This window comes from Arachis hypogaea, chromosome 14, assembly GCF_003086295.3.
Source record: "Arachis hypogaea cultivar Tifrunner chromosome 14, arahy.Tifrunner.gnm2.J5K5, whole genome shotgun sequence".
NCBI lineage: Eukaryota > Viridiplantae > Streptophyta > Magnoliopsida > Fabales > Fabaceae > Arachis > Arachis hypogaea.
This window is the reverse complement of record NC_092049.1, coordinates 7118400-7176264: the sequence shown is the minus strand read 5'-3', so window position 1 is coordinate 7176264 and position 57865 is coordinate 7118400. Positions and strand designations below refer to the sequence as shown.

Here is a 57865-nt window from a genome sequence, read left to right as displayed (position 1 = left end):
TAGCGCAGACGTACTGTTCTACTCAACATTCCAGAAAATGAAGATAAGTGACAAATCCCTACAACCATCATCTGGAGAACTGGTAGGTTTCTCAGGTGAGCGAGTTTCTATCTGAGGTTATATATGGTTACAGACCACACTTGGAAACTATCCCGAATGCAAAACCATTGATATACAATATCTAGTAGTTGATTGCAAAAGTCCTTACAATATAATTCTAGGCAGACCTTCCTTGAACGCATTCAATGATATTATTTCCACTGTGCATTTGTGTGTCAAGTTTCTTTCACAGGATAATAAAGTCGTGACAATCCATGGAGATCAGAGAGAAGCCAGGCAGTGCTATAACGCCAGCCTAAAAAATGAATATTCAGGACGACCCGAGCAACAACATGTCCAAGCAGTATACAACTCAGAGTAATTACCCCCACTGGCCGACTTAGATCCTCGGACCAATCATCAAGAACGACCAATGCCAATAGACGATCTCACAAAAGTCCAACTAACAGCCGACGAAAGCAAATGCACATACCTCGGCAATGCATTGAAAAACGAAGAACGAGCAAGCCTGGCCGAGCTATTGAGGCAAAACGTCGATCTATTCGCATGGACTCCGGCAGACATGCCAGGAATAGTCCCGAACATCACCTGCCACATGTTGGCAATCAATCCATCAATCTGACCTATATCTCAAAAGAAAAGACATCTCAGCACAGATAAAAGGGCAGCTTCCTTAGAAGAAACCCAAAAGCTCCTCGATGCTGGATTCATAAGAGAGCTCAGATACTCCACTTGGTTAGCCAATGTGGTAATGGTAAGAAAAAACAACGGTAAGTGGAGGATGTGTGTGGACTACACAGACCTTAATAAGGCTTGTCCAAAGGACGCATATCCCCTCCCATGCATTGATAAACTAGTTGACAGCTCTTCCGATTTCCAATGTTTAAGATTTATGGATGCTTATTCTGGTTATAACCAAACACTAATGCATTTGACTGACCAGGATAAGACTGCTTTTGTTACTGACAATGGAAGTTTTTGTTATAAGGTCATGCCCTTTGGACTCAAAAATGCAGGTGCAACATATCAAAAACTGATGGACACAATCTTTTCAAATCAAATTGGCCGAAACATAGAGGTCTATGTTGACGACATGGTCGCGAAGACACTACATGCCACAAACCACATAGATGATTTAAAAGAGATCTTCCAACAACTCCGTATATACAACATGAAACTCAACCCTGAAAAATGTGCTTTTGGAGTGTAAGGAGGAATTTTCTCGGCTTCATACTAACATGCCGAGGTATTGAAGCCAACCCTAAAAAATGCCAAGCAATTCTAAACATGAGAAGCCCCAAGACGGTCAAGGAGGTTCAACAACTAACTAGTCGGCTAGCAGCCCTGGCCAGATTTTTACCTCGTATAGCACATCGATCACATCACTTCTTCAAGACCCTGAGAAAACAAGAAAGATTTGAGTGGACCGAGGAGTGTGAAGAAGCATTCGCTGAGCTTAAGACAATACTATTAGAACCTCCCATACTCCAAAAACCAGAGCCTGGTAAACCGTTATATCTATACTTATCTGTTACTAACCATGCTATCAGTTATGTCTTGGAAACAGAAATAGAAAAGCAACAACACCCAGTATACTTTGTTAGCAAATCCCTCCAACACGCCGAGGTCAGATATCCAAAACTAGAAAAGCTTGCCTTGGCCTTAGTAATAACGGCCAGACATTTGTGACACTACTTACAGAGTCATACCATCATTGTTAGAACAGAACAACCCCTTCGGCAAATCCCGACGAAGCTCGAGCTGGCTGGAAGACTGATTAAATGGTCAATTGAGCTATCTGAGTATGATATCCAATACCAAAGTCGAGGAGCAATAAAGTCTCAAGTGCTGGCCGATTTCATCGCAGAACTCACCTTAGAAGAATCTAATCCCATAGAGAACACATAGACACTATACGTTGATGGAGGCTCAAACAGATAGACACTATACGTTGATTAAATGGAATCTTGCTTGAGAATGAACACGACACAGATTTAGAACAGTCTCTACAATTCACCTTCCATGCAAGCAACAATCAAGCAAAATATGAAGCACTCATAGCAGGACTGAAGCTAGCCCACACAATAGGCATAATACAACTGCGTGTCAAATGTGACTCCTTACTTGTGGTACAGCAGGTAACAGGTAACTTCCAAGTAAAAGACCCACTGTTGGAAAAGTATAACGCTATTGTTAATAACCTTGTCCAGGGTTTCCAAAAATTTGAAATTTCCCATATACCTCAGGAACAAAATGATAGAGTAGATATCCTTTCAAAATTAGCAACAATCAGAAGTAAAACTAAAACATTTATATTATTTCAACTAACGCTTAATGAACCTAGTGTTTTGCTAACAGCAATTTCGAGTATCTCACAGGAAGAAGACTAGCGACGACTTTCATACACTACCTACAAATAGGTCGCATACCTGATAGCGTCCAAAACAAAAGAAAATTCAAAAGAAGAGCCAGTTTTTACACACTACTCGGCCGAACTATACAAGCGAGGCTTTACAAGACCTCTTCTAAAATGCCTGAACACGGCAGAAGCTAAATTGGCAATGAATGAAGTTCACGAAGGCGTTTGTGGAACGCACATAGGAGGACGAAGCTTAGCTTCCAAGATCCTCCAAGAAGGTTACTACTAGCCAACATTGCAACAAGACTGCATGTATAAGGTTAAACATTGTGACCACTGCCAACGTCATGCACCAGTCATTCACAATCCAGCTGAGCAATTACATTCGTCCGAGATAAGCTGGCTATTCAATAAGTAGAGGCTGGACATCCTCGGACCTTTTCCACCTGCACCAGGCCAGGTTAAATTTTTAATTGTTCCTATTGACTATTTTACAAAATGGATAGAAGCAGTACCATTGGCAAAAATAACTTCCGAAAAAATGATTTCTTTTGTATGGAAAAACATGCTCTGCCAATTTGGTATTCCTCAATCCATTATAACTGATAACGGTAGACAATTCATAGATAAAAAATTCACAACATTCTTACAAAACTTCAATATAGTTCAACAGTTCTCATCTGTAGAACATCCACAAACTAACGGTTTAGCTGAGGCAGTGAATAAGATCATTTTACAGAGTCTCAGAAAGAAACTCGAAGACTCCAAAGGAGAGTGAGTCGAGCTCATCCCAGAAGTACTGTGGAGCTTTAACACAACAGAATAATCATCAACAAATGAAACTCCTTTTAGGCTGGTATACAGATGTGATGCCATGATACCTGTTGAAATCTCTCTACAAAGTACCAGAACTGCAAGCATCAATGAAAACAACAACATTGAAAACAGAAGAACAGAGCTTCACCTCATCGAAGAAAACTGAAACAAGTCAACATTACAACAACTCGCTGCAAAGCGAGCTATAACTCGGAAATACAACAAGAAACTCAAACCGAGGACATTCTCAGAAGGCGACCTTGTCCTCAGGAGAATAGAGAACGTATGAAAGCCACCAGGACACAGTAAGCTAAGCGCCAATTGGGAAGGCCCATTCCGGATTTATAAAGTCATCGGCAAAGGAGCCTACAAAATACAAACACTTGATGGAACTATCCTACCAAACAATTGGAACATATCTTCTTTAAGAATGTATTTCAGTTAGTCTATAAGTCGGGCATGGTGATGCACTCTTTTTCCTACTACTAGATTTTATCCCTAAGGAGGGTTTTGCTGGAGAGGTTTTAATGAGGCACACCACCTCGCACTTTCTCAATTATCATCCTACAATACAACAAACATAACCTACTTTCCATAATAAATTATCTATCCTACTCGGCCGAGTACTACCAACAAATAATACTAACTCAAAGCATGAGTATTCAAAAAGATTCTTCACATGAGAAAATCACACAACCAAACATGTAATTTAAACATGCGATCAAATTCTAACAATACCAAATCCTTTTGGCTAAGTACTACAAGCCAACAGTTCTAAACAAAAACAACTACATCAACACAATTTTTGGCTATAAGCAAGAAGCTACAAAACACATACGCAAGGACAAAAGTCTACTACAGAAAATAACTAAACATTTGGGTTCTCACCCTCCCCCTCAATACCATCTTCATCATCATCAACTAACTCCTCGCCAACAATAACCTTACACGGATCCATTGCAGATAAATCAGCAGCAGGCGCCAGAAGCTTCGCTTGCTCAATAGCCCTCTCAAAACCAACAGCGAACATCTCAAGGCCGTGGTCTTCTTTACCAGTCTCGAGCTCTTTCTTCTCGGCCAACAGTACAGCCAGCCTAGCCTCCAATACGGATTTTTCTTCATCAAATTTCTTTCTGACATTTTCGGCAGCAGTTAGCTTCTCTTGCAAAGAGTCCACCAAGTCCAAAGCAGTGCGAAGTTTGTTCCCTTTATCCAAATTATCCTGCATCAGCTGGTCTATAGTAGCTTTGTCAAACGAGTCCCTGGTATGTTTTAACTCCTGAGTTTGGCCGAGAGACATCAACCGAGCTCCCATCACTTGAAACAACAAACAATAAAATCAAACCAACACAAACTAACATTGCAAAGGAAATACGAGCAAAGATATTATACCTGAAGATACTGACAAATGCCAATATCACCAACCTCCTGAACCAGTTTGACATCGGCGGGACTTTGACAATATTTATCAGCAACCATCGACAGAGAAAAGTGCTCACTCCACAGAGAGGTGAGATCCTCATCTCCCTTATAACCATGCAATACCTTTTGATTTTCCGTAAACCTCTTCACCTGATCCAAGTCGACATCCTTCCCGCCAATTTTGTCATTAGCCAAACCGACCATCTTTTCTTTCTTACCATCTCCCCTTTTTCGCTTATAACTTACCTTCTTAGTAGGAGAGGGTTGATTAACCTCAGCTCCTTTCTCAGCCTTCGCATGACTACTAGACCCCTCTTTATCCACGTCCTTCGATCGAAAGAACGCCCTCAAACTACTCGATGTCACTTTCAGAGCCTTCTCAACTGCAAAATACAAATATAAGAGACATATCAAAAACCATAAAATAAAGCAGGAAAGTCCAAACAAAATCTTTACCTATATACTCTGCAACATCATCTTTATCAGATTCCCACTCAAGAAGCTCCACAATGGACAACAAACTAGAAGAGGAAATACTGTTAACCAAAAATTTCACCACCATTTCATTTCTATATTCCATCTCATCCATCCCCAATATCTACCTAGGTCTAGGACACCAAAATAAAGGAAACTTCTCCAGCAAAAAGTCATCCACATACTAGGGAAACTCATCCTCAGTAACACTAACTTTCAGAAACATTGATTTAAACCCCTTATAAGACGACTTATACAAGCTAAATATAGCTCGACTAGGAGCACTGGCCAAGTTCAACCACCCACCCCTTTTCACACCCTTACACTGAAAAAAGAGCAAAAAACACCTCCAGTGACGGTTCGAACTTGAGATATTCCATCAACACCTCAAATGCCCTAACAAAAGCCCACGAGTTCGGGTGCAATTGAGAGGACGCGCATTTAAGTTGTATCAACACTCCACATTCAAACTCAGTAACGGGAAACCTAACACCTAGGTCTACAAAAATGCAACTATACATAAAGAAAAACTCAAACCCTTCACCACAATAACATACGCGATCATCAGCATTGCAAGACAAAAATTTCAGACTTATACCACAACCTTCCCTAACCCACGAAGATGCTAAACCTAACTGAGATAAACTTTGATCATCATCAAAAACAGAAGCATACTCTTTCACCGACTCAGCCACCCACGCGAAAGGATCATTAGGATCCCAGACCCAAACTTCCTCCACAATCTTGTCCTTCTCGTCAACTTCCTTTCTACCCCAACCCCTAGCAGCCCTCCCTACCACAACCTTTTTCCCTTTTTCCATCTCAAAAATGAAATGAAAGCAATAAAGCAAACAGAAACCAAGTAAGAGTAACTAACATTTCTTACTCATCTTCAGCAAAAATACAAGAGATGTAAAAACACAAAAAATATTCAAAGAGTCCAACCAAAACAACCCACTAGCCCACTACCCACACCTTCAGCAAGTTAGAACATCACAACAAACCCTATCCGTCGATGAACAAAGGTACACTACAAATCAACAGTCAAATATTTATCACCGTTTCAATACCCAACGAGCATTAAATAAACCTGTCTTTTCCAAAACCTTCTCTCTCTCTTCAAAATAACTCCATGTAAATTGTTGCGAAAAATCCAAGCGTTTCCCTATTTTTCAAAATTTGCATAAATCAAGTTGAACTTGGGGGCTTTAACTATCTCCGATTGTGAGCTATACCTCTAAAACTCAACCTGTTATAGCTCAGTTCCTCAAAACAGGTCTAGCTTGGGGGCTATGATCCGTTACCACCAAAACCGGTCTAACCCAGCAAAGTTCGGAATCGAAAACTGTTAAAACAGATAACCCTCCGAAAATCTCTCCAACCAAACCATCAGAATCTCAAATATCGGAGCATTAACAAAAGACTCCGTAAAACTAGCAACAAGGATACGAATAACCACTTCAGAATAACTCAATATATACTAGCGACCTACTAGGCCACAGGTACGCAATTCATTCTACTCTCTACTCTGAATATTTCATACCCTTACTTACTTGAATGTTGGAGTCTCTTTGCAAGTGTCCAACCCATTCGTTTCGTGGGCAATTCTTAGGAAGAAAAGTAAGAAAAAAAAAATATTATTATTATTATTATTATTATTATTATTGGAAGAAATAGTTCTTGTTCAGTGTTTAAGACTTTTTCAAGTTAAAACTAACAACTATTAATATTAATAGATATATATTAACAAATTTTTACAATGAAACAATATTTGACACGCACATAAGGCGAGTCTTACACTAGTAATCAGATGCAATTGAGTTTGAAAGTCAAGAGCCGGGAGTAATTGTTCAAGTTGCTTTTGGGAGACATGCTTTATGTATTTGGAGAACGACCACTTATATTGGCAAACACATCGTTTTCAATTTGATCTTTCTTTTTGGAACTTTCCTTTTATTATATTATATATTATTGTGTTGGGCAACGCATTTGGTGCTTCGTTTTGTGTCCCAAATTAGAAACATACTAGGTCCCCTTACACCGTTTACTCGGAAACTTTTATAATGGAAATAAAATTAAACAAAAGCGCTTGTAACAATGCTATTTCTATTAGATTGGACTTATATATATATGGTATCATCAATCTATGATTCAAGAGGTCAATTTAGTTTCAGCCAACTAAGGTTGGTTGGATCTTAAATTATTTGTATCATATCATAATGGATAAAAAGGAGCACTGAAAAAAAAGAATGAAGCAACTCATTCATACTTTATAATATGAGTAATATTAAAGAACTAATACTATATCAGTTAATTTCAACCAATACTATTGTCAAACAAGTTCAATATGAATTCTATATTAAAAATGAAATTTTGTTAAGATTGGATTTCGGATATTTCTTTTAATTAAATTTCGAAAGTTCTTATTTTTAAGAGTTTCGAATGTTTTTTTATATTGAATATTAGCTGCAATGTTAGTTATTATGTAATGTTGTTTACCAAGACTTCCTCTTTGTTCACCTTAGTTCTCAAAAACATTTATAAAATAAATCATAAATAGCTGAATAATAAATAAAAAAATGAAGTATATATGGAAAAGTTATAACAGCAAAAGTTGAAGATATTATAGATATCCCGTTTTTGGAATGCAGAATTAATAAGCTGCCACTCCATGAATTGTTCTACTTATAACTTGTCTCAATTTTGCTTCAGCACGCGCTGCAACAATTTTCACACTCATCACCCGTGCTCAATCACTATAATTAACACTGAAATGTTTATTGGTTAAGAAAGATCGAATTCTTCTTTTTTTGTTACTTTTTTTTTTTTATCAAAATCTGAGGTAGATTAATCGTAATTCTTCTTGATATTTACTTTATTTTAGTGAACAGTAGTACGTAATTTCAGTAACGATAGTTTTTTATATTTATGCACGGACAAAGGTGCGTTCAAACCGCAATCTGAGGCATTGTCAAAAGCATTGATGTTAATGAAATAAAAGAAACTGTAAAGAAAAAGATGAAATATGAACGATGATGATGATGGATGATTAGATTTGTGCAAACTTTGCACGAAAAATGTTTCTTTAGCACGAAAAATCTTGGAACAACTTTGATATATCGTGATAAACAAAACAATCGAAGTGGGGTTTAAGTCCCTTCAAAAGAAATTTAGACGAAGATTGAACTGTGGAATTGCCCATAGCATCTTAATTGTATGAAAAATGAAAACTAGCACATATGTAAGGCTGCGTTTGTTTTGTTTATATGTATGGAATGTTGAGATATAAAATTATTTTTGACAGATAAAACATAAATAAAAATATTATATTTAAAGACATTGAATTTATGTATTTTGTATTTATTCTTATTAAAAAGAAATACAAAAACACTAATAAAAAATATAATTTATTTTTAATTTATTTTTATTATTTTTATTAATTTTTTATAATTATATTTTTTATTATTATATATTTTTATATTTTTTAAATAAAAAAATAAAAAAAATTAAACTTTAATAATTTATTTTAATTTATCACCAAATAAAATATAAAAATATTAATTTTTATATTTTTATTATTTATATCTTATTCTCGATATTAATTACACTACATGAAGTGGACTTGTTTCACAATCCATGAAAAATAGAAAACTAAGTGCACTTCACTTTTTTTTTTCGGGTGTAGACTCGAAACATTTTTTTTCTATTGGGCCAACTCTAATTCTTATTTGACCTACGGATGTATAAATGACCCAGAGCAAAACATAGTGAAAAGTCATCAAAATGCATTGATATTGATGAAAAATAATAAAAATTATAAAATAAAAGTCACCTTTTATTATTATTTTAAAACCAAAGTTAAAGTGTCTTCCTGAGGAGAGTGCTTGAAATAATATAAATATGAAGCAATGATATTGATGAATCAATTCATAGGAGATACCAAGCTTCCAAGTTTGGGACCAACAGCTTTTTTTTTTCCCTTTATTTCATGCCATCAAATGTTCTTTAACTTTGCTTTTTGTGATGAATTGAACATAACATTCTTAGATTTTGCCAATCTTGCATGGCTCCATTACTTTCATTCACTGGCCCCATGAAATGCAGAGAAATAATCTCCTTTTCACATACCTATAATTCATCATGTCATGTTTCAATAGCTAGGAACTTGTCAAGAAATGTTCTTGTGAATAGAAGAAATTCTGTTTCTCTAGTTTCATACAATTCATTGATGCATAGAAACTTGTGTTGTGATGAGAGGCAGAGAGGTAGCATGTCCCTCATTGCATATGATGCTAATAATAAGAACTACTCAGAATCAGAATCACAAGGTAACAACAATGAAGCCATGGATGCAGTTATGAAATTGTATTCAGCCTTCAAGAATAAAGACACACAAGACTTAGCTGATATACTTGCTGATGAATGCCGCTGTGTCTGCAATTTTCTCTCATTCTTCCAAGCCTTCCATGGAAAAACGGTACAAATTAGGGTGCATTTGGTTTATATTTTCTGTTTTTAAGATTCTGTGAAGAAAAATTAATAAACACAATAAAATTCTGTATTTTGCTTTTATGTTCTGTTTTAATTTTTTATTTTTCCTTCACAAAATTCTATAGTTAGAGACAAAGTAAAATTAGTGTGATGTTGCATTGCAGCAAGTGATGGAATTCTTCGGTTATCTGATAAAAATACTTGGAAACCACATCCAAATTGTGGTGAAACCAACTCTGCATGATGGCATGAACGTTGGTGTCCATTGGAAATTTGGTTATTACTCTCTCCTTCTCTCTCTGCTCTTCATAATTATATTATTTACTTGCATACCAAGCTATTCTTATGTGCTTTGTTGGGTGCAGAATGGAAAAAGATTCATGTCCCTCTAGGCAATGGTTTCAGCTTCCACATTTGCCAAACTTACCACGGAAAAGCTGTAATTAAGTATGTTTAGCTTAAGGCGATTATGGTGAAAACTCATGTGCAGTCGACTTCACGTGAAGTTGATAGTTTTCGTTAGATGAAAATTTAGTCAAATCAGTCAAATCATCTAACGCCTCTCAGTTATCAACTTCACGTGAAGTCGACTGCACCTGAATTTCTACCGGCGATTATTCACGTGAAGATATTTTTATGTAAAGATAATAGTTATATTGTGTATGCATGTTTTGTTAACCAATTTAGTCAAATTATCTATCATATCTCAGTTATCATCATATAAAGATATATTCATGCCAGTGGTTTAATATTTCCTTTATTATATTAGAATAAAATTAATTCCCTATAAGTATTTTCTTATAGTTTTTATATCTAATTCAGAAATATTGAGATGTTTATGGAGCCATTACTCCACTTGGAACCATATAGGCTGGTAAGCATCATCAACTTTCTTTCTTTCTTTTTAATTTGTTTATTATTATATATATTTTCCGAGAACCTTAACCTTGTAGCACACATGCTTGTTTGTGAAATTGTTTCTATGTTTGTTGTGACGCAGATAATAACATCAAGGCTGACACAGTTGGCGGAGAAGATCGCCTTATTTACGGCGGAGAAATCTGGAAACAAAAAAGCAAAAAAAGTTTTGTTGATTGTGCTTGCTTTATTATCCGTAACTGCCTCCTTCTTGTTCATGAAACTTGCTACTTCATAAGAGCCGTGTAAATAGATGAAAATTCAAGTGCAGTCGACTTCACGTGAAGTTGATATTTGAGAGCCGTTAGATGAAAATTTAGTCAAATCAGTCAAATTATCTAACCACTCTCAGTTATCAACTTCCCGTGAAGTCGACTACACCTGAATTTTCACCGTATAAATAACTAAATACTAACACAATAGTATTAGTAACAAATTCAATTTAACAAGGTCATGCATGCATTTGGCTAATTAAGTTTATAAAATGGATCCTCAAAATAGCAGCAGCGAAAAAAAAAAGCCCATCAACTCCTCTTATTTATTGTCATATTAAGCACAAGTGAATACCAAAAAACAGAAAGAGTTCTTTTAGTAGACAATTGGCAAATAATTTTTAGAGGTCAATAGATTGGATATAACCAATCTGCATTAAAATTATATTCGCTGCTTTTAAGTTTGGGTTTTTTACTTAAATAAATTGTATGGGAGTCAAAATCACCTGATTCTCCTGAAACGAATTCTGCAACGTGAATTCTCTCTTTGTATTATTATATAAATCGTCCTAGGCTGCATAGGGTTACATAAAACGTGAATCATCTTAGCCTAGGACGATTTATGCATGAACATGTTAGGCAAATCAAACGTAAATCGTGACAGGGTCTCCAGGGTTAGAAGAAGAGCATAAATCGTCCCAGGGTGGTAGGTTTTATGTGTTAATGGGCTAACTCTCATTGGGCTGCCACGATTTATGCATTATTGGGACCCTATTCAGACTGACACGATTTATGTTTGTGTTCGTAACACTAACTGGGCTGGGACGATTTATGCCCAAGTTGTAAGAACCATAGAAGTCAAAACCGAACCGGTGATCGAACCGTTCACGTAACCAGGTTAATGGTTCAACCGGCAGGTAACCAGTTGAACCGATTGACCCGATCCTATGTAATTAAAAAATAAAATATATAAAAAATTTTAAAATTAAAATTAAAAATACATATTTTCACTATTAACCCAACTTCAACATTTTTAAAAAAATTTGAAACTCAAGCGGTTCGGTCAAACCGGTCGAACCCAGTGATATCGATTAAACCAATTCACTCCGGTCCAGTCCGGTCCTGCTAACAATAGTAACAACAGCGAATTTTTGGGGATTCTGCCATCAGAACCATCCCCCTATCATGAGTGAATTCCATAATCTACTAAGAACCCTGATTTCTAACGTCTTATACTAAACCAAAAACTAACTAAATCACTAAACATGGTATCGGGCAACGTCTTAATAAAAAAATATTCTAAGATGCATATTCACCCTATACAATATCATCCAACATACTATATCATCCAACATATCAATGTACTTAACATACTCATGGCCTCGACTCAACAACATTACAAAATTCAAAAACATACCTTTTGATCAATAAATCCGGTAACATGCGCAATGCCGTTCAGGCAGTACATATCTCCTTGGTTCGCGGCCATTATCACAGTCGGACAGATTACTTCCTCCACCAGCCGGTCACTGGCGGCCCACTGCCACCACCACTTGCGCCACTCAGGCGCCTCTGCCCACCAGCAGTTGCACCTCCGCCGCGAGCTGGTCCCCACGCTCGAAACACTTCTCCCCCCAAACTTCCTCTCCGGTCAAAATGGTGAGTGAATTGGTTTAAATCGATATCACTCGGTGAGACCGGTTCGACCGAACCGCTTGAGTTTCAAATTTTTTTTAAAATGTTGAAGTTGGGTTAATAGTGAAAATATGTATTTTGAATTTTAATTTTAAATTTTTTTATATATTTTATTTTTTATTTACATAGGATCGGGTCAATCGGTTTAACTGGTTACTTGCCGGTTGAACCATTAACCCGGTTACGTGAACGGTTCGATCACCGGTTCGGTTCTGACTTCTATGGTTCTTACAACTTGGGCATAAATCGTCCCAGCCCAGTTAGTGTTACGAACACAAACATAAATCGTGCCAGGCTGAATAGGGTTCCAATAATGCATAAATCATGGTAGCCCAGTGAGAGTTAGCCCATTAACACCTGAAACCTACCACCCTGGGACGATTTATGCTCTTCTTCTAACCCTGGAGACCCTGCCACGATTTACGTTTGATTTGCCTAACATGTTCATGCATAAATCGTCCTAGGCTGAGATGATTCACGTTTTATGTAATCCTATGCAGCCTAGGACGATTTATATAATAATACCAAGAGGGGATTCACGTTGCAGAATCCGTTTCAGGAGAATCAGGTAATTTTGACTCCCATACAATTTATTTAAGTAAAAAACTCTTTAAGTTTAAATTCGATCTGATCTGTACATTTGATTATCGGATCGGATATCAGATATATCCATATCAGATATATCCGTAAAATACAAAAATATTTTAAAAAATTTATTTTTATTAAAAAATATCAATAAAATTTATTTTTTTATTCTTTTAAATATGTTTACTTTTAAAATAATATTAAACATATTTTTCTTAAATAACAAATTAAAATAATACAACATATATAATAATTATTAGTTAAAATAAAATATAAAAATATATTTATTTATTTATTTTTTTATTTTGCGGATATGCAAATATGCAAATACCTACACAAAATTTATAATCCGATTTTATTAGTATGCGAATCGGATCCATATCTATAATTTTTGGATCGAATTCAAATAAATACACTAAATACTTCTAATAATTCCATAATCCGTTGAATTTAGAAGTATATGTTGAATTTACTATTTTCTTCGAATTCTGGGATCTGGATTGGACACAAAAAATTGGCGGCATGAAAGGCTAAAGTCAAACAACATGATGTCAAATTAAATTTGTCTCGGGAAATGGATCCTGGGGTACGAATAGTGTATACAAAAACCTTAAAAATGCTGCTGCCTCCTTCAATATATAATAACTTCACTCAGTTAATTCATATTAAATCATATTATCATGATGATATCATGTAATCATATAGATATATCAAGGTCCGTCATTGAATGCATTTCACAATCGTATGAGTCGGGTATCATAAATTTAACCCCTTAGGACCACACACTATGCCGTTAAGATTAATTATTACTTTATAGGTTCTCTCATGTCTTTTTCAATCACTTGACTTTACTTGGAACATAATTATGATACAAATTAAACTCGTTATCGATGATTTGGCTTCTAATTTTGATATTTTTCTCGATTTCAAATGACTCAAAAATTTAAAATTATAGCTTCTGCATTTGCGATTTTGTGTTAAAAGTCAATGTGCTTAATTTTTTCCCTTAAATTATATATAATTAATAAGTTTCTATTTGGTTTGCAGCCTCGTCACGGTACCTAAACACGTGTGGAAGAGAGTGAAACAATTGTGGGTTTTACATATAAAATTGTTGATAAAGTTAGCCCAAGATAAGACCGAATATAATTCACCTTTTTATGAGGATTTCTTTCTTTGGTTAGTAGCATAGATTTCTTAAAAAATTCTTTGACTATTTCTTGTATCTTCGTTGTTATATTATTATTATTATTATATGTTATTAAAGTTGACTGAAAATCTAATTCAATACAAAAAAAAAATTAGTTCAGAAATTGAACATTATTTCTTAATTGTAAAAAGAATATTGTAGTCATTTCTCTTCCCCTGTTTTGACATCTTATGCAAGGTTTCAAAAGTGGAATTGATGATCATATATCATGTGAAAGTTAATTGTGACTTTGATGATATGATTTGATCCACATTTTGGACGTAAGGAAGTTGATGAATTTGGAAGGAACAATGAATCCAAGAACAGCAAGTGGTGGTGATTGGTTTATATATAGTGCTTTCAGATGCAAACGTTTGAAGAAACTTCCCTTCCTCTAAATCCATCATTAAAGCATGCTTTGCTACCTAATGTTACCATTTTCGAATAAATTATGGACATCCTTTTAATTCAAGAATTTATTATGTCTTATATGTTCTACATAATGATGCATTACTTTAGTTAAAGCATAGATTATAGATAGATAAACTGTCTTTATTAAAGTTTCCATTATGAAAAGAGAAAAAATAATAATCGATGCATTTTGTTGTAATCTAGAAAATTTCTCTTCCTGCCTTAGTCATGGGTTTGTTATAGATATCATATCTCTCATTATGGATTTCAGGATTTGTATTGTAGAACTTATAAGAAGAATACAAATGTAAGGTAAGTAAGTACTTTTATAACTAGTTTTTCAATCAACTTTTTTAAAAAATATATTTTTTATTTACTCCCCTTTTCCAATGTTAATTTAATGCAAAAAATTATAAACTAATATAAAATTGTGAAAAATTCAGTATAATAGCATGAACACATGAAGATAAGTGAGAAGAAAAAATGTAAATATGGAATAAAAATAAAGAAGAAAAATATAAGTGAGAAGAGAAAATATAAAAATGAAAGAAAAACGAATTTAAAAAATTAATTGAAGTTGACTAATAAATAATTATATTTTTATAATTTTAAATGTTTTTTATATATAATATTCAAAATCATATAATCTGAAGAGCATAACACTTTTTTAAATAATAATAGTTTTTCTACAAAATTAATTTTTGAGATATTTTAAAAATAAAATTTTGTTAAAAAATAAAATATGGAATCTAAAATTTGTTAAAAACTAATTTAAACATTATTATAGTTACAATAATTTTAAGATAGCAAGCCCTAATAAAATTGAAACAATCATCAATTTGTCAAGTTTACAAACAAATACAATTTACACAAAAACTCACAGAACATAGAATAATTGACAAAAAATAAACTAACCTTCAGTTGGTCTAATATAAAATTTTAACCATGGTTACTCACATCACCAAGATCCTCTTGTAAAAGTGTTAGGAACCATTTTCATGATTCTTTCGATTCAGATCTTGCAATTACATATGCAACTACATAGAACTAGTTGTTAGCATTTTGTGCGACTGCCGAGAGTAGTTGTCCCCTATGATAGATTATTAGGTTTTAAGATATGCTCCATCCAAGTGAAGTAGCGGTCTGCAGCCACTCTTAAATCCAAGTTTGCAGGCCTCAAAACAAACATACAATTTGTCAAATGTAGAGGGTGTTTGTGGTTGAAGAATTACGCCTAGCAATGCAGAAGAGTCAAGATTACTTTTGTGTATCTCCAACAAATAGTCCCTCAATTTGTTATACTGTTCCCTTTCACTACCCATCATCCTTTCTCTTGTCTCTTTTACAGCTCTATACACCATCTTTGGATGCGGAGTAAAATCAAACTCTTCTCTCAGAAAATCAATAGCTTTGTGAGTGGTTATATGTGGGTGTTAGCATTTTTTTTCTCCACCTTCTTACTGATCCAGTGTTGATCAACTGCATTGTTTTTCGAGTCTCTAGCACAAGTGTGCTCATTTCTATATGTCTTCACTTGGAAGCATTGTAATTGCTCATTGTAAGACAAATGGACAATCCAAGAACAATCTTCATCTTTGCACCCAACCCTAATTCTTTCTCTGTCATTCTTGATCCAAGCCAATTTTCTGCCTTCAGCAATAAAGGTATTCTTTACAACTTCTTTGAACTTTTCAATTGTAGCAAATATTATTTCAAGCTCAAATATTCCTTCTTCGAAACTATACTGGTCATTGAACTCAGGCCAATGATGTTTGTTTTCCTACTCCTCAAATGAAATAGGTGTATGCAGCTCCTCAAATTTATACTTCCATACAATGTCATTATAATCTGTGTCTACATCACTGACATAGTCTAGAATTACTGGCCTTGCAACTCTAGTTTTATTGGGCTCCCTTGCAGGCTTAGCTCCATTGGGCTGTCTTGCAGGCCCAGCTGTGTCGGGCTCATGAGCAGGCTCATTCTTTCTTGCATTAGACTTTGTCCTCTGAGACACACGTCTTGCTTTTCTTTTGGTTGTTTCTTGGGTTGGGTCGTTCTCTTAGAGGAATCAAGCAGTTGTTTCCTCTTTCTTTTGGCAGTTATAGTCCTACTGACACCATATTCGCCATTTTCACTATTACTTTTATAACCGGAAGTTGGAGGTGCATATAACTCATCCTCCACACTCTCATAACTATCATGATCAGACGGCGAGTTATCCAATTTCTCCATTTCAATTCGAACATTTTCCTCTACCTTAGTATTTTCCTTATTAGCATCCTTTGCAAGCTCAGGATCATCAATAGGATGATAAAAAGAATATAGAACTCATCAGTGTCTTTGTTTTTCATCTTAACTTGTCGTATCTGGTTGATTCCTGCATCTTCCATTAGTATATACAGCCCTGACTCTATATCCTTACTCTTTAGATTATACCAGTATCCCTCTTTATATGCTTGATATTCCAGTATTTTAAACAATGTTATCAAATTACCGAAATTTACAAAATTCAAGTCCATTTGTGGGAACCTCTCAACTTTATCATGTAGATAAACTAACTCACCAGTAAGAACCTTTGAAAAATAGTCCCATGATGAAAAATAGGAACAACAAAAACATCATCCATCTACAATATTGTTCATCACAAAAAATCCAAATAGTTAACACCGAAAACCAAACTTATCTACCAGGATTAGCTCTAAATATTATTAAATCAGCACTTACCTAAACCTTAAACCCCACATAACCTATCTTCCATGTCCCTCACTAACTACATTACCCAAAAGCCCCAACCCACGACATGCATAACAAATAATGTTAGAAAGCACAAATACAATAAATTTCGAAATAAAAGTACTTACCAGTATATATGACACCCTAAATTATACTAACAAAACTTTAATGGTGTTACTTTATACAAAAACGACAACACGAAGAAGATCAATTATTGTATTTTTTAGAGGAAAAAATCACAGATATATGTGCTAGGACATTAAGTAATTGTATAAAATTCATATGAGCGAAATTACATTTAAACGCAGGGACTACACTCAATATTCTAAAACGGTGACATTTTAAGTGATAGACACCTATTTGTTCTAGACCTTTTTCACAACAGACACACAAAATTTTTTTAATAATACTGTATTAACAAATAGGCACATAACACACTAAATAAATCTCACATAAGCTGTCTCTATTAGATTTGAGGGAGTACTTTGGACAAAAAAATCCATCTATCACACATTTTGAATGGTGAGAGACAATTTTATATTTTTCAATCTTCAAGAACGAATTTATCCACCAATTAAATACTCATAGACTAATTTATCATTCTCCCTAAACGTTATTATAGTTACAATGATTTCATTTCATACAAAACAACCACAAAAAGACAAAACATTTTTTAGATAAAAATTGTGCATAAAACAAAAATAAATGATGTAATTTATCCGTTGAAGTGTTGAAGATGAGGGAAAGAAAAAGGTCGCTTCTACACAAAAAAACAGAGTGAGCGCCACGTTCTCTCACTCCATTCCATTTTTTTCTGCTTCAATCTCTTCTCTTTTCGGATCACCACATGACCCTTTCCTTCTTCTTCTCTCACTTCTCTTCCTAACAAAACAAAGTTGAGAACTTTCTCTCTCTCCCTCTGCTTTCTTGGCGTCTTTTCTTGCACCTCGAGCTACCTCTTCCAACTTCAAACCCTTCTTTCTTTTCTTTTTCTTTTTCTTTTTTCTCGTTCTGTGGAAGATTCTACCACTGGTGGGGGTTTATTTGTTGCTTTTCTTCTCTTTTTCTGTTACAGAATCCAACAAATTAAACAACTTTGTCGTGTTTTTTATATGGGATATTGATTCATGTTGAGCATTGGAGTGGGTTTGAATTCCAAAAACATCATGGGAGGTGCCGCAGATGATAACACCCCTTCTCGGGGTTATGAGAGTGGCGATGAAGGAGCTTCTGGAGGAGGAGAAGGAGGAACACTCAGAAGGCACAGGAGTGAGAGTTCCATTGTTGCAACAGAGGATGAAGATGATGATCATGATAAGAAGATTGAATTGGGTCCTCAGTGCACTTTAAAGGAGCAGCTTGAAAAGGATAAGGTACCATAATATCTTTCCCTTAATTAACTATTCTCTTTCTTTTACTTTCTTTTCTCTTAATTAATGATATGTTTTAGGATGATGAGAGCTTGAGGAGGTGGAAGGAGCAGCTTCTTGGAAGTGTTGACATCAATTCTGTTGGAGGTAATTTTATTTAAATTCATTTAAATTTAACTTGTTCAATTTTTTGTCCCTCTATATTGTTATCTATGAAATTTTGTAGTATTTGGGCCTCAGGTTAGTATGAACTTCTGTATGATGAAGGTAGGTTTAGACATTTTTTCAATCATTTCATCAAACATGATCCAGAACAGAATGAATGTCACTTTGCCCTAAATTGATTTAATTCTTCATTGGTATAATCTTTCTGAGCCTTGATTCTTCTATGTTTGTTTGTTGTCCCATTATATCCATATTATTCTTGGGATGGAGACAAGAGACATTTTATTCTTGTCTCTGAATCTGTTTTCTTCTCCAAACAAATTTGTATAATTCTATCCCTTAATGTCTCTCTATTTCTATACTAATAAGTTCTGAAATATGAAATTCAAACTGAAAACACTTTCAATTGCTTCATTTCCTCACATGAACTGAATTCTCATGCGTTATCGGATTGATGATTCATCAGAGACTCTGGAGCCAGAAGTGAAGATCTTGAGCCTTGCAATAAAGACAGCTGGTAGACCTGATATTGTTCTTCCAATACCAGAGGGAGGGACGCCGAATGGTTTGTGGTTTACTTTGAAAGAAGGTAGCAAATACAGGCTTATGTTCACTTTCCAGGTCCTCAATAACATTGTTTCAGGCCTCAAATACACCAACACTGTTTGGAAGACTGGTCTAAAGGGTATGCAACTTCTACACACCACATTATTAACTTTGTTGTTTCTTTTGTCATAATCTCTTTGGCTGATATCTAATTTGAACGTTTGAACAAATAAGCAGACAATAATGCTAAGATCATATATACTTTGAATGATGATACACACAAGTTGTGATGAAATACTTTGAATCAAATTATGATGGCAAAGAGATAACTACTTGTAGATGAACTAATGTGATTGTTGAGCCTCGGTTGGATGCAGTTGATAGCACGAAAGAGATGATTGGAACATTCAGCCCCCAAACAGAACCTTACACGCATGAGATGCCTGAAGAGACAACACCTTCTGGGATTTTTGCCAGAGGGACATATGTAGCTAAAAGCAAGGTAAACTTCTACCATATTATGATTATGGTTATGATGTGCATGCTGCATACTCTTGGATAATGAGTTAAGACAAAGACAAAAATACAAAAAGCAAAAACGGTAACTTGTGTGTGAATTTACTTACTTTTATCCTACTTTTTCATGAGGCACTATCTAGTATCTAGAGACAGAAAATAGATCATCTAAAGTAAAGAGATTGGTAAAATTAAAAAGTGAGAATTTAATCACAGTTAAATTTGTAATTTTCATCATGTGTGAGTCCGATTACCTTGCTCCATGGGGATTAGATCCTCATTTTTTTCACTTTACCTACTTTTTCACTTTAGAAGAGTTTGATCCATTCAGGATAACGAGAACAAGAAAATATATGATATATGATCTTATTAAGGATAAATGCTCTAATAAATTTGGAGCCGGATTTCATGTGTATACCCTCAACTACTAATTTAAAATTCAAATTTGAGACACTTTTGTTTTACTATTTTAATAAATGTTGTTTGCTTCACAAGTCATTAAATTCTTGTGTAGAAAGTAGAAACTTCTATTGTAGATAGCTAAGTTTTTCATATTTGTTTGTTTCCTATTTGTTATTGTTGCCTTTTTCAGTTTGTTGATGATGACAATATATGCTACTTGGAGATCAATTACACTTTTGATATCCGCAAGGACTGGCAATAGGAGTGGACCTACTTCTCCATTATGATTATTGTGCTGGTAAACCACAAAAAATGTACCCGAATTATCTTTGCGTCGACAAAATGTCCCCAATTTTTATCATCGACAAAAATATCTTCAAATAATTTTAAAACGTGCCAAAAATGCCCAGTCATGATAAAGAAAACTTGCTCCGTTGACGGGAAAGCGTGACGTGGTTCACATACCAATGTCTAAGTTTCACTTGTCATATAAGAAGTTGTGTTTGTCACATTACCCTTTCCCGTTAACAAAGAACGTCTCAATTTACGAATGTGCATTTTTATTACGTTTTTAAATAATTTAAGAATATTTTTGTCGATAACAAAATTTGAGAGATTTTTATCAGCGACAAAATAATTCGGATGCATTTTTGGTGGTTTATCCTTATTATGTTTTAATCCTTAGTCCTTGTTATTTCGGCTGAAATTTTCTTCGGTGTTTGCTTGAATGCTTTTTTCCTTTTACTTTTCCATTGTTTATTTGTTTCTAATCCTGTCTGAGACCGGGTAATCTTAACAATGATGAGAGGATTTGACTTTGAAGGATGAAATGAAATTGCTATTCGTTTATTTGATAGATAATTGTTGTTAATACAAAGTAGTTTGGGCTAATTGGCCGTAGAATCTTGCCCTCTGTCTACTCAAACGATTTGTTGATTGTGGGGTTTATTTCGGGGTTTTTTTTTGTCAAGACCCTATCACACACACTCCTTTTCCTTTAAGGCCCACTGGCAATTTTGTATCCCAAAAATTGCTCCCTGATTATTTGTCTTTTTTTTTTTGGGTAAAATTCCTCTTCGGTCTATAATCATTTTGCGAACTTTTATTTTGTCGGATTTTTTGTCTTTTCTATAAATGTCTCCGTTTATAATTAACGGATGTTGCTTACGTGTACTATTAACTCAACACGTGTCAAACAATTATTTAAAGGGACAAATCGTCCCCTGATAATTCAGCAAAACGTTGCGTTTTGGAGAGGTCAAGAACACTTTACTTCTTCTTCCTTTTACTGTTCAATTTCATTGTTCTATTTTTGCTTCTCGCAGAAAAAAATAGACATTTAAGAACCTCGATCAAATCCATCATTATCTAGCAGAAAATCATCCAAGTCATTTGAGCCAAAGGTCATAGAGGAATAACCTATCATTATCTATTATTATCCTCATCCTCATCCTCTGAATGCTTAAAATCGGACAACCCTCCCTCCTTAATTCTCTCATTCTCTCATTCTCTCTTTTCTCCTTGTCTTCCAACCTCAATTGCACGCTAAAATTATCAAATTGATTCAATCCCCCTACTCTTATCACACAATCCATCCTCCAATTTTATATCACTATTACCTATCATACGCATTGAATCTTCTTCCTCCAAATCTGATAATCCATTACCTCTGCTCTCTCCACATTATCCAATTGATCCATTCTACTTTTTGATTTCGCATCACCATCACCAACCCCACAATTCTCACTAACCTCACTAACCTCAACCATAGCATTACCATTATTATTACAATTCACAATTCTATCATTACTAAATTCTAACAACTCCGACGAATCAAGCACATTCATAGCGAGCTCATCACTGCAATTTCTGTACAATTTCAATCCCCCTAGAACTGTACCGGAGGCTTTGCCTTCAATTACCGTCATGATTTGTATTTGTCCTACTTTTTCGCTGATAGTGAAATTATCTAAACCATTAGCAAAATCAGGTTCGGAAAAATTATTGAAGAGGGGGGCAAAATGCAGCATTTTTGTTGAGTCATAGAAGGCGATTTATCTCTTTAAATAGTTGCTTGACACATGTTGAGTTAACGGTATATATAAGTAACATCCGTTAACTATAGACAAATATTAATAGAGGAGACAAAAAATTTGGCAGAAATAATGGTTAGAAGTTACAGTATCATTTTTCAATTGACGAAGGACGAAATGAAAGTTTGCAAAATAATTAAAGGTTGGGGTGGGATTTTACTCTTTTTTTTTTTTTTCTTCTTTGTGGATAAGGCATGGTTTGAGCCTTTGAGGGCAAACGAGTTACTTAACTAATATTATGCAAGAGTACACTATTTAACTATGGTTAATTACTCTCTCAATTCTTTTAGGTTAATCAAAATTTTAGATAGGTATGTTTGAAAAATTGTTATTAAATTTTATATTAGACAAAAATGATTGATGCCAAGAGCTCAAGGTGTGTCAAGCTAAGTTTAAGTTACCATGATATTATGGGTACACCGTACACAAAAAATTAGTTATCATTCAATCACTATATATATAAATATGTATTTGGTTCACAAAAAAATATATGTATTTGACATTTTATTTTATTTTTTATCATACTGTTTTAAATAAATTTGATTATTGATTTATTTTAAGTTTAATTATTTTGATGACTGATTATTTAATTAAAAAATATATAAATTAATATAATACTGATTTCATTACTTTACATGATGTATTTTAAAATTAACCTGGTCTTGGTTGAATTTGAACGGGAAAGGACGCCATTCTTGATTTTTATAACTTTGTTTACAGTTTATGAAGGAAAATGGTGGTTGGTAACACTCATAAGTCATAACCAAGAAAACGTACCAAGCGAATCCTCCACCTTAATTATTGCCGATTAATTTAGTATAAGCTTATTTTTGTCGTTGTCTTTTGTCACGGTATGAAAAATCATCTTCACGACTAATGAGTCTTCCAAAATTAAACGAAAAGCATTGCTAGCTAGAGACTCAAATTGCATTTCATAAACTAAGTTTATATTAAAATTAGACATTAAAATAAACTATTAATATAAAATATACATTAAAATATAAAATATATGTTCATAAAAAAATACAAAATATATGTTAAAAATAAATTAAACAACACATATATTTATACACAAAATATATAATTAATTTTAATGTATAAATAATATTTTTATTAATAATAAAAATAATAAAATTAAAAAAAATTTTAAGCATCACATTCTCCTATACAGTAAAGGGAGATATTAAAAAAAGTAAAAATCGCAAAGCAAGAAGAATAAAACGACTGAGGTTGATTTCTCTTAAAGAACATGTGGGCTATTGCAAATAAATGAAATAATAGAATATGTAATATCCGCATGTTACACGAGTCACGGTTTCTAGAATAGCCAAGGAGGCTGCAAGAGTTTGGTCTAGCTAGTGGTCACTACATATGTCTTACAATAAATGTATTTGGGTTCAAATTTAGTTAGGACAAGTAGAGATGAAAGTATGAAACCTTTAAATATTAAGTATATAAGTGTGGTGTGAGTAAATTTGTAATGTTTAGAAATAGAAGTTGTCTAATCCATTTAAAATAAAATAGCCAAGAAGTAACGATATTTGTACATGGAAAATTATAAATAACTAAATAAGGATGTATCATAACAGAGTACATAAACCATCTTATTAACCCTAAATAAAGTTGTTTTGTTAATTGAAATGGCCCTGTTATACTCAATTCTCTTCTTACTTACTGGATTACTTCTAAATAGTTTGTACTTTGATGGATCCGATCATATTTTATTATAGAAACACCTCTTATTTGTTAATCTAATTTTTATAATATATTAAATTCATTTAATTTTAATATTTATCTAATATAAATTCAGGCCAGTAGGCCACTATCCAACCCAAATAAATTTTATTTCTGGTATTAAAATAAAAGTAATTAATAAAAAGCTTTTTGATGTATTATTTACACAACTATTCAATAAAAAAATCTTTATATAGTAATTAATTAAAGATTATAGCATATAATGAATGTGTGTTATTTTGAATAAAGAAAGGTGTAAATATAATTTCTTTGGTCATACGTCACTAACATCACTTTATTTTCTTAATTGAAGTTTGTTTTTATGATGTTAATATATTTGACAAGAGCGCTTAAGTTGATAAGTTGATAAAGGAGAGTTTATAATTAAGTGCAAATAAAGTTGATTTTTGATGAGGCATTTAATGGAAGGAGAAGCGTTGAACTTGATAATGGTATGGACAACAGCAGCAGCAACAGTATGCTACTGCCGTACGATCGGAAACTTCATCCCAAAGGGAGGGTCTTCAAGATTCGCCGCTATATTCCCCGCCATAGTGATCCTCCTCCTCCTCCCTCTCCGAGTCACCTCCGTCCACCTCGGCGGCCCCACCGCCTTCATCCTCTGCTGGCTCACCACCTTCAAGCTCCTCCTCTTCTCCTTCGGAAAAGGTCCCCTCCACCACCTCCTCCCCCTCCGCCAGTTCGTCCCCCTCTCCCTCTTCCCTATCAAATTACAAAACTACCCTCCTGAAATTCAAAGACCATCCCTCAACTACGCTTTCCCCACAGCGATTGTGGTGTTAGCCACTCTCATCCCTCTCTATACTGCCAAACAGAGTCTTCATCCAAAGTTCGTGTTGTTCTTGTACAGTCTCCACATGTACATTGGTCTCGAGTTCATCTTCTTCGTCTTCTCCTTCTTCACACGGAAGTTTCTCGGTGTTCAGCTGGAGCCGCAGTTCGACCAGCCTTACTTGTCCACGTCGTTGCAGGATTTCTGGGGGAGAAGGTGGAACATCGTGGTCCACAAAGTCTTGCAGCCCACGGTGTACCAGCCCGTCGTGACTGCCGCCACCCGTCTCCTTGGAACGAGGTGGGCGCCGCTCCCCGCGATACTCGCCACTTTTGCGGTGTCTGCCGCCATGCACGAGCTCGTGTTCTATTACATCAAGCGTGAGAGGCGCGGCGCGTGGGAACCGTGGGAGCCTTCCTGGGATGCCATTTGTTTCTTTATGCTTCACGGGACTTGTTTGGCTTTTGAGGTTCATTTCTTCCTAAAAAATAATAATAATTTATCTGTCTATATTCTTTATTGATTTGATATTATTATATTCATAAAGGTATACGTGTAAAAAATTGATAAAATATTGGCAGTTTAGAATTTCTGTTTTTCTAAACTCGTTCTGGTTGATTATGTTACTTACAGGTGGCAGTGAAGAAGTGGCTGAGGGCCAGGGGGAGCAAGTGGCGTCTGCCGGGAGTGGTGTCGTGGATTTTGACAGTGGCGTTTGTGTACGAGACAGCGTTGCGGCTGTTTTTTCCGGCGCTGGCAAGGTGCCGGGTTTATGAAAAGGCCATGGGAGAGCTGAATGCGGTAGTGGAGTTTGGGAAGGAAGTTTATGGCGTTTTGAGGTTTGCTTGTTTTCACGTGACTAGAAATGTAGAATGAGATTTGGGAGAACCCTTGAGTTCCTACTCAGTACATTTGTTTGATTGGAAAATCGAGCGTATTTTGGACATGCAGTTGAGGATCTGCATAGATTTTATTGAATTTATCGGAGGAATCATTTTAGATCCTTCAATTCGTTGTCTCTAATTTTAGATTTTGTTCAAGACATTTGTTAAAAAATTCACAAATGCAATAAAACCTTTTTTTTTTTTGTTAGTTTTTTTACTGTTTTATCAATAAATGTCCTGAAAATACAATTTAAAAATCAAAAGATAAAAACTTTGGTGATGTATTCTCGCTGACACAATGCACACACAATCAGGCTGCTACTTAACATATCCTTATGCTGACACTCAAAGTTGATGACTCATGACAGAGTTAGTAAAAAATTAAAAACAACATCCCACTTTAATAAGATCATGCAAGTATTTATCCAAATCAAATGTCCATGGCAATCCATAGATGATAGCGTTGACAAATATGAGTATTGTGCAAACCAAGACAGATTTGTGCTGCCAGAGACTTTATGAGAGCAAGTGCGAGTTTAATATCAGTATCAGGCAACCCTCTCCAAATGAATGCATCCCCACTTTTCGATGCCCTCATATGGATCTTAAATTCAGTCTTACCTTAAACTGTTTCCCCAAATTTATATACTAGCTTCTGAAACTGGTATATAGATAGATACCTAAAAGAATAACTTGGTAACTCTGGTTAATATGGAGGCAAAGAAGAATGCAATGGGGGTCCAAGTAGAAGCGGTGTTGGTGATAATGGTAGTGGTTATGGCTTCCCCTGCACTGAGTTGCATGCCGTCAGATGGTATGGGGTGCAAGGACTGCATAGTGAACCAGATGAGAAGTTCATGTCCCTCATGCACCCCAATCCTGCACTGCATGGCTCGGTGCTTGTGGGGTGGGGGTTCAAGGCCCGATTGCATCAGCAAGTGCGACTGCAACAAAGGCGGCTACCCTACACTCTCTGACTGCAAGAGATGCATGTTCAAGTGCAAATGCAACTGCCTCAATTAGCACCACCATCAACTCTACTACTCCACACCTAATCACCCACACTACTAGATCTAAAGGTACTATAACATGTGAGAAAATAAAAGTTTCTACTTCACCCTTAAATCGGAACAGTGGCAAATCCAATAGTTGAAGGATGCTGTACTTTGTGAACTATAACATCATATATTGTGTATTAATTTCATCAAATGCTATCTTAGTAGTATTTTAACAGATCTATACATGCTATTCATTTCACCATATAACACTTGCTAATTAAAGCACATATCTATAGAGACTAAAATATTCATACACAAGCAACAAAGTAACTTATACATGTTGAAGGGGGCAATTGAAATCAGGGTTCACGAAGGAACCTTTGAAGGCAGCGGAACCCTAAATATTGGGCGCAGAACTTATCCATATCATCGCCACCTCTCTCCCTGCAAACACTCTCTTCCATGTCTTCAATCACCTGGTCCCAATTCCTCACCAAAACGTCGTCGTAACTGTTCCACCAACCCCATTCATCGAACTTGCACTCGGACACGGAGTCCAGGATCTCCTGGAGGCTCACGATCCGGCGTGTTATCTTCCGGCGAGCTTCCCTGACCGTTGGATCGAATCCGGGGACGGAATCGAGAGTGAGGAGGAGGGACATGAGGGACTCGTTGATAGCGAGCTTCTGAAGTGGGTTGGTGCGGACAGCGTCCACGGTTTCTTGCCTCTGGATGAGGCGCTGGAGGCGGTCGGCCTCGGAATTGACGGTGGAGATCTTGCGGTAGAGGGTGCGGATGCGGTGGGCGCGGAAGGCGGATTGGATGGTAAGGGCGGGGTTGGAGATTTTGGATTCGGGAGGGGCAGAATGGTCATTATGGTGGGAAACGGCGGTGGTGGATCTGGAAGAATGGTTCATTGGAGTGAGTGCTTGAGAGTCAGGGATTGCAGACAGCAACAGTCGCAGAGAGAAAGTTTGTAGGTGACTGTTTCTGTGTGCGCAAAAGAGTGAGAAGGAAAATTATTAAAAAAAAAAAAACAAATATTTTATTTTACTTTAAGTATATCACTAAATAGTCTCTATGTCATATTGGTCATTCCGTAATATTTTTTAGAATTTATTTGTTTAAATAAAAATAATTAATTTAATTAAAATAAAAATTTATATATTTAATTTTCATAAAATTTAAGAACTTTAATATAATAAATATTTTTTAAAGGCAAAACTGATATAAAATATTTTAAAAGCTTATTTGGATGTATGCTTATTTTTTAATTTTAGTTTAGAGGATGGGGGTTTGACTGTTTTTTTTTTTTTCTCTTTTCTTTTTTTTGGGTTCATAACACTCACACGCATATTATATGGATTCATAGACCAACGGTCATGCCACTTGAACAAGCCTTGCAGTGCTGACTGCTGACTGTTGGTTCTTGATTGAATGGTGTTAGCGCGTAAATGCTTTAATTCTCATGCTCCTTTTTCACTTTTTAAAGGCAATGGGCTTCGTTTATTTTCCTCATGCGTAAAGGGCTCATGGCTCTGCGGTCTCAAGTCTTTGCTCTTTAGTGAGGTTTCAGACTCAGTTTCAGGCTATGGTTAGTGGTTTCGGGATTATCTGAAATCGGATGTGGATTGGGTTTGATTACGAGGCCCAAACGTTCAAAGGGTGGGTCTTCGATTTGTCCTGAGAGCCGCCGTTCGAATTATGTGTTTGAAAAGGTAGGAGGTGGTACCTACAAGACACTCTGATGCCTAAGTTAGCAAGTTTAAGTATATTGGAACTTAAGTATACCTGTAGATCTTGTTGGAATAAATTAATTTAAATAATCCAGATCATCCATATTGAATCATCAAAAATATATATCATACTCGAATGCGGAAGCGTACCTGAATTCATAAACATAAATCATACGACCGGAAGAGTTTGGATCTTGTGGTTTTTTCGATCTTCCTCAGCCAAAACCTTCTGTATTTCTAGGAGGCTGAACTGCAACTCTTTTGATGGGGAAAGAGTAACAAAGGCGGCTTTGGCATATTGGGGACCAAAACCCTGTAGGCCTATTTATATTTGAGCATGGCACCCATTAAACCCTTAAGCTCAAATAAAATAGTATCTAAAGCCCAGAAGATAATATATCTAAGATCCAAAAAGATAATTATCTAAGGAACAAAAATAATATCTGGTTTTATTCTCATTTAATTCCAAATCAAAAGTAATAATGACTTATTCAATTTAGCATTTATAACAATAAAGGAGATCATCATTATATAAGTTATTTAATTTGAAATAGCATAATTTGTGATTATAATTAATATATGTATTGCCCACAAATAAGTTAGGAAATCAAATAATTTCCTAACAATCTCCCACTTGGGCTATACATATATTATTTCTTGACATAATCACATCTTTATAAACTTTATGCGCACATCTGAATGCTATTTCTTTCATTACTTTAACAATCTGGTCCGTCTCATACATTAGATATGGAACTACCGCAGCTTTGATCACATTAAATGTCGTGACTAAACTACGCCAATCACCATCCTAATATACTCAACGACATAGATCAAATTTGGATGAGTAATATGGAAATTACATGCCAAGTGATCTCATGCATGTCTATTTTCAGCTGGTCTAACTTTATTGAGATCAAACACAATACAAATATTGCAAAATGAACATTTCACATAACATAAAATAAACCATCAACTTAATTCTGCAGAAAAATAACTCAATATCTGTCATAGAACATATAGCATAAACTCTCACTAAACCAAGGCATCACAAATATTGACACCCATCCGAGCAGTGTGCTCATGAAAAACTTTAGGGGTCAATCCCTTGGTAATGAGTCTGCTAGCATATACTCTGTTCCTATATGTCCTATGAAAATCTGTTTTTCTTAAACTTTCTCCTTGACAACTAAGAACTTGATGTCTGTATGCTTCGATTTTGTCAAGCTCTTATTGTTATTGGAGTATAGTACTGCTGACTTATTGTCACAAAATATCTTTAATGGCCTTTCAATGTCATCTACTATATGAAGCTTAGTGACAAAGTTTCGCAACCATATGTCATGAAATCGGAATCAGAGTACCTAATGATCTCCAAATTTTCTGATCTCCGATAAATAAGCATGTAATCCTTTGTTCTCTTTAAACAACGTATTACGCGTTTAACAGCTATCCAGTGATCCATATCTGGATTGCTCAAGTATCTACCCAACACTTCCACTATAAATGATATATCGGGATGTATGTAGACTTGAACATACATTAAATTCCCTAGTGTTGATGCATAAGGTTTATCATGCATTGTTGTCTTCTTAAGAACATTTTGGGGCATTGCTTGAGACTAAACTTGTCTCCTTTAACTACGGGTGTGTCCATTGGTCTATAACTTTCTATGACATATCTACTTAAAATGTTTTCGATATAGTTCTTTTGTGACAATCCAAGAATACCTTGAGAGCGATCTCTTAGTATCTCGATTCCTAATACAAAAGAGGCATCACCAAAATCTTTCATTTTGAATTTGTTCGATAGAAATTTCTTAATTTCATGCAACAAACCTATATCGTTAATGGCAAATAGAATGTCATCAATAGATAAGACCAAACAGATGTATTTACTCCCACTGAACTTGCGGTATACACACTCATCTATGATATTTACCTCAAAACCATGAGGTAATGACTTGACGAACATGTGATACCATTGACGGGAAGCTTGTTTGAGACCATAGATGGATTTTCTCCTTTCTCTATTGGATCTCCTTAATGACACTTCTTGAGGTTGTTGAGCTTGCTGTATGGATTGGGATTGAGGAGGATTCTCATTATTTTCCTTTACTGTAGCAGTATCTTGAGCAACAACAATATTCTCATTGTTCTCTTGTACTGTAACTGGATCTGCAGTAGGATTCTCATTATGCTCTTGTATTATAACTGTATCTTGAACAATAATAGGTACAAAGACCTAATCATTGTCAGTTACAGAATCCTCATCAAAAGCAACATTCCTAATATTTTCTTTCCCCCCAAACTCAACATTCTCAAGAAATCTCGCATTTTCCGTCTCAAAAATAGGCCTTGATGCAGGATTGTAAAACTTGTACCACCGTGAACGCTCAGCGTAACTAACAAAGTAGCAACTAATTGTCCTTGAGTCCAATTTTCTTTCATGCGGCCTATAAGGTCGCGCCTCAGCTGGACATCCCCAAATATGCAAATGCTTTATACTGGGCCTTTTCCCAGTCCAAATTTCATATGGGATTTTGTTAACTGCTTTGATTGGCACCCTATTAAGGATGTACACTGCGGTCTTTAAGGCTTCTCCCCAGAGTGATTCAGGCAAGGAAGAATGACTAATCATACTTCTCACCATGTCTTTAAGAGTTCGGTTCCTTCGCTCTGCAACACCATTCATGCTAGGTTTGCCTGGCATGGTGTATTGGGGAACAATACCACACTCCTCTAGAAAAAGAGCAAAAGGCTCGGGACGTTGCTCACCTGTACCATCATATCTTCCGTAGTATTCACCACCACGATCAGATTTGACAGCTTTAATTTTCTTTCCAAGTTGAAGTTCAACTTCAGCTTTGAAAGACTTGAAAACATCCAAGGCTTGGGACTTTTAATGAATTAAATATAGATATCCATAACGAGAGTAATCGTCTATGAACGTAATAAAGTACCGTTGTCCATTCTAAGAGACAGTAGGGAATGAGCCACATATATCGGTATGTATCAGTTCTAAGACATCTTTAGCTCTCTCTGCACCTAATTTCCTTTCGTTTGTCCTTTTCCCCTTTATGCACTCAATGCAGACTTCAAAGTCCGCCAAATTTAGGGGTCCAAAAATTCCATCCGACACGAGCCTCTGAATTCTCTGTTTAGAGATGTGACCCAGGCGTTTGTGCCATAATGATGTCGAATTCTCATTTAGTTTTTGTTTTGTACCCGTTTGCAGTATTTCATTATTATAGGAATTTAAGTCAAGGCTATATAGATTATCCACCAAATGACCAGAGTGAATATTATTCGAATTATAGAAGAGACTGACTTTATTGTCTCCGAACGAACAAAATAACCTGATTTGTCCAAACAAGAAACAGAAACCAAATTCCATCTAAATGACGGTACATAAAATGTCTCTAATAAATCCAAGTAAAATCCACTCGTGGAACATAATCTAAAGGTTCCTATAGCTTCGACTGCAACTATATTGCCGTCTGCCACATAGATGTATCTTTCAGCATCATTTGGTGGTCGGCTCCACAGGCAACCCTGCATAGTAACACTTACATGAGTAGTAACAGCAGAATCTACCCACCAAGTATCAACAGGTGCATAACTTAAACTAGCCTCAGAACAAACGAAAGTAAGAATTATACCCTTCTTTACACGCCATGTGGCATATTTGGTACAATCATTCTTCATGTGTCCCACCTTCTTACAGAAGAAACAAGTTGAAACTTGATCTTGTTTCTTAGCTTTATCTGCTTAGAAGGCACATCCGGAGTAGTATCACGCTTTTTTTTATACTGAGAAGATGAAGTCATGTGAGCACTTTCAGTCTTATCTTGCTGCAGCCTCTCTTCTTCTTGCACACAGTGAGATATAAGCTCATTTAAGGACCAAGTGTCCTTAAGAGTGTTATAACTCACTTTGAATTGCCCAAAGTGTGCAGGAAGGGAAATCAAAATGAAATGCACGAGTAAATCTTCAGACAACTCTAACTTTAGTGCTTTCAATTTTGAAGCAAGATGAGACATTTCCATAATGTACTCCCTTATGTTCCCTTTACCTTTATACCTCATGGAGACAAGTTTGCTCGAAAGGCTACTTGCCTCCGCCTTTTCATTCTTAGTAAAGAATTTTTCAACATCCTTTAGGAACTGTTTGGCATCTTTATCCTCAGTAATTGAGCCCCAAAACGCCTCAGGAATTGAGCGTTTCATGATCATAATGCTCATTCGATTGGATCTCTCCCACTTCTCTATTTTAACCTCATTGAAGTTTTCCGGAGTGGAAGTGGGTTTCTCCTCTCGAAGAGCTATATCTAGATCCATACAACCGAGGACAATCTCCACGGTATCTTTCCAAACTTTAAAGTTTGAACCATTCAGCATAGGAATACTGCTAATTTGCGCAGAAACATTGGTAGCTAAAGCCATAGTTTCTGGATTAGAACAAAAGAACATGCAGTAAATATTAGTTAATTAATGGGTAAAAATCTATATTGAGATATCTAGCACAACATTAATTTTCAATCTTTGGATAGAAAAATTAACTGTAAGTGATACTCTCATTGCAGTAATCAAATATTGTCAAAATTCCTGTCACACATTAAGCCTTTCTTTGGACCGACTTAATGCGCACATGGAAACTTAAACTTCACAACCTATTTATTACCGCATATATTTTCTATTAATTGGCCAAACAATAACCTTCCTTTGGGCCGATTATTGACCGCATAATTAATAGAAAATAAACAAAAGTGTGCAATGCTTATTATTTGGCCAAATAATAAACTTCCTTTGGGCCGATTATTGTTTGTATAAATAATAAACATTACTTTATTCTTAATTAGTTATACCCAGACACGTATTTACTATCAATATGTGTATGTAATTCGGCCAAATATAGACCTTCCTTTGGGCTGACCAATATTGGCATGAATTACATATCATCTTATTCCTAATGTTTTGAATAAATTAATTTTCACAACAGAGACTACTTTGGCAGCATAATGTTCAATCAATTTATTTTAAAACCAAATCTTTATAAAAGATGGGTATGATAATCTGAATTGTTACTAGTTTTCTTATGTAACAATCATAGAGTAAAGTATCGTTTTTGTCCCTAACGTTTGGGGTAAGTCCTATTTGTGTCCCTAACGTTTAAATCGTCCTATTTGTATCCCTAACGTTTATAAAAGTGATTCAATGTTATCCTACTATCAATTATACTAACAAATCGGATTATATTTTTCAATTATTCTCACTTGGATGTGTTCGATTTTAATATTATACCCACTATTTGTGTTTAGATTCAATTATCTCCCTAGAAAAGTGAATTATGTAAATGTTGTAGGAATTAGTTTCAACTTTTGATGAGCTATTTTTCTGAGTGGATCATCGATTCTATCCCAGATATTTGTATTCTAACTTCAAGAAGAGATTTTTAAAACTCAAACTAAAGCGTTCATGATATATAATTGACGGCAGGATAACATCGAATCACTTTTACAAACGTTAGGGATACAAATAGGACGATTTAAACGTTAGAGACACAAATAGAATTTATCCCAAACGTTGGAGACAAAAACGATACTTTACTCTTATTATTATTATTATTATTATTATTATTATTATTATTATTATTATTATTATTATGTACACATAACTTGGCCAAATATAAATCTCTTTTTAGATCAATTAATATTTGCATAAGTGACATATACATATTAATCCTTATATCCTAAGAGGATAACCCATTACTTTTATACCAAATTAATGGCACATATAATTAAATTGAAGACAATTATAATTTAATAAATACAAAATACATATATTCGATTAATATATCAATTGTCATGCTTGATGTAACAGGATCAAAATTTATAAAATTTTCTTGAGAACCTCGTGATATATATAAATTCACAGTATTGCGTCAATTTCAGAAGGACAACAAGAATCAAGGATTTCATATAATTGAATGATAATTATAATAATAATACGATCGAATGATTCTTCTCATATATACTAGCGGCTCAACAGGCACTATCGTGCCTGTTCAGCCGCTTTTCTATTTTTTTAAAAAAATTAATTTTTTTTTGGTAATATATTATTCACCCTTTAAATTTATTAAATAAATATTTTTTATATTATTTTAATATTGACGTAATCTTATTTATATCATATTTTTTTTACCATAAAATTACTATAAAAAGTTTTAAAATGTTAAATTATAAAAGCACACCTAAAGAGGTAAGAAAAAACATAGTTAAAAAAATAATGATAATAATATTATCCTGATTTAAAAAGAGTATATATAAACGAAAATAAATGTTAGTTATTTATAAAAGATAATTTTACTTAAATATCATGGATTTTTATATTTGTTTTTATTTTTTATAAGTGGTATGCTAAAATATAGATTTGAATCTGGATAGGCCTTTATTTCTCTATAAATAATGAAAAAATTAATTAAAGAAATGAGAATGCTTATTTTTTTTATTTTTAAATATCAAACTATAAGAATAATTAATAAATAAAATAGGAGAATATGGTAATTAATGATAACTGTTTCGATTGTTTTGGGTTATAGTGATAGAAGTAAAATAAAAAAAATAATTGGACACCAAACTCTTATATCTCTTTTAATTTATCAAGTAACTAATGAAATAAAATATTACTATTTACAATATAAATTAAATTAAAAAATATTTAATCCGTAACATTATAGTAGGAGAAAATAGTTATTAAGACAAAAATTAAAATTGTCAATGATACAATAGCAAAGTTATAATTCAATCATGTGAAAAAAAAATCGAATCTAAATTTATTAGGTATTAAATAAAATAAACTAAAATATTATTTGCACTATAAATTAAATAAAAAATACCAATACTTTTAGAATTTAAAAAATTATATTTTTAAAAATAAATAAATAAATATTTTATAAAACACCTACTATTGTAAGTGAGAGTAATTGTACATAGTTTACATGACTCACTTCAAAATTTTAGTATCCAAATTTAAGTTTTAATATTATCTTTTACTAGCGGCTCAACAGGCACTAACGTGCCTGTTCAGCCGCTTTTCTATTGTTTTTAAGAAATTAATTTTATTTCTTTATTAATACTAGCGGCTCAACAGGCACTTACGTGCCTGTTCAGCCGCTTTTCTATTGTTTTTAAGAAATTAATTTTATTTTTCTGTTAATATATTATTTACTTCTCAAATTTATTAGATAAATATTTTTTTATTTTAATATTGACGTGATCTTATTTAAAGAGGTAATATAAAATCGTCATAGTTTAAAGTTTTAGGTAATATATGAGGTGAAATATTCGATAGAGTAAATTTTTATTCTCAACTATTCTAAAATATACAAAAAGTATTTTCAGAATGATAATGCTTCTATTTTATTTCTTTAAAAATTTTGACTGTCGTCTATTAATTTATAATATTTTTAATTTAATTTTTTAAATTTATTATGACAAAATAACGATATGATGAAGTTTTTGTCCGCTAAAATTGCAAAAATATTTTAAAAATTAGTTTATTCATTGTACTTTATTTTGTTTTTTTTTTTGTGTTTATGTTATATTCTCATACATTATTAAATTTTAATTTGATAATTTTTTTTATCATCAAGGACTTATTATTTAGTTACTGTAATTTAATTAAGATTTATTTTTCATCACTAAATGATGTTATGTGTATTACAGTTATTGCCATTAAATAATATTAAATAATATTTGTAGTAGCATTTTTTTAGTTTGTACTTAGATTAGGTATTCAATAAAAATTTGTCCGGTAACTCATAAAAATATATACAATGTTATCTATATTTTTAATTTGAGGATTTTTAGTTTAGTTACCTATTGACTTATAATATTTAATATAGTATTTTGATATTTTTTAAAAAATTAGAACACATTGTGCCATGACCAAATTTTACTATCTATTAAATTTTTAATTGGTAAAGATTCTATAATAAAAAGGATACAATACATTAATAAATACATGAGATAAAATAAGACATATTTTTGTACTATTTTACAATAATTGTTATTTTGTGTTTAAGGTAGATCTTTTCTAATTTTACTATTTAATTTTAAAAGATATATGTTGTTACCAAATTTTTTTACAAAGTTATTGTTATTATTAGTCTTATGAATGTATTGCCTATTTAAAATTTATAGTATTTGTTAATTATTTGTTTTATTTTTGTTATTATAGAATTCATCATTTTGTTTAACATTAGGCATTTTATATAGTAGTGCATAATATCAAACCTCTTAATTTATTCAATACAAAAAATATTTTAAATGAATATTATGCGATGAAGATAAAATATTAAAAATATAAGTAGAGTAAATGAGTACTAACTTCATATTTGCATGGCTTTTAGGATTGTTTGTAACTGGTTCATTATAAGAGATTGATTGAGGCATTGAATTAGTAGCCGTGGTGTATGTCTCGACCTACACTAATACAAAAAAAAAAATACAAACTTAATATGTTTTAGATTATCTTAAAAGAATTAAAAATTAGTTCTCAGAAACCAAATCAAATCGCGTAAATTAAGTTAATTAATTTTGTTAATCTTCTATATTAAGATTTAATGTGTAGGCAAAATGACTTAAAACGACGTTATTACATGTTTTGAGTATATAGGGTACTAACCAGTTAGGACATCACCACATCTTTTACTTGAACAACTTCATTATAATGTGATTCCAGACCTATATTTTTAAAGAGCAATACAGATAATAAGCATAATTTGAATTCATAAGATTAAAATTAGTTATCATGATTAAAGTTAACTTTTATGTCGCGTATAAAGGTGATTTTAATTATTTTAAATTTGTTTAATTTTATTCCGAAACAGAGAATATTTTAAAAATAATATTCTTCTATTATATTTTTTTCATTGATTTTTTTCAAAGTTTGAATATCGTCCATTAATTTGTGACATTTTTAAATTTATTTTTTTAATTTATTATGATAAATTAACAATATGATGAGTATTTTGTCCGTTAAGATTGCAGAAATATTTTTTAAAAAATAGTTTATTTGTTATACTCTAATTTATCTTTATTTTTTGTGTTTATATTTTAACATTTCACATTAGGAATTTATTACATATTTAATATTATTAAATTAATATATTTTTTAATAATAAATAATGTTACGTGTCTCATGATTATTATTACTATTGGCTGATATAGTAGCATTTTTTGATAATTGATATTTAAGATAGTTATTCAATAAAAATTGATTCAGTAACTCATATAAATATGTAAAGCGTTATCTATGTTTTTAATTTTAGAATTTGAAAATTATTTATCCAATCATTGTTTGTAATATTTAATATAGTATTTAAATTTTTTATAAAGTTATGATCCATTTTACTGTGATCAAATTTTGGTATTTGTTAAATTTTTAAATGGAAAATAATTTTTTAATAAGAAGGATTAATTTTTATTTATGCCATGTATTTAAATACATGAGATGAAATATCAATATTCTTGTATTCTTCTTCTATCATTATGTTTGTATTTAAGTCAGAATTCTCCTGATTTTATTTTAAAATTATAAAATATATATATTATTACCAAAATTTTAAAATATGAAAATATATAAATTAAAATAAAAACTAAAAAAATTAAATTAAAGTATATTAAAAATCATTATGTTACATTAATTTAACACAATATATAAATATTATTTTGATAATAAAATTATTATGTTTGACAACTTTTTATAATTATCTTATAACGTAGTATTTTTGTGTTTAAAATGACTTCATTTATTTTTTTAATATGAGAATATAAATGCATATTTTTTTATTTTTAATATTTTATCCCAAGCATCTATATTAATTTGAAACATAAATATATTTTTTTTGTAATAAATTTATAATAAAAGTTTTAGTTAAAGAGTACTCAATACTTCTTTTAATAATTTAGAGCAATAAATTTATTTTCATTTTATAGTTATTACTTTGTAAAATATATTTAATCACTCAAATTAAAAAATACACATGACAAAAAAATAAGCGATATGTTAATATTTTTTCTCTTTATTCTATTTGTTATTATTAGTTTTATGAATACATTGTTTATTTTAATTTTTTAATTATTTATATACTATATGATAAAGATGAAATATTAAAAAATTATTATTTTGTCCACTAAATTTATTTTATGAAATAAATTATGTAAGGATATACGAAGTCTAAAAAAAATTGGACACCAAATTTTAGTAACTTTTTGTATTTTTTATTAAGGAGTGCTCTGTTATATATGTAATTTTTTTTAAGTTAAATAATAAGCATAAGAAATATATAAATAGTGTATATTAATTTAATCAATTTTGTTATAGAATACCAACCAATTATGTTACTATGACTTCTGTTATTTGGACCAACTCCATTATCATGCGCTTTCAATTCTAGATTTTTCAAAGAGTAGAATACAGATATTAAGCAAAAATTGAATTTATAGCCGAAAAAATTAAATTATCATAATACATATTAAGTTTTATGTTACCTGAAACAAAATGATGATGATGATGGGTGGCTCTTACCATTTGTCTAATTGTAGTTAATTCTGTACTTGACAATGGATTTGGAATAGGAATTATATTAGTTGATATATTATGATTGCTGATTCGTTGAATTTTTCAATTATATTTGTCAGAACATAAGGTAGCAAGACACAAAGAAAAAGAATGATTGCAAGAGCATGATTGAAAGTGAAACAAATATTTAACTCTCTTGAGTAAAATACGATTGAAGGCGCAGAAGTTTTTGTTATTGAAAGTGAATCGGTATTTAAATTGAGTACGTATTAATAGTTTTTTTTATTGAAAGTGAATCAACTTTAAATTCTGTCGTGGGTTGAAAGTGAATCAGTTTTAAATCTGTCGTGGGTTAAAGCCAGTTTTTAAAAAAATAAAATAAAATAAAAAGAATTGAGTACGTAGTAGCAATTTTTTTGATTGAAATCTGTTTTTAAGTCCTGTCATAGGATAAAGTCAATTTTTAATAAAAAGAAAACAGGGGTAAAATAAGAAGAAAAGAAAAAATTGGATACCACAATTCCATATCCCATCATATATTGGTATAGATAATATTTTTTTAGTAATTATTCATTAATAAATGTTGAATTAACGATTCTGTTTATTATATTTCAATGTGTTTATTTCAATTAGACTCAATAAATTACCAAAATTCAAACTTATTATCTTGAAAAATAATATTTTTTAATATAAAATATATTAAAAATAAAGAAAAAAATTAACAAAATATACGTAGAGATTTTTTATTCTACCATTGGTAAGTATAAATTTTTTTACATCTTTTATATGCCAATCATATGACAATGAATAATATTAAATTAATTAATCTTTTTACAATAATTTAAAAAATTAGTAAAGGTCAATTTTAGTACTCTTTATAAATAAATGTCAAATTCAATACTCTACATAATTAATAGTTTAGATAGTTTAGGAAATTATAAACATAGACTTTAATAATACGTATCAATTAATAAACATAGACTTTGATAACACGTATCAAACAATGCAAAAAAAAAATATTGATAAATTTTAGTAAATATAGAATATATTTATAGATAAATTTTAGTACTATAGAATATATTTGAGTAGTAGTGCTCGATCTATAATTATACAAAAAAAATACAAACTTTAGATGTAAAAATAGAATAAGATAAAGAGTACTTGTTCTTTGAATTTTTTTTAAAAAATTAAAAATTAGTACTCAAAAATAAAATAAACGGTAAATATAAAATACCAATCACTTGTATTATCATGACGTCTATTATTATTTTTCAAAAAAGTACCTGTATTTGGCAATGGAATTGGCATAAAAATTGTATCAACTTCCTTGTCAAATCCTCTCACGATGATTTGCAGGTATCCCTTTCTTAGTAAATGCATGTCAGAACCAAAAGATAGCAAGATGCAGGAAAAATGATCGACGATAGTGAGGAATATTTATAAGTGGAGCAGTTATTTAATTTCCTCACGATTACAGCAGTTATTTAATGGGTTAATGACTTTTTTTTAATTATAAACAAAAATATATTATTACTATTTTGTCCATAAATTTAATTTGTAAAATGAATTATTTGAGGGCAAATGGTGTCTATAAAAATTGGACACCAAACTCTGGTATTGGTTTTATATATTGGTATAGATATATATATATATATATATATATATATATATATATATATATATATATATATATATTCAAAGAAATTAAGAACGCCGATTAATTTCATATATACTATCGGCAACTTATATTCAACCGTTTTCTTCAAAAAAAAAGAACGAATTCATGAATAATCATTATCCACACACATATGTTGTTCGAACATGACATTAACAAATAAATCAACATATAAAGAGGGCACTTCAATTTATAAAGTTAATGTATACACACTAAAACAAATATAAATTCACCGGATCCAGAAAATCGAATTCGATCCAAACAGAAAGTAATAAGCAAACATGTTTTGATCCCGTGAAAAAAAAACCTTAATATTTTCAATGACTCAATTATGGATGGCTCTGATACCACTTGTTGGAATAAATTAATTTAAATAATCCAGTATCAGTGTATTTATAGGTGATGAGTCAATAACCACTGTTGGATAGTTCCACTTCTAATGGTGGATAACCGTTCCTATAACCATCCCTTTATTTTAGAGTGGTTGAGATCTCTCTTCTAAAAGTGGGAGAGAGATTTATGAGACAGTTATTCTCTTGGATAAACGATGAATGCCTGCTGGTGTTGATCCAATCTCTTTGTGGAAGTCGGATAGACGGCAAAGACCAATTTTTTAGATTGAGCCTTTTAGCTTAATTTAAATCTGGTTTATAATTTGAGTTAAGGTATGAATAGTTAACAAATCTTATTATTTTGGAACAGTAGTAGCTGAATGAAGTTAACGCTGCTCGATTAGGAAATTACGTGCTGAAGAGCTAGGGGTGACAAAACGGTCGAACCTGCCCGGCTGATCTGCCGAACTCGTTAAAAAAAGACAGGTCGGACTAGGATTTAGAATCCACTGAATAAAAAATTCATCAAATTTGTGGGTTTTGACGGAGGTGGGTGAACCGGACCAAAGGTTTTTATTTTTTTTAATAAATAAAAGAATAATTACTACTATAAAATTAATAATTATATAATTTTTAAATACTTTTTTTTATTTTTTGCTTTTTATTTTTTTTTAGTTATTAAATTTATTTATTTTATTAGTTATTAAATTTATTTATTTTATTTTACAATTTTGTATATATACTCAAATTATGTAATTTATTTTTTTAAAATAAAAATAATTCAATTGACATTATTTTAAATAATTTTATTAAAATTAAAAATAAAAAAAATTATATTATAATTTAATTATTTTTTATTTATATTTAATTTTTTAATTATTATTTTTTTATTAATTTTAATAAATTTTATTTTTCACAAAAAAAATCAAACAAACTAACCCACCGGTCTGTCATAAAGCAGAATAAGCTAACATTTTGAACCCAAATTAAGGAATTAACTAAAAACTACCGGCGACTAGTAGGACTACACGCGACGAAGACCATTGTAGTGTTTTTTTTTTTTTTTTTTTGGTTAACAAAGCCCATTGTAGTTACTATTAACTATTCAAGATAAATTTTTTATAAAAAGTAAAATTGAGTGAAGAAGGAAATCGTTTACCAAATTTCTAAAGAACATGTGCAATGCACATTTTTTTTCCCTTGATAATTTTCATTTTGTAAGAAAACAATTTTCATTTTTTATTAAAAATTACAATTAACCATGGCATTATTCCATTTACAATAGACACGAGCCTTGAGGGGTTGGCGTGCAGCCCTCTAGTAGTACAATATGAGATGAAGTCATAAGGTCCACTGTTGCGAAATGAATCACATTCACAGACCACAGTATGGACCGGAAGATAAAAGATTAGGACTAGTTTTATTATATTGAAGAAATGTGTATACTTATTTCATCACACATCAATTCACGTGATAATGGAAAACCAGGCTGCATACCAGATTTGGATCTTCAACAGTTCAACTACTCTTAGCTGCAGAAAAGCATGCAACAAAAATGGCGTCCTCAGGGAGCTGATGGAATTATCCTGCCGGAGCACTTGCCGAACCCAATTGTGTAACCGTCTCCCTGCAAAGCAACAAAGAATTTTAGCTTATTCTCTATGCAAACTCCATTTTACAAAATAAAAGCAGAGTTATGCTAGAGGATCATCAGAATTTATTATTTTTTGTGGGATAAATTATGTTGTTGGATTATTAAACTAAAAAAATTGAGTTGATGGCTAAGGACTTGTTCGGTTGAACAAGCACTTAGTGATAGCCAAGAAGAGAGAGAGAGAGAGAGAGAGAGAGAGAGAGATATTGAAAATAACTAGAACACTTTAATCTATAGTAAGTTTGTAACCTTGCAATATCCAGTGAAGGTGACTTCATCTCCATCTTCAAGAAATTTCCGATCTACCCCATTCAATGACAGTGTGTTTTGTCCATTCCACGTTAACTCCAGCAAGCATCCACGGGACTCTTGCTCCTGCAATAAAGAACACCCATTTTAACTGAATCTCCTCGCACAAATGTCAAGGAACAATTACTCAAAAGATTGAAGAAGACCCCGCAGTGAGGAATCAAAACTCGAGACTACATAAGATATTAAGTCTTACAGGACCACTAATTGTCCCAGTTCCAAGGAGATCTCCTGGTCTCAGATTGCAACCGTTGATGGTATGGTGAGCAAGCTGTTGAGTCAGTGTCCAATATCTGCAGAGTAAGAGGGTTACATATGTGAATATATACACTATGTATGAGAGACGTGTTATTTGCGCTAATTATTTCATGGATGAACTTTCACAGGTCAGCATAAGCATTTGTCATGTAGTAAGCCTAATTGTGCGTTGAGGTAAAATGACAGGTATAAAAATTAAACAGTGGGGAAACAAGCTAAATAAATGTGCTGAATTTTTGACGCTAATTGGAAAGAAACTCTTACAAGTGCTTGAGATTACTCCGTGTCACCACACTTGGCTTCTCATGCTCAGCTGGTTTAATGTGAACCTTGCGGAAGGAGACAATTATGTGATTTAGAATAATAATATAAAAGGTTTATCACCTAAGAAAACCATCAATTTCAATCTGAATGTTAAAAGGAAGGAATACTATTCAAGCAAATGGATATAAAAGTGCTCTGAAATACCTCAAGTGCGACATCGTAGTTTTTAGATACTTTTTCAGTCAAATATGGAAGTGGAGGAGGATCCTGCATTTCACACACAACAGATTAGATAGTATGCCATATCATTATATGATGAATATTAGAAGTGAGAGGCCCAAAATACAGTTCCTCCAGTGTTAATATCCAAAGGAAGAAACCATTCACCTGTTTTGGGGCTTCACACGCAAAAGGTTCTAATGCTTCTAGGGTCACAATCCAAGGTGATATTGTTGTGCCTACACAATGTTTGATGATCAAAGACCGTAACGGAAGGTTAACACAATAGCAGCTATAAACCAAAAGTTTTCCTTCTAGAAAAAATAACACATGCAAGATGCAACTCCCATTTTTCCCCAGTTGGTCTTTAAGAATATGAAGTAGTAATTAATTGAAGCTTCATACCAAAATTCTTGCCAAGAAAAGGGCCAAGAGGAATATATTCCCATGCCTGAATATCCCGAGCTGCAAAACATAATTTAGTAAGCTGCCAGCACATTGTTGTCAACTATACCGCGAATTGACATCAAAAAGAGATTGAATTGGATATTTACCACTCCAGTCATTCATTAGAACAACACCAAAGATATGATCTGCTGCGTTGTTGATATCCACAGGTTTCCCCAAATCATTTCCAGGTCCAACAATAGTAGCCTGTAAGAAAACTAAGAATTTTACTAGAAGAGAAAAGTAATGCAGAAGAACCTTGACAGCTCAATTAAAAGGGAAGAATCAAATGGATGAATATCTAATCCAGAGTTTTATATCTTCAAAACAACAACATATACATGTATTTAGATCATAAAATGGCAAAAGAATATCCACAAAGAAAAAAGGCTAACCATTTCCAACTCAAAATCTAGCTTTCGAGAAGGACCAAAGTAAGGTGGAGATCCGGGTGTTGGATGAGCTTGACCTCTGGAATTACCACAAAGTGGCATACATTGTGAGATAGGGTGCAGAGCAATTAGAACATTGTATGAACTAAAATTAGCCGAAGCTTAGTTCTTTCATTTAAATTTTCTCAATCTTCATGTAATATACACTTGAGAATTACTCTTAAAGCATTTGACATAAAGTTATATTAGCCTACTTATATTTAGGTGCATGACAAAGCTTCCTATGTTAACCAACACAACTTGGATGGAGCGAAATTTGATAACTTCAAAAACATAAGACCGACAAAATGCAGATATCTTAAAAAGTAGCTTAAGCACATTGACTTGGAATAGAACCAAGTTAGAATTAGCAACCGAACTTCTAACCTTGGTCGAACAATATCAGTTCCAGATATAACAACAGAAGATGCTCGTCCATGATAGGCAACGGGTAGGTGATACCTACAAAAGAAGTTTCACATTCTTCATTTCTTCCATTACAAACAATTTTTCTCTTAGCTGATTTGTAAAAGGCTTCCATTTCAAATGAACATACCAATTTTCTAGGACAGGATTCTGTGGCCCGCGAAATATGAGGCCACAATTTTTAGTGTGATGCAAAGATGAAAAGAAGTCGGTGTAGTCTCCAATCTGAACAGGAAGAAGCAATTCCACACGGCTCTGAAAATGTATACATCAACAAATCAAAACCATTGTAAGAAGTGTCAAACACGAAGTAGTAAAATAACCAAAACAAGAATCACAATGTGTCATACCATAGGCACAAGTGATTTCTCCCTCAAAGTAGCATTATCCCTCAAGGTTGGCTCAGTTGCTACATATAACAAAAAGAAAATAGATTTGTTTTTCAGCCAAAAAAAAAAGACCCTAACAATTTTGACATGAGAATCAGCTATTTAAAAGATACATCAGCCTCTTCCATAAAAAAATGCTGTAATATACAAACAAAGAGTGAATAATAATAAAGCAAGTAAAAAAAAGAAGAACAAATTGAGGTTGTAACATGTACCTGAAAGGAGCTTTTGAAGAGTAGCACGAGCTTCCTTCCACGCTGGTCTTCCAAGGGATACAAACTTATTTAGATTAGGCTGTTTCAATTACAAACACAACATGGGAACCAATTAGTAGTTAGTAGTTACAGAGGTTCCAAAACTACGCCTTGTTCAAAACTTTTTCTCAATTGAAAAAAAAAAGGAAAAATCTTCGGAAAAATATGGGGTCAAAACTCAAAAGAGTTCATCTAAATAACAGGTACATACATTCCTTGCGTTTCTTCCGGTTTCACAGCAAAGCAAAAAGCTCATAAATTACGATATCTTAGCCCCAAAAAATGGGAGCACCTTTAGTGCTAGTATCGATATCCGAAAGGAGTAGAACTAATTAGCTCAGTTAAACAATAACCGAACCACTTGAACTAAACCAAACTTGAGATTTCAGTGAAAGTAAGCTTCAATTTCAGATTTCTGCTGTGTTGGAGAGAGAGAGAGAGAGAGAGAGAGAGAGAGAGAGAGAGAGAGAGAAGAAAGAGTTGTGTGAACCTGGTGGAAGCAATCAGAGTTGTTGAGGAGAGGACCATGGAAGAGAGCAGCAGAAGCGATTTCAGAGAGGTCAAGGACGTAGTCGCCTATGGCTACGCCGGGTCGAGGTGAAGAACCTGGTTGGGGCTTGAAGACACCGTAAGGTAGGTTCTGTATGGGGAAATGAGAGTCAGGGTGAACTTCAATGAACGATTTCAGAGCCATCAGTGAGTAGAGCAGGGTGTGAAAAAGATGAAGCTTTCGTGATCCCTATTTCCTAGTCAACAATGAGAAGGAAGGTTTGGTTTATGCGATTTTATACACACGTAAGATTTAAGAAGAAGATGAAAATGATGATGCGAAGAATGAGAGTACACGTAAGGAACGTGATTTGAGCCCCGGGTTACTTGGACCGGCAAATGTTAATTTAGTGGATTTGAGAGATGATTAGATGCGTCTATAGTCTATCTACCACGCTTCACTACGCACATTGTGCAATCATCATTTTTCAATGACTTACATCACATTAGTCAATATTATTTCAATAAACTATTCGAGTATATCCGCGTAGTTAGTCGCTTTTTTATTTAAGAATTTTATTGCCACGGACTAATATCAATTAAAGAAACCTTAGCAGAGAAAGAGTACATAAATTTTAGTAGAGAAAGAGGATGTACTTCGTATTCGAGAAAATGAGAGAATGAGAGAGCGGAAGTGAGCGGTTGAGGGTAAAATGTTGAGAGTAAAATACGGTGAGAAAGATGATTATGCCATCAGAAGAGATAAGGAGGAGAGCGTGGGAGGGTGTGTATCCGGTATTAACGAGAGTTTTTTTTAGAGGGTTTAGAAAAGCCATTCAAGGTCTTTTTTAGAGATAAGGTCATTGGTGCAGAAAAGTCTTTTGCCTTTGCATTAGTAGAGTCTTTATCTGGGGTGACAGGTAAGAAGGGTGATTCTCGTCCACCAAATGTCAGTTTTACTAAGGAGGCAAAGAGCTGTCTAGTGCACGGCTCTTATGCATAAGGTTCGGATAGTATGACGCATCAAATGAGGGTTTGATTTGTTGGATGTGGGATTTTGGTATTTTTTGGTTAAATTTGATATTGCTACGGATCGTGAGAAAGTCATTCTTGGTGGCCCGTGGTTGATAGATGGTCATTATGTTGCAGTAAAGTCTTGGGACGTGAATTTTAGGCCGTGCAGAAAATCCTTCGGATCAATGTTAGTATGGATTCAAGTCTCGCGACTTCCAATTTGATGCTACCAGAAACAAGCAATGCTGCGAATGGCTTCTGCAATAGGGGTTCCGGTGAAAGTAGACTTGGCCACTAAACTTGCAGAAAGAGAAAATATGCCCGAGCTTGTGTTCAAATTAATCTTGGGTTGCCTATAATCAAACATATTATAGTGGAGGGTATGACCCATGAAGTAGAGTACGAGAGTTATTTGTTCTACTTGTGCACGGTATGGGCATGATAAATCATTGTGCATGGAGAAAGAGTTCTTGAAAGAAAACAGTGATTCTTTTGGTGATAGAAAAAATAATGAAGCCCCGACACTGGTGCCACACAACAATTATGAGATTCAAAAAGAGGCTGAATCGGAAGCTCGCGATTTGGGTGAGAATTCTCGTAATCATTGGCTCCTCACATGCCTAATGGTCATGTTAATTAGGCATGCATGGATGATGGAGAGGGCTGGCAAGAAGTGTTGCGTAAGAAAAAATTTACAATGGGCCAGCCATCAGGTTTGAAAGACCAAGATGAAAAGCAACACAAGTAGTCAAGTATGGTTCGAGAAGGGTTCCAAGGCCCAATTTGCATGGTGATGGAGGCAAATCAATTGACATTAGGATGGGGAAGCGAGAAAAACATGAAATTGCGCCATCTCCATCGCGCAGAACTCCTGCACGTCGTGGAATTTCTCTTCGGAAGCGTCCGCGGCCTTCCTCCCTGCAGAACTCGCCAGTTGATAAAAATGGTGGCGCAACGGAGAAAACTTTAGTAGATGAAAGCATGGCAGGTGCAGCGTTAGGGGGTCCGCAGGTGGCAATTATTGAAGATCAGAGTGTGTCAGTATCGCAGGACAAACCACCTATTGAGGTTGGTGATTCTATTTAGAGCTTATGTTCTTATTTATTCTGTTTCTATTATTTATGAATAGTTTAAATATGATTATTTGGAATATTAGGGGTGCTTCTAATAAGTTAGCCCGGGTGCATTGTAAGGAACTTGTTAGAAAATTTAGACCTATTTTTTTTATTGTGGTTGAAACTCACTCCCCTTTTTAGCATTTAAAATTATTTTGGGAAAGGTTGGGGTATCACTCTATTGGTATAGTGGAAGCAGAAGGGCATAAGGGGGGTATTTGGTTTCTATCCTCTATGAAGGGTATTTGTTGTAAGTTCATTGATGCTTTTGATCAGGGTGTTACTATTGAGGTTCAATCTGATAATTTAATTTGGAGGTGTAGTGGTATTTATGGTAGTCCTCAATTTAATAAAAGGGTTCTCCTTTGGAATTATCTTGTTGCACAATCCATGGTTTTTCAAAGACCTTGGATTATTCTTGATGATTTTAATAAAGTCATATTTTCTCATGAATTTAAGGGCTGTCAATTTTCTTATCAAAGAGCAAACATGTTTGCTACTTCATTAGGGGATAGTGGTTTGTTTGATCTGAAGACTATTGGGAGACAGTTTTCTTGGTACAGGAGGGTGAAAAATTATGTTGACGTGGCAAAAAAGCTTAACTGAGTCTGTATAAAATAGTTGGTTATCTATCTTTCCAGAGGCTTATGCAGAAGTTTTAAATAGGCTTCATTCTGATCATTGCCCTATACTGGTGCGTTGTAAAGGTCGTCATCAGCCTAAAAGGAATCGACCTTTCCGATTTGTTGCTGTTTGGGCTACTCATCCTAGGTATAGGGATATTGTGAATCAGTCATGGTGGTCTGGTAATAGAGGGATTCGTGGCAAGTTTTCGAAAGTACAGAAGAATTCACTAGAGTTTAACTCGAAGGTATTTGGTAACATTTTTGTTAAGAAATGTGAATTAGAGCAGTAGATTAATTATTTACAAAAAACGTTTGGAAGTGGTGGATAGCATTTATTTGTGTCAGAAAGAGCAACAGTTGCTTGATGATTATAATAATACTCTAGTGCAAGAAGAGCTCCAATGGTTCCAAAAGTCCAGAGAGTAGTGGGTAAGGTTCGGGGATAAGAATACAAGATTCTTTCATATTCAAACTCTTGTGCGAAGGAAGCATAATAAGATTCATGGCCTTTTTCTCAAGGATGGAGTGTGAAAAACTGAACCTTACCTTCTATGCAAAATATGCAAAAAGTTCTTCTAAAAGTAATTTAACAACCTCACATACCGAACCTTATAATTAAGCCTAAAATTCTTCTAAAACCAAAATTATATCTTTCTTTTGACTAACCAAAGTTGCTAGAGTGATTAGCACAACCCCAAAAATCTAGAGTCAATATTTTTCAAGTTTTCAAGTGCTTATACACAAGTGAACATTTATTTTTCTGCATCATGTTAAAAACAGGATTTTCCATATGCACTTGTTATCATTCAATCACATAATAAATCATCATCAACTGGTACCAACAGCCAACACAACTTCAGAATACACACAATCATTATCATCAATTACTATAACAACCAATTGCACATAACACTAATCTAATTTGTCTAACCCTTATCTTTCTTCAAGAATTTCACAAACCAAAGTCTTTCCTTTGTTATCTTTACTCAGAAAACCCTAATAAACATAATTAAAAAGATTTGTCAATTCACAGGGCCAATTGGTCGAGCTGCATATGGAGCAAGAAAAGAGTTCTTACTCTTGTGATGGGATGAATTTGATTGGTTTGGTCATCAATTAAAGAAATTGAAGCTTAACAAGGGTAGAACCTTTAAATTAGGAAGAACAATAGAGCACAGGGTTACTGATTCTACCTAGCAAGAAAAATACCAAGGGAATCAAAGAAAAAGGGTAGGGTTTCTTCTTTGGCTTTGGGTAGCAACTCCTTTGATGGTCCTCTTCTTCCTTCTTGATGGTGATGTACGCAAATGATGATGATCCTGTTGACATTTTCTCTTTCTCTTCCTTGATCAATCGCCACTTTTGCTTCCTTTCTTCTCTTTATGTGGTTTCCAGGGGAACTGAAAGGCTGGGCTTATCTATCTATATTTATTGGAGGTGGGAAAAGGTGAGCTGGTGTGGCAAGGCTTCATGGCTTCCTCTCCTTGCAACATCACATCACAGCATTCATTGCATGAAGAGTTGACCATGGTTCTCCCTGGAGTGCCATTCGGTTGTGATAGGAAAAGAGGAAATGAGTTTAATCAGAGTTCCCTTGGGCTTTGGTTCAGTTAAAGGAAGCTTGGTTTGGTTGAACCAGAAGAAGGAAAAGAAAAACCGTGACTTTGCAATGGAGAAAGAAAAAACCGAGTTAATAGTTGGTAACACATCTAAGGTTGTTCCTTTACTAACTTAACATCACATCACAGCATTCATTGCATGAAGAGTTGACCATGGTTCTCCCTGGAGTGCCATTCAGTTGTGAGAGGGAAAGAGGGAATGAGTTTAATCAGAGTTCCCTTGGACTTTGGTTCAGTTAAAGGAAGCTTGGTTTGGTTGAACTAAAAGAAGGAAAAGAAAAACCGTGACTTTGCAATGGAGAAAGAAAAAATCGAGTTAATAGTTGGTAACACATCTAAGGTTGTTCCTTTACTAACTTATTATCTATGATATATATATATATATACCTATGCGTGTCAGTGAACATTGTAAAGAATAAAAAATCACAGGCCTCGTAGAGTAGGGTGATTACATGTAATGTCACTCATCTTAGAAATGATTTTAAAAAGGTTTTTAGCTAGACAGAGGATTAGTAATATATTTTTTGGTAGATTTATCCGTAAGACCATAAATGGTATTTATAGCTAAATATCCTATATACATCATAACCGATAATTCTTACGAAAGTGTTTCATTCATCTTTTAAAATATCTCATTTTTGTATCTGAACTTATTTTTTACCTACATTACAAAGGCAAATGCAATACATAAAATCTAATATTTTATCCTTTGAAAATATTTGATTTTTATTATGGATATAAGCTTCATATAAATAACCATGCTCTATTTTTAAATTAATCTCCTGACTATCATTTTTTATTAACGATAAATATGAACATTTTGGAGAAAATCTACATGAATGAAATATTTACTGTCATAACTCTTATAGCAATGTCTAACTGTACCTTCTTAGTATGAACGAAGTAGTTAGAAGGCATATCTGAGCATATTACTTGTAACTTTATATTATATATTAATCACTTTTGTCACTACTAATATATTGTCTACTATATATATATATATATATATATATATATATATATATATATATATATATATATATATATATATATATATATAGTAAATGAATGTTCTGATTGATTGGTGCACCTTGAATGTAGTGCCTATATCATCCTTATAGTTGATGTTCCTTCTGAGTATAAGCATCACTTTTCAATATTATTTATGATTTTATGCAAACCTATAAAAAAGTAAAATTCTTTATCAAAAACATACTCTGCAACTATATTAAAAGATGAACTATCTAAGCAATTTTTTTACAAGAAATAATATTTTCAAGCCATGTTCAACGGTTAAAAAGTCTTCAGTAGATCCATTTGGAATCCAACATAATATTTTTATAAGTTTCGATTTTATAGTTGTTTAATTTTTTACAAAATAATATCAGCTGACATTTTCTCCGTCTGTATAATAAAATAAATTATGAAATGGGCGAATAGATGACTATATGCTCGTGTAGCTATTATGTGTTCACATGAAAGTTATATCATGAATTTTACCCTAATATTGTAGAATTAACAATTTATTTTAAATATATACAACTTGAAAAAATGATTAGAATGCATTCATCCTATATTGCTGATCTAATACTGTACTAATATTTCATTGAGTTGCTTTAGTGGATATAAGACATAATGTGACACATATCTACCTCCTTTAATTTTATTTTATAATTTTGTGTTTCTATCTTTATTACTTATATGTAGTCATAATAAATATATATATATTCTTATTTTGTGAATAACTAATTCATCTTGAATGTAGTTCCTATGAGATATATTTGGAATATTCTACTCCTGAGAGATTTTTGTCTTTATCAATCTTATTCACTTTTTTATGCAAAAATTATATCTACTTTAGCTTCAAGTATTATCACATGAGAAGGTCATATCTCTATATTAAGAGGTCAACTATCTACAATTATTATATTGATGGAAAGAGATTTACCAATCCACTAAATAAAATGGCATCAGCCACTTCTCTTTCCCATTCATAAACACACATGCTGAAAACACAAGGAAAGGGGGAGAAAGAAGAGCAAACTTTTGCTCCAATTTCAATTCACCATAACTCTCAATCTGGAACTCCGATCGCTGCACCGTTTGTGGCCACGCGGCCACCGCGACAAGCTCTACAAGACCCATCTAACAATTTTATAGGTAAGCCTCATTCTTACTCCCAACAGGTCATCCCTTAATTTTGAAAGTTATTGAGTTTAGTGTTGAGAAATTGTGTAATTTCAGTGTTTAGGGTCGAATTAGTTTCGTGGACTTGCTAGGTCTTGTTCCAATTTCCCGTTGGTAAGGCGAGATATCTTTAACCCATGTGAAATTGTGTATATGGCAAACCCTATGTTGATTTAGTAGTGTTTATATGATATTAGATTGAATTATATGTCTTGGTGGCAAATTTATAGAGTTAGAGGCTTGAGCTTTGGAACTTGGTTGCTGAATTTTCTGTTTAGAGAGGTTTAGAGCCTTGGATTTTGTGGAATGGTGGTCAATTGTGACGTTTTTAGGTTTTTCAAGGAATCGGCCAAGGTATGATTTTAGTTTCTTGTAGTTAATATTAATGTCACGTGAAAACTTAGGCTAGAAGACCTTAAGATAGGAATGAACAGAATAAATTATTGATGGATTATGTATATGGCATATGATGTGTGTATAAAGGATTAATGAATTTGTATGTGTTGGATTATGTCTTTGATAAGTATACAAAAATAATGAAGATTGTTGATGTGTTGAGGATCGATGGTGAGTTTGTGAAATTGAATTGAATGGATTGGTTGAGAGATATGTGGTTTGATTTTGTAAGCGATTTGTTATTGGAGTTGGTTGATTTTGGAAAAAGATTTAATATTGAAATTGGTTTAATTTTGAAATAATTTGATACTGGAAATGATTTGAATGACTGAGAGGTGTTTGGTTTTGTGGTTGGGACCCTTGAAGGGTGGCAGAAGCTTGAGTTTTAAAGGAGATGCTGTCGAAATTTCTATAAAAATTAAAGATTTGATTTGAAGTGTTATTTTAAAAAAGAAAATAGATTATTATGTGGCTTGTATATTTTGAGATTAATTGTTAACCCTCTGTCGCAAAATGTGACCGGACACTTTAACTTCCCGGGTTCTCCCGAGGCATGCATATATATAAATTTGAGGTTGGGATTTTTTCATGGAATATTATTGAGTTTGGAGTTTGAATCCACGAAATATTATATTTGAGCTTGGAGTTTGACTCTATAGAATATTATTTTTGAGTTTGGGGATGCGCACACAGAGGGACTGTCCAATGGTTAACCACCAGGACATGTCGGGTGTAAATCCCGTAAAATTAACGAATAAATAATCAATAAATTAATTTTTAATAAAAAAAATTAGAAATGTGAATTTTATAGCTTAATAAGATAGAGCTAATTAAAATAAGAATTTGACCCAAAATTGGGCCGAACCGGACAAACCAGACTCGTATTGGGCCCAAGGCCTAACCCACACTTCACTAACTAATGAGCTTCAGCTCATTTCCTTCCCCCATTTCATCATTCACGTTCCAAAACATAAGGGAGGAAGAAGTGAGGTTTCAAAACCCTTGCTCCACCTTAAATCACCATGTCATGTTACTCTGAGCTCCGATCACCACATCGTTTGCGGCCACGCATCCACGTCGTTGAGCTCTACAAAGCCCGGTGCATAATTTGGTAAGAAACCTTCATTTCTCTCTCAGCCTCACTTTCCCCTAATTTTCGAAAATTGAATAGAGTGGGTGTGAGATTTTGATTCTTTCATGTTACAGGATCCGATTAACTTGAGGAAAACGCTCAACCTTGCTTCGTTGGTGCTTAAGTAAGGTGAGGATCCTAGAACCCTAGTTAATTCATTGATTATATGTATTGGGTATTGAATTTTGGGTATGTATATGTGATAAAATGTGTTAGGTGTGTATATATATGTGATATGAAGCAAATTGAAAATATTGGAAGCTTAATTGGAATCTTGGAGTTGGTACAAGTTGTTGAATTTTGGTGGTGAAGTTTGAGATCTTGCCTATTTGTGTTGCCTTAGGTTATACGAAGAAATCGGCTAAGGTATGGTTTTAGTTTCTCGTATTTAATATATAATGTCTTGTGAAAACTTAGGCTAGATGACCATAGAATAAGTGAAAATGCATGACTATGTTAATTATTTAGTGCCTTGATGATAATTGTTGAAATAGGTTGAGCATTAGTTTAGTGATTGATGATGGTGATGGAAATAGAATACTAATTTATTATTTAATGATGATTGACAAGTTGATAGTAATAAATATGTATATGTGATGAATTATTGATGATCTTGTTGGTTAATTGAGGAATTTATGTATGAGATTGTGTAATATTGAGGTATGGTTGATTGTGGTTGGATGTGGAGATTTTGGTGCTATAAATGGTGTGTTATGGTGCTATTTGTATCATTGAAGTGTTGGTATTGAGTTGATTTTGGTGAAAATAGAGGTTTATGAACTTTTATGAAAATCTTATTTTTGACCGAACTTCGGTGAGCCACAATTCGACTTCCGGACTCCCAAATTGTTTCAAATTTTTTTCATATGAAAATTGGGTTTGTGAAGTTCATGCCATTTGAAAAACGGATGAAAAATGTTTTAAAACAAAAAAGTTACGCGCGTCGAAAGTTCGGAGTGCAAAAACTAAAATTCTGCAGCATTCAGCATTTTTGCCATTCTACATATCTTGCGTACGCGACCAATCCTTTCGGGTTTGGCATCTTGCGTACACGAGCAGGGTGCTTGCGTATGTGAGCAGTGATTTTTGAGGGGTTGCGTACGCGACCACCTGCACGCGACGCGACCAACTTTTCCGGTTTGGGCATCTCGCGTATGCAATCTTGGTGCTTGCGTACGCGAGCAGGGAAAAATGTACGTCCACGTGTACGTGTGACCCCTGTTTTCAGCAAAATTAATTTTTGTGTTTTAAAACCTAATTTCGAACCTCTAAACCTCTATTTTTACTCTTTTGGCCTTATATCTTACTGGTATGCCTAGTAATTAGATGAAGTTAGGAAAATGTGGTAACTTGGGGATGTAAAATATGGTTGAAAAATGATGAATTATGTATGAAAAGTGCAAAGAAGTGAAGCATATGTGATGTCATGGATATAATGAATAATTGTGCAATGATTATGAATGTTGATGTGGCATATGCACTCAATTGTATCTGAGATACGAGTTTTCCTGGATAAAGTACCGTGGCTTGCTACCACGTGTTCCAGGTCGAGACTCGATACTCTGTTGACCCTACGTCGTAAGGGTGACCGGGCACGTATAAATTCCCAGGAAGGATACCCCCAATGAGCATATTTTATATATGAGAAAAATCTATACATAGACTCTTGGGGATGCGCGACGGGGGACAGTCCAGGGTTTAGTAGCCGGACTTGTCGGGTTGGCTTTATAACTGACAGATGAGACTCATCAGCCATAGGATAGGCATACATCATATGCATATTGTTTGCATTGCTTGCTTGTGCATTAATTGGGAATGCCTAAATGAATTTAATATGCTATTTGCATTACTTGTTTTCTACCTATGTTTGCCAATTGTTTGCTTGTTTGTCTATGCGGTTTTACCAGAGATGGAGGATCGGAGGAAAGGTGGAGAAATTGAGGGTTTTAGTTAGGCTCTTATTAGGTTTAGAACCTTAGGCTCTTTAAGCTTTATAACTTGAGTATCGACGTTCTAGGATTGCCTCTGGCTATCCAGGACCTTATATCTTATGTATGCGGCACCTTTACCAAGCTGAGAATCCCCGGTTCTCATTCTATACGGATATTTGTATTTTTCAGATGCAGGTCGAGAGGCACCTCGTTAGGCGTCTGGAGTTCTGCAGCGAAGTAAATTTTTGGGACATTATTTTGTGTACTGTTTATATATGACCATATGTATAGAACTTTCCTAATGACTTGTTTTACTTTTGTACCTCTTAGAGGTGTATGGAGAACTAAGGTTTCTTTTGTATATTTTGGGTTGTGGGTTTCATATCTATGTATGTAAATATTCTCCAGCCAGCCTTAGCTTCGCAGGCTGAGTTATGAGCTTGTTATTTTGTACTCTTGACTCTCTATTCTCGTTTTCTGTATATATATGTTATAAACGTTAGCTTTTTTCATACGCAAGTAATCCTATTCTTGAGCATTGCGCTTTTAATTTCGCGATTTTTGTTTTACCTATCCTTTAAGGCTCCTCATATACTACGTTTTTTCAATTATTATACACACACACACACACACACACACACACACACACACACACATATTATTTTAGAGGTTGTAATACTACATCACCTCTATTTTACGACTTAAGCGTAAAGCTCAGTGTGGTAGGGTGTTACGTCGGATTGGCTGTATAACCGATAGATGAGACTCATCAGCCATAGGACATGCATACATTATATGCATTTATGTGTTTGTTTGATGTGCTTTATTTGAAATGCCTAACTGATCTCATAAACTACTTGCTACCTGTTTATCTATTGTATCTGTATTCTAATTGTGATTTCTTTGCATGTAATATCTGTGTTTGAAAACAAATAATTCCAATGGCAGTTGGGAGGTCCAAAGGAATTGGAAAGGGGAGTGTTAGTTAGAAGGAAGGTCCTTAGTTAGTCGCCTAAATTTTTAGTTTAGTTGTGTTTTATAAGATTGAATCAAATGTTGGAAGTTCTAGGAATGCTTCTGGCTTTTTCGGGACCTTATGTATTAATTATGTGTAGCACCATTACTATGCTGAGAACCTCTGGTTCTCATTCCATACGGATATTTGTGTTTTTCAGATACAGGTTGAGAGGCACCTCATTAGGCGTCTAGAGTTTTCTGCAGCGAGGTTGGACTTTTGGAATATTATGTTTTGTTCTGTTTAGATATATGCTCATGTATAGAACTCTCCTATAGACTTGTTTTACTTTTGTACCTCCTAGAGGTTTATGGAGAACTAGGATTTCTTTTGTGTACTTTGGGACTCGGACCTCTATTTGTATGTATATAAATATTCTCCGGCTTAGCTTCAGCTTCGCAGGCTGAGGTTAGAGCTTGATTATTTTGTATCATTAGCCTTCTACTCTCTTTGTCTATATACATTTATGTATGTGCTTAAGCTTTCGTCATACGCA

General features: G+C 33.6%; 5 protein-coding genes across 5 annotated transcripts; 3 read left to right on the top strand and 2 right to left on the bottom strand.

Annotated features, from left to right (window-relative positions):
* Positions 1-9074: 9074 nt before the first annotated feature.
* Positions 9075-11271, top strand: LOC112740245 (uncharacterized). The gene is made up of 5 exons (XM_025789026.3): positions 9075-9608; positions 9787-9898; positions 9988-10069; positions 10445-10496; positions 10623-11271. Exons 1-5 carry the CDS (start codon positions 9195-9197, stop codon positions 10776-10778), a joined length of 816 nt encoding a protein of 271 aa, XP_025644811.1. The 5' UTR covers positions 9075-9194; the 3' UTR covers positions 10779-11271.
* Positions 11272-18007: 6736 nt separating this feature from the next.
* LOC112741286 (rho GDP-dissociation inhibitor 1) lies at positions 18008-21220 on the top strand. Its single transcript, XM_025790205.3, has 5 exons — positions 18008-18738; positions 18816-18882; positions 19367-19585; positions 19824-19948; positions 20555-21220. Exons 1-5 carry the CDS (start codon positions 18493-18495, stop codon positions 20624-20626), a joined length of 729 nt encoding a protein of 242 aa, XP_025645990.1. The 5' UTR covers positions 18008-18492; the 3' UTR covers positions 20627-21220.
* Positions 21221-22625: 1405 nt separating this feature from the next.
* On the top strand, positions 22626-27101 carry LOC112741284 (probable long-chain-alcohol O-fatty-acyltransferase 5). The gene is made up of 2 exons (XM_025790203.3): positions 22626-25453; positions 25618-27101. The coding sequence occupies exons 1-2, from the start codon at positions 24602-24604 to the stop codon at positions 25858-25860; spliced, it is 1095 nt and encodes a 364-aa protein (XP_025645988.1). The 5' UTR covers positions 22626-24601; the 3' UTR covers positions 25861-27101.
* LOC112741285 (BAG family molecular chaperone regulator 5, mitochondrial) lies at positions 27034-27917 on the bottom strand. The gene has a single exon (XM_025790204.3). It carries the CDS (start codon positions 27781-27783, stop codon positions 27226-27228), a length of 558 nt encoding a protein of 185 aa, XP_025645989.1. The 5' UTR covers positions 27784-27917; the 3' UTR covers positions 27034-27225.
* A 14440-nt stretch (positions 27918-42357) lies between these two features.
* On the bottom strand, positions 42358-46780 carry LOC112741283 (fumarylacetoacetase). The gene is made up of 14 exons (XM_025790202.3): positions 46336-46780; positions 45807-45885; positions 45553-45611; positions 45333-45457; positions 45164-45238; positions 44741-44816; positions 44453-44552; positions 44304-44363; positions 44067-44137; positions 43884-43946; positions 43680-43744; positions 43354-43450; positions 43098-43223; positions 42358-42821 (listed from the first exon to the last, which is right to left on the bottom strand). The coding sequence occupies exons 1-14, from the start codon at positions 46537-46539 to the stop codon at positions 42759-42761; spliced, it is 1263 nt and encodes a 420-aa protein (XP_025645987.1). The 5' UTR covers positions 46540-46780; the 3' UTR covers positions 42358-42758.
* Positions 46781-57865: the final 11085 nt, after the last annotated feature.

Coding starts and splice junctions, on each gene's coding strand:
- LOC112740245 (XM_025789026.3), top strand. CDS start 9,195: ATGGCTCCATTACTTTCATTCACTGGCCCCATGAAATGCAGAGAAATA. Junction 9,609..9,786: donor AAGCCTTCCATGGAAAAACG/GTACAAATTAGG, acceptor GTTGCATTGCAG/CAAGTGATGGAATTCTTCGG. Junction 10,070..10,444: donor CACGGAAAAGCTGTAATTAA/GTATGTTTAGCT, acceptor TATCTAATTCAG/AAATATTGAGATGTTTATGG.
- LOC112741283 (XM_025790202.3), bottom strand. CDS start 46,539: ATGGCTCTGAAATCGTTCATTGAAGTTCACCCTGACTCTCATTTCCCC. Junction 44,553..44,740: donor TAGATTTTGAGTTGGAAATG/GTTAGCCTTTTT, acceptor GTTTTCTTACAG/GCTACTATTGTTGGACCTGG. Junction 44,364..44,452: donor TCTAATGAATGACTGGAGTG/GTAAATATCCAA, acceptor TATGTTTTGCAG/CTCGGGATATTCAGGCATGG.
- LOC112741284 (XM_025790203.3), top strand. CDS start 24,602: ATGAGGCATTTAATGGAAGGAGAAGCGTTGAACTTGATAATGGTATGG. Junction 25,454..25,617: donor GGACTTGTTTGGCTTTTGAG/GTTCATTTCTTC, acceptor TGTTACTTACAG/GTGGCAGTGAAGAAGTGGCT.
- LOC112741285 (XM_025790204.3), bottom strand. CDS start 27,783: ATGAACCATTCTTCCAGATCCACCACCGCCGTTTCCCACCATAATGAC.
- LOC112741286 (XM_025790205.3), top strand. CDS start 18,493: ATGTTGAGCATTGGAGTGGGTTTGAATTCCAAAAACATCATGGGAGGT. Junction 18,883..19,366: donor TGACATCAATTCTGTTGGAG/GTAATTTTATTT, acceptor ATGATTCATCAG/AGACTCTGGAGCCAGAAGTG. Junction 19,949..20,554: donor CATATGTAGCTAAAAGCAAG/GTAAACTTCTAC, acceptor TGCCTTTTTCAG/TTTGTTGATGATGACAATAT.